The sequence below is a fragment of the Garra rufa genome, chromosome 23, assembly GCF_049309525.1.
Source record: "Garra rufa chromosome 23, GarRuf1.0, whole genome shotgun sequence".
NCBI lineage: Eukaryota > Metazoa > Chordata > Actinopteri > Cypriniformes > Cyprinidae > Garra > Garra rufa.
Window position 1 is genome coordinate 11,746,358 of NC_133383.1, and position 72,089 is coordinate 11,818,446.

The 72,089-nt window shown below is 37.0% G+C and overlaps 2 protein-coding genes across 2 annotated transcripts in view; one reads left to right on the forward strand and one right to left on the reverse strand.

The window, feature by feature from the left end:
- Positions 1-6,423: 6,423 nt before the first annotated feature.
- On the reverse strand, positions 6,424-48,977 carry myo18aa (myosin XVIIIAa). Its single transcript, XM_073829004.1, has 45 exons — positions 48,953-48,977; positions 46,781-47,698; positions 46,213-46,290; positions 45,982-46,014; positions 45,761-45,826; positions 45,132-45,219; positions 44,676-44,782; positions 44,410-44,586; positions 43,750-43,960; positions 42,136-42,278; positions 41,951-42,051; positions 41,558-41,621; positions 41,328-41,472; positions 39,512-39,676; positions 39,334-39,424; positions 39,070-39,262; positions 38,093-38,179; positions 37,615-37,756; positions 37,371-37,530; positions 36,597-36,783; positions 36,281-36,476; positions 36,082-36,191; positions 31,451-31,516; positions 30,183-30,311; positions 26,536-26,679; positions 26,036-26,125; positions 25,723-25,842; positions 23,117-23,234; positions 22,681-22,808; positions 22,381-22,535; positions 19,838-19,961; positions 19,505-19,705; positions 19,179-19,289; positions 18,936-19,040; positions 18,699-18,845; positions 18,500-18,613; positions 15,388-15,504; positions 14,954-15,037; positions 14,587-14,724; positions 12,650-12,835; positions 12,310-12,449; positions 12,065-12,109; positions 9,481-9,603; positions 7,300-8,753; positions 6,424-6,560 (listed from the first exon to the last, which is right to left on the reverse strand). Exons 2-44 carry the CDS (start codon positions 47,678-47,680, stop codon positions 7,313-7,315), a joined length of 7,470 nt encoding a protein of 2,489 aa, XP_073685105.1. The 5' UTR covers positions 47,681-47,698; positions 48,953-48,977; the 3' UTR covers positions 6,424-6,560; positions 7,300-7,312.
- Positions 48,978-70,970: 21,993 nt separating this feature from the next.
- The window catches only part of vezf1a (vascular endothelial zinc finger 1a), a 27,186-nt gene continuing 26,067 nt past the window's right edge, over positions 70,971-72,089 (forward strand). The window contains exon 1 of the mRNA XM_073829216.1: positions 70,971-71,006. Coding sequence (XP_073685317.1) covers positions 70,971-71,006 — 36 coding nt within the window. The remainder of the gene's footprint in view (positions 71,007-72,089) is intronic.

Genomic DNA, 72,089 nt, shown 5'->3' on the forward strand with positions numbered 1-72,089 from the left:
CTGCAACAGATTTGAGCATTAATGTTTTTATTTAGGCATTTATTTGACATCTAATCATCTTTTTAACCAACACTGTGATCTTATGTATCAATGAAAGCAAGAAAATCTCATAGCCAGTGAGAAATTTGCATATTTGATAAGTGGTATCTTAAATATTTCTTATTTATTTGATATCATTACAGTAATGTTAAGAAATGATTTATTAATAAAATGAATCAGATTAATTTGAGTAATTTGTCAACTAGTCTGCTGATTTGTTTAGAGATTTTATTTCAAAAGCAATTTCTCTTCCATCCAAATCAATCCCATGGAAGCTAGAAAGATAAGGATGAGAATCTGTTCTCACATTCACTAACACAGGGAGCAGGTAACAGAGCTCCAAATAAAACACAATGCTAAGACTGCATAAACCCTGGCTCACATCACAACTCTTGAGTGTGTGAAAACGAGTTTCTCAGCATCTTCTGTGACACTTGTGTGGAAGGTGTTGAAGTGTTGCTGCACAACAAAACAATCTGCAAATATCACAACGGTAACAAAGAATCCCAGAGCTCTGATTGTATCTCTGTCTGCGGTTTGAAGCAGCATTATTCATTTTCTGTTGTCATCCTGGTTGTACAGAGACTGATGCAGAAACGTGCAGAGCGCTCGGATATCTGATCAACCCCAAACACAACATGATAAACCTTTTTTAATCAGTCACTACCCTAAACTCTCCAGAGTGGAATAGTGGAGTTTGGAATTTAAAATTACATTAATTTTCTCATTGACTTTTAGCGATGCAACTTTTACTGTTCAAAATACAATATGTGACCCTGGACCACAAAACCAGTCATAACCACCATTTCTTTCAAATTAAAAGCTGAAAAAATAAGCTTCCCATTGATGTATGGTATATATAGAACAATATTTAGCAGAGATACAACTATTTGAAAATCTAGAATGTGAGGGTGCAAAAAAATCAAAATACTGAGGTAAATCACCTTTAAACTTGTTCAAATTAAGTTCTTAGCAATGCATATTGCTAATCAGAAATTAAGTTTTGATACAGTAGGAAATTTACAAAATATCTTCATGGAACATGATCTTTAATTAATATCCTAATAATTTTTGGCATAAATGAAAAATTGATCATTTTGACATATACAATGTATTTTTGGCTATTGCTACAAATATACCCGTGCTACTTACGACTGGTTTTGTGGGCCTGGGTCACATATAATTGATTCAATTCCAATTCAGTCAAATTATAATATAATAATGTTAAGATTAAATATTTTGCAATCAATTTCATACAAATGTATTTCATACATAAGGCTAATGATTAATAGTCAACAGTTACATAATACTTAGTCTCGCGTAGCCAGACCTTCAGACTGACGGCTGAAGGTCTGGAATTCATGGCAGCTTTAATTGGCCAAGGCCCGCCCATAAGGCCGTTTGACCGACATGTCAAACAACCAATCACAGTTCGTTTCGTTCAGCGTCACGTTTCGGGGTGTAGAAATGCCCCCACAACAACAGACTGGCATGCAACAAGTCAGTCATTGAAATAACCAGCATTGAAAGTTAACGAAGAAGAGGGAGAACAAGCAGTAAGTCAGTAATTTGTTCACGAACGTCGCAAATGTGTATAACAACAACGGCATCTGCATAAGCACCTTTTAGCAAAACGCGAGTAAATCAGTCTGCGCTTTGTTTCCCGGCGGACCGAAAATAAACGCGACACTTGCGTGTTCCGGATATCCGATCAAATTCAACTAATCAGATGACGACTTCGACATTCCTGAAGTGTTTCCAGTTAAGTGTACCATATGCATCAGACGTTTAGCCAACGTTCCGTGGGCGTGACGTCTGAGGCTGAGACTACATAATACTGATTCAAATGCTTAATTTTTTAATTCTTATGGAGACAAATGAATGTTGAAAATTTAATTTAAGACCACTTCAAAAAAATTTCATGAGTGCTATATTACCAACAACCTAGGAGGTCTATAAAAACTGAAGCCAGAAATCTAATGGCATTCGCTCAACTGCCAAATGACCGAAAGTAGAATATCTGACCTTCCCTCAAACAAGTACCAGGCCTTATAAAGGTCAGAGGTCATTCTGACTGTTTGACATGCATTAGTAAAATGAGTCCTTGGGGTCCCTGACTTATTTATTCCAGTGATTTATGACACAGTACTGATAATTCACTTACCAATTGAGAATGATGCTCTATTAAACTGCCACTGACCTTCACACCATCAGAAATCTCACACCCACTCTATTGCACTGCAGGATGGCTTGGCTGGAGGAAATTCTGTTGAAAGGTGGCTATGAAATGTTAAATTTAGGCTCTGAGAAACCTCAGGTTTTATTATTTAAGAATATGCCTGTTGGAACCATCTTAACAGCTTTTTCATTAGCTGATTTTTATGGGAAACTGTTGGCAGCAGGGCTGGACTGGATCTGGCTGAAGCATTTCGTCAGCAGTTTGAATAGGTTGCAGAGAGTCAAGGTTTATTGTCTCTGTGTTCTGCACAGTAGAGCTACAATAACACTGCGACAAATGCAAAGACCGCTTCAGTGTTTTTCAGTTCCTGTCAGATCTGGAGCTGTGGCATATTGTTGTTTACACAGGTTTAGTTAGTGAACATATATTTGGATTTAACATCAAATTGCCAAAGAGCAACAATCTTAAGGGCTCTGTTCCAACACATTGTGTGAAGCTGCTGTTTACTGAAACTGAAAGGCAACCTGATAATGGACCTTTTGAAATAAATAAATGAACAAATACCTCGCTGTATGAACACAATAATAAACGATTTCAAAAACTGGGTACAATGAGGTCACATTATTCTACTCACTCTTTAACCATGAATAACCCCAGAAGATTGACTATTTCCATGCACAGTAGTATTACAGACGTGTGAAATATCACTGTTGTAATATACAATGGAGATCAAAATTAGAGAACAACCTACAATTTCCTAAATTTCACGGCCATTGCTTGGTCCTATTTGAAGATATCCTAACAAGAGAAGAAGGGTGGTTATTAAGCATATTTCATAAATTATATCCTGAAGCACAGTACAAAAAAACTTAAATGAGATATGTGACCCTGGACCACATAACCAGTCGTAAGTAGCAAGGGTATATTTGTAGCAATAACCAACAATACATTGTATGAGTCAATCTATTTTTCTTTTATGCCAAAAATCATTAGGATATTAAGTAAAGATCACGTTCCATAAAGATATTTTGTAAACTTCCTACTGTAAATATATCAAAACTTAATTTTTGATTGTAATATGCATTGCTAAGAACTTTATTTTGACAACTTTAAAAGTGATTTTCTCAATATGTGGATTTTTTTGCACCCTCAGGTTCCATATTTTCAAATAGTTGTACCTCTGCCAAATATTGTCCTGTCCTAACAAACCATACATCAATGTAAAGCTTATTTGTTCCAAAAAAAAAAAAAAAGACCCTTATAAATGGTTTTGCGGTCCATGATCACATATTTGAAAAAGAACTCTAATCAAAATTAGAGAAGACTTACTGATACCTTATTATTAGTGTTATTCTGCATCATGTGCAGAATTTCTATAGACTGCTGTTGAAACAGCCTGGTAATCTATGGACGGATCATTTGTCTATATATACCCTACAGAATTTATTCCATCTGTCCTGCTAATGAACTTTGGAATTAAATGGCTAATTAATTTGTGCTTTTAAGCAGTTTGAAGTTCTGAAACGTATGTCTTTGGGGAGGATCTCTATAATGATCTCAACACTGTAGAGACCATTAAAGCATGAATGCTAAAAAATGCAGTATTTTTTAGTTAAGAATAATTCTTTCACATATTGCAAATCGTTTATGTCCCCCAACCCTGCAGTTATAAACAAAGCAAGCTGTTAAAATCCGATTAGCCGCTTTGTACCAAGATTCCTGATGTTCCCGCATCCCTCTCAACGGGAACATCAGTCTGCAGGCGACACACATTCCCCACACTTCAATAGGGCTCCAAACGGGAACAGCACAGTGAGAGGATCAGTGCGTATTTATTAGGGGAATAATAAAGAAAATTTATATTGACTTTGTCTGACAATGGGCACATTAAAAGGCCATTAGCTAAAGCAGAAGAAATCCATCCTCAACCCAGAGTGGGCTATGTTAATTAGCTTTGAGGTTGTCGCGATCAGCGGAAAGCAAAAGACAGGTGTTAAATCACAGGATTCTAGTATAGGTTTAAACTTTTTGAGACTTGGGAATTTTATATGTGATATTAAAAGATCTAGAAACAACCCATCATCTGTCAGAACAACACAATACACAACTTTATCATATCTATCCTTTAATCTGATGGGCCAACAAGCATTCCATTAGTCTATTTAGTAGATCTTTGATTTGATTCGCTTGCCAAATTAAGGAAACAAAGGTTCGACTATCATTCGTTACATTACGATTTAAAGGGTTAGTTCGCCCAAAAATAGAAATTCTTTACTCACTAATTACTCATTAATTACTCACTCTTATGTCGTTCCAAACCCGTAAGACCTTCGTTAATCTTCAGAACACAAATTAAGATATTTTTCAAGAAATCCGAGCGCTTTTTAACCCTGCATAGACAGGTTCAGAAAGCTCTTGGATTTCATCAAATATATCTTAATTTGTGTTCTGAAGATGACCGAAGGTCTTACAGATTTTGAACATCATGAAGGTGAGTAATTAATAACAGAATTTTCATATTTGAGTGAACTAACCCTTTAAAACATTCATTGCTTTAAAATTGCAGAAACATATTGGAAGAATATCAGAACCAACAAAACCAAACTGTCGACCAAGATTGCACTTGAATCCATTAACTTCATGTAACCTTACACTGAAAGCAGCACACTTCTAAAACAGTACACATCCAGCACTTCCTCTGACAGATGAAATCAAAGCACCATAAGCCTCTCTGCCAGCTAGAAACTCACAGGACAATGCAATGGAGGGTTTAAACCACAGTGTCCTGCTGGTTTAACTTTTACACTGAAGAGCAAATGATATCAGAGAACATGGTTCAGAACAGAGCAGACAGATACTAGGGATGAGCCCAAACACAAAGCAGTGGGAAATCCCAGCATGCCTCTCCTGTGTGTTCCCACAACGCTGTTTATCTAAGGGCCCCCTGGAGATTCCAGGGATTAAATGCTATTCTTGTGTTTGCACACTGCATTCCTTCTAGTCTACTAGGACAGATGTTCTTTTAAACCTTAAAAAATAAGACACATTTCTCAACACCAAATAGTAACCTAATACATTTGCACTGTTGTTATTAGGGTAACTGAGGATAATATAGTATATACAAAGCAAACTTGATAATATAATATAATATAGCATGTAAACCTTTATCTCAGGATCAGATGGCACACACCAAAAAAAAAAAAAAAAAAAATTACCCATTGTGCGTTTAGTAGCGGTTTGTTGCATATGACAAAAATATAAGAGCTGGCTCAGTCGCCTGGCTATATGCAAATTCAGGTAATAAGGACTGAAACTATCTTACTGGCACTCTTTAGTCATATCTGTCAGAAATCAAGATCACAGCCATAAAAATGGATCAACATTTTTTATTTACAATAAAACAAATGCAAAACTCTTTCTTATATATATATTGCTTTTATATATCATTTTGCTTTTACTGCATAAGCCACTGAACACAAACAGTCTCTTGTTTGCATGTATTTTCATAATAAAAGTCTTATTTAATGCATAGAAAAACAGGGGAGGACACACACACTACACATGCACACACCACACTTACCCACAGACACATCAGAAATTATTAGACTCCCATCAATAATTAAATTTGGCAGAGTTCAATTATATAGTACTAAATTATTATCTTAAATTAAGAGTTATAAATGTAATTTAAGGCCCAAACATGAAGCACCCCCAAGAAAATCTAAAAATAAAAAATAAACTAAATCATATAGAGGTTTAGAATTAAAATGCTGCCATTCAGTAAACCAGTGCTAAATTAACTTCCTCTGGTTAACAATAGTTCACCAGCTCACAAAGAAACAAAGAGAGAAAGATAAATATCTTATTTCATTAACTGCAAACTACAGTAGAGCTGTGCAACACAGTTCACACCAGAAAATCCAAGGCAATGAAGCAGATACTCTAACCAAACAAAATAAACATACATTAGATAATATATTACTTCATTTTCTTGGAGAGGTTGTTGATGGAGACACGTGAGATCTAAATAAATACATGTGCCACGCAGCTGCAAAAAAAATTCTCTAAAACACATTGTATATGTAGACCAGCGGTGATAAACTTTAGTCCCATTGTCGGCTATGAAGAAACCAAAGTGAATCAGTACTAGGGTAGATGAGAGGTAAACAGAGGCACATTTCAGTGCACGTGAGCAGTATATCAGATCTATGCGGCGCTTTCCGAAGAATGGCCATCACCATTACTGTCTTTCAGGATAGTACTTTCAGTTTGTGTAGTGTCTTTCTGAGGTCCAGTATTGTCTTCATCATGTGGCACTGAGTGTGGTCTGTAGACAGCGGGGCTGGAAGGAAAAAAAACAAAAGATTTTTTTAGAACCAAGAAGAGAAGATTATAGCCACACATTCAGACCTGTCCCTTGCGAGAGGTCAGACGGGTACAATGGCATGCAGAGATCGATAGCAGGGCAAAAGTCATGGGTGAATGTTCCTGACTGGTCAAAAATGCACATCCACTCTGCAATAAGGCCTTGCTGAATTATCAGTTTTAACTCCTCCAGTACCTCTAAAGTTTTTTGTACATTAATTGTGGCTTACTGCGTTTCCTAGAACATCTTTTGTTGGTCCTGGAACAAAAATCCTGCTTTAAGCCTTCCTTATTATCCCTTATCTTTTCCTGTTAAGTATCCAACATACTCCTAACCATTACCCATAAAATTAAATGGTTGAAAATGATTTTGGCTTTTATATCTCCAAAATCTAAGTCTAACCTACCACAAAAGATCTGATTGATAGTATATTGTTCTAGAACCAACAAGGAACATGTCCTACTTGACAAACTCAAAATAAGTATTTGTATTAGTACAGTACTCTATGTGGCCACGCTTTGAATCTCTATGTCCAAACCCAAACCCATGTTCGGACAACAGTGTGATGGCATGCTATTCAATCCAGTGATACAAAGAAGGTCATTAATGTTTTCGCACTCTTTAGAGTTTAACACACACACAGCAGAACACATCATGCGTTTAGAGAGAAGCTTCTTGAAAACATCAATCCTCAGTCTGGCCCATCCAGGGTCACCTGTTAATGATCCTTAATCGCTGTCAGGCTTGTAGAGATACTTCATGACCAGACTGTCCACCTTCTTCTTCTGTTTCTTTACTTCTTTTTTGCTGGGGGGTCGTTCTTCATCAGGACTTTCCAGACCCGCATCTGAGGTTTTCTGTGCTGGGGTTCTCTTCACGCTGTTTGAGCTGCGATATGAAACTGTTGATGCAGAGCTTGAAGATGATGATTCAGAGTCAGATTCTGACTTGGACGATTCAGAGTCTTTCTTTCTTGAGCTTCTAGATCCTCTCTTTTCTTTCTGCCTGGAATGGCGCCGAGAACGACCCTCATCTGAGCTGTCAGACTCAGAGCGCCTGCTCCTCTTCTTGTTCTTTTTCTTGCTGCTCTTGGAGCTGAAGGAACTCAGCGAGCTTCTGGAACGTCCAGAATCTACAGCAGAACCTGAAGCTGAGCGTCTTAGACTGGATCCGCTGAGGCCTAGATTTTCATCGCCCTTGTCTTCCAACAAACCTTTGATGCTCTTCCTGTCTTCTTCCTCTCCTGCACTGCCACCTCCCTCCTCTTCTTCATCTGAGTCTTCTAAGCTGCGGCGTTTGAATTTAATTGGCTTGAAGCTGAGGACTTCATTGATGGCTTTTTCTAGGTCGGGGTCTAGGTAGTTGCGGTGGCTCACAGGTTTAACGTCAGAGGCATCCAGTGGGTTCTCAGAGGAGCGTAGCTGGGCAGGAGTGGACAGACTACGGCCCACCGAGCGTGGACTGTATGCGGCCACGCTCACAGAGTCAACATCATCATCGTCATCAACATCATCATTATTCAAACGAACACCAAACTCACTAAGTCGCGTACTGCGGGCTAGAGAGATTCGTGAGCCGACGCTGGTGCTTCCAGGACTGCGGCTTCTAGATCGTTGGCTTGTGGTACTTGTTGGCCCGTAATCACTACGGCTGTCATCCATCCAAGAAGTACTACGACGCAAGCTGAAGCTGCTCACACCAGAAAGAGCGTCATCATCTTGGTCAATCCCGCGGCGTGTGGAAGCTCGGCTCGGGGCCACTGAGGACACCATGGACTCCTTGTCAAATTCTGGACTGCTTTTGGTCCAGCGCCGGTCTAGGCCTTTCCTGGCCCTACTGGCAGCCTCAGAGTAAGCCTGAGAGATTACTGAACCCCGGTCATCCAGGTCATCACCAGTCTGAGGCCTGTCTGCGGATTTGCTTTTAGCTTTGCGCAACGACACTCGGTCAGGCATGTCCGGCTGCTCCCGAAGGGTGCTGAAGAGAGAACTGTCATCCCCTGCACCTCCGTTCCAGTCCTTCTGATTGGAGCGTTTCCTGTAGCTGAGCGAGCTCATCACAGACAACGGACGGCTCTCGTCTGAATCCTTTTTTACTTCCTCCTTCCCCTCTTTTCCCTCTTTCCCTTCTTTTATATCTTTCACATCTGCATTAGCAGCATTGGTGTGTCTGAGACGGACAGAAAACACATTAAAAGCGGCAGAATTGCAGATGTCAGTGAATGAAACAGGATGATACCCGTGACAGAGATAAACATGAATTCAAAGAACGGAAGATTTGAGAGGTAATTTAGGAGCATATTTTACACCAACCCCAGGAATAAACTTAAAAGGATTAAACTCCTAATGGCAGTTATGTAACTGCACCGTTCTAATACTACTGAGGAACACAACAGTAACAGCAGCTCCGGTGAGACAGTCATGAATTCAACGCCATCAAATGCTGAGCTTGAGCTTGTTAGCAGATGGAGAAGACATATGTATGTCTTGGCTGGTACTCTGGTAAACCACATCAGTAGCGCCCCCAATGTTCTTATTCTGTAAATTTAGCTACTAATTGCCTTTGAACGATTGTTCAATCAGCTCTCCACAGAAACTTATGGAGAGGGTTCACTAGCCTAAAGATTAAAAAAATATATTTTTTTATCTTTAAAGCTTTTTCTGGGGAAAATGTGACCCTGGACCACAAAAAGTATATTTGTAGCAATAGCCAACAATACATTGTATGAAATAGTTTTATGCTATCCTAACAAACAATACATCAATGGAAAGCTTATTTATTCAATATAAAATTCCAAAAAATGGCCCTTATGACTAGTTTTGTGGTCTAGGTTCACAAATTATCTCAGTCCTTGAAATGAAAGTCTAGTATGCAACAAAAGGAGTTCCATACTGACCTGGTGGTCTTCTGGGTGCCCTCATCAGAGAGTGTCTTGACTGATCCTTTGCTCTTGTAGAGCAATGACTTCACCCCATCCACGCGGTCCTCCACCTCAGAGTCCATATCTGATTCATCTCCACTGCCAATAAGAGAAGCTCAATCAAATACAGCAGCTGACATAAAGGTCATTTTGGCTGGTCAAGGCAGGAGGGCTATGATACGTCAGTTAGTTGTTAGTACCACAACAAAAAGCGGTTTTAATAAAAGAAATAAGGGAAAGGAGGATTTCAGTCCATTCCACAACAACTGTCAGATCTTTTACTGCATTCTCTCTGTGGAGATCTGCAAACGCAGTGGTACATCATATCATTCCCATGAGCCTTTACAGTTACTATTATAGTTTATATCAGGTTTTGATTTTAGGAATATACACAAAAGCTTATACAAGCATAAATCTTTCTACTAAAATTGCACAAACACAAATCAGCGACACCATGAGTACACTGGATTGAGGCTACCCAATGTTTCTGGAGAATTTCAACTTACTGTCACACAATTTAAAGCTTAAGCACACACACAGCTCACATTCAAACACTAATCGACTGTGACAATCTGCTTCTATTAGTTGCATATCGCAGTTCCACCCAATTACAGCAAATCAACCGAATGCAATTGATTCCTCCCTACCCAAATCCAAGCAGTTACACTTGCACAACAACACACATGCACACATCACAACTTGCTGAGTAGTTAAGTAGCAAGATGCACTAGGAATTCACTGAACTTTATGCGGAAATGCAAAATTCGCTCTGGAAGTGAAAACTTAAAGCGTTAGTTCACCCAAAAATGAAAATCAGCCCATGATTTACTCACCCTCAAGGCATCCTAGGGGTATATGACTTTCTTCTTTCAGACGGATGCAATCAGAGTTATAATAAACATTGTTCTGGCTCTTCCAAGCTTTATAATGGCAATGGGAGGGTTTTTTTTTTTTCAACAGTTCAAAAAAAGTCAGATAAAGTGCATCCATCTAGAGCTGTGCAATTAATCGAAATGAACAGTTTCTATTTTGATTTCTGCTTCAAACGATCATGAAAATACAGTAATAGAGATGAAATGATGATTGCGCCCCATTCCGCCCCTAGTGGTGCGCTTTCGCTCCTCCATAAAAGCCAAATTTCACATGCAAATCAGCAAAATCATATAACGGGACTTTAATAAAATGGGACGTGCTTTATTTATAAATGTTTTTTTGATGTGTTTTTAAAAGCGAGAAAAAGAACTTGCGCTGATCTGTGTATGCGCTCAGAGAAGTTATCTTTTAACTCAATGTGCGCGCCTAAACAGTCAAATACACGCAAAAATATTTAAAATTGAGGCACTTGGTGATTATTCATGTAAACCCTTGTCAGTTATGTCTTATATGATCATAAACAGTTGAGAATACGTGTGTAACAGTATATTGGATCTGTGTGGCTCTTGAAGCAGCAACAAATAATATTCCTTCTGCCATCTCTGTGCTTAATATTAATAAAACCTAAAAATACAAAGAGAAAAATCATTTACTGGTCTTGAATGAAGGACTTTTGTAGTTTTAATAAGAAACAAATCATGTTTAATTATTACAGCGAAGACGGTGTTTTATTTTACATTCAAATGATTACATTCAGTTTCTGTAGTATTGTTAGATTTTAGACTTGAATAAAAGTATTCAGTATATTTCTTTTTCCAAAAAAAGCACAGTTTTTTTTTCATTTGTATCTTTTTTTTCAGTTTTATTGCTATCTTTAAATTATTCACTAATATAAAGTTTTGGACCCAGCCATAATCGTGTTAAATAACGTCATTATGTTTTTTGTCAAAATCGAGCAGCCCTACATCCATCCATAACAAAAAGGTTCCAGTGAGTGAATAAAGGCCTTCTGTAGCGAAACGATGCGTTTTTGTACAAAAAAAATCCGTATTTAAAAATAACTTTTCAACATGCATATTTCTCGTACAAAATCGCATCGATTCCCTACAGCCTTTATTTACCCCCAGAGCCATGTGAGGCCCTTTTTATTATGGATGGATGCACTTTATTGGACTTATTTTAGACTGTTGAAGAGAAACATTCACCCATTGCCATTATAAAGCTTGGAGGAGTCAGAACAATTTTTAATATACCTCCTAATATACACATAGGATGCCTTGAGGGTGAGTAAATAATTTTTATTTAGTTATTTTTCATTTTTTTGGTGAACTTACCCTTTGATACATTAATTTGCATTTTCAAACAAACCGAATGAAAACGGATCTAGAGTGGGATTAATTTAACAGTGGTTTCTCTGTTTTTCAGTTTTTAAGTGTGATATTTTCATATTTTCTTGGGTGTATAAATGGCTCTAATGAAAAGATGGCTGGTGTAATGGGTAAAAACAGATGGGCAACACATAATTGTTAAACATGTACAGCACATGCTCATGAGGACAGGAAAATGCTGCTGTATTAAATTAGTTGTTTGACTGCAGATTAATACAACAGCATCACATGTTCTTACAATGAATAGCATTACAAACTCAAACCAACAAACAGAAACAAACACCATTTAGTATCCTCACGTTTTGTTCTTTCTTTTCTGATACTTTGTCACCATGTCTTGTAAACTGGCAAAAATAAAATAGATGAAAATAAAGAGGAAAATAAGTAAGTAGATCATATAAAAAAAAGAAAGGAAGAAGAAGAAAAGCGAAAGAACTTAAAATAGGTCTATGTAAACGATGTAACATGCAGTGGTCATCCTGATCAACTTCAGAGAATTGTTGCCATGGGAACAGTGGCACTGACAGGAGGCTAATCCTCATACCTGTTGATGAGGTCATCATCATCATCCGTCTCTATTTCATCTTCCATAGCAGCCTGCAGGTCCCCAATCCGCTTAAAGGCCAACTTCAAATCTGCTTGCAAGCTCTGATTGGCTGCTTCCAGACTTTCAATATCCATTTCCTGTTAAAGTCCAACCAAAGTTAAAAAAATTACCAGGGTTTTACCACAGTAACCATCTATGGTTTTACCAGTACTATGGATACTATACAAGAACTATGCCACTTTTCATAAAAGATTCTTTGCTGCAGTTCCTCTTTATCGTAGTTGCTATAGTGATGGCAAGAGAATCTCCATCCAGCAGGGGGCGCTCTAGAACTCACCAGCTCGTGTTTTTTGCGACTGGCTTCTGCCTCTTTCTTAGACAGTTCAGTCATCTCCTCCTTTATGTCCCGGATCTGCCGTTGCATGCGCTTGTTCTGATCCTTCTCCCGGTTTTCGCTGCCAATTCGCTGGTCTCGCTCCTCAGTCATCTTCTCCAGGTTTTCCTTAAGCCGTGTTACAAGAGACTGGAGGACGAACATGGACAGATGGAAAAGCCAAAGATTTAGAGCTCATAAAAAAGATAGACAGAAACACACTGAAACAATTCGCAGTTAATGAATAGTAGTTGTTTATCTGCTAGTGCAATCTGCAATCTTTGTGCTCTGTTATTGGTTGAAAACTAAAACTATACTGAAATGAAATAAAAACTACTTATATAACATTAAAGGAATAGTTCACCCAAAATTCTGTCATTAATTGCTCACCCTCATGTTGTTCCAAACCCTGAAAACCTTTGTTCATCTTCGGGACACAAATGAAGATATTTTTGATGAAATCCGAGAGATTTATGACTCTCCATAGACAGCAATGCAACTGAAATGTTCCCAGGCCCAAAAACATGTCTATGTGACATCAGTGATGGATCAGAAAACTCTTGAATTTCATCAAAAATATCTTATTTGTGTTCCGAAGATGAACGAAGATCTTTTGGAACAACTTGTGTCACGAATCAGGGCTGCGGTGTTTTCCCTTCCCCACCAGAGGTCACTGTCTCCCTTCCTCCCGCACCCCACTCCTCTATATTGATCACACCTGTCTTGTTGCACACACCTGTCACACACTTTACACCCACAGCTGTTCCCCATTACCACAGACTATATAGTCTCCCCTCTCCCTAGACTCTGTCTGGTTGGATTAATTCAGTTCTGTCTTGCTTTCGTGTGCTGTCTTGTTGTGCCATGTTGACTTTTTGTTCTTGTCATTAAAATTACACCTTACCTGCATTTGGACCCTGACCTCATCTCTTGTGACAACTTGAGGATGAGTAATTAATGGCAGATTTTTTTTTCCAGAACAAAGACTTACAGTTAATTTATTCACCCCCTTGTCATCCAAAATGTTCATGTCTTTCTTTCTTCAGTCGTAAAGATGAATGTTATGTTTTTTGAGGAAAACATTTCAGGATTTCTCTCCATATAGTGGACTTCTATGGTGCCCGCGAGTTTGAACTTCCAAGATGTAGTTTAAATGCAGCTTTGAAGGGCTCTAAATGATCCCAGCTGAGGAAAAAGGGTCTTATCTAGCAAAACGATCAGTTATTATAAAAAAAATTGACAATTTATATACTTTTTTAACCTTAAAAGCTTGTCTTGTCTAGCTCTGCATGTACTCTGTGTATTCTGGTTCATGACAGTTAGGGTAGGTCGAAAAACTCCCATCTCATTTTCTTCTCCAAATTCAAAATTGTCCTACATCGCTGCAGAAGTACCTACCCAGTGTTTACAAAATGAACGTGCAAAGAAAATCAACAACAATTTTGAATTTGAAAGAGAAAATTCGAGTTTTTCAGCATACCCTAACTGCCATGAACAGGAATACACAGAGTACACGCAGAGCTAGACAAGACGAGCATTTGAGGTTAAAAAGTATAACAATTTTTTTTTTTTTTAAGAAAATACCCCATCGTTTCGCTAGATAAGACCCTTCTTCCTCGGCTGGGATCATTTAAAGCTCTTTGAAGCTGCATTTAAACTGCATTTTGGAAGTTCAAACTTGCGGGCACCATAGAAGTCCACTATATGGAGAGAAATCTGTCCACTATATAGAGAGAAATTGTATTCCTCAATAAAACATAATTTCTTTACGACTGAAGACAAAAAGACATGAACATCTTGGATGACAAGGGGGTGAGTAAATTATCTGTTAATTATTGTTCTAGAAGTGAATTTCTCCTTTAATTCATTTGTCATGCAGTGTGAGCTGTCACATGACTCACCTCCAGACGTTTAGTCTGGGTCCTCTCATATTCTAGTTTAGTCTCCAGTTCACGGATCTTGGCTTCCTGACGGCTGACCAGTGATTTCTCCACCATAGACTGTTCCTGAAATTCAAGCTGTGACTGCAGGGAGTGAAGCTGCCAAAAAAATAAAAACACAGGTCATGTTTAAGATTGACTCATGTTTCAGTCCACATTCGACCAGCCCTCTGCACCTCTCTCCCTGCATGGGCCTTAACCATCTACAAATGCACCATATACTGTAGAAAATAATGATTGAGGGGATAGGAGGCGATTTTAGGCTCCTGCAAAGAATGAAAAGAGCATCTGCCTTTTTAGTGTATTTATTAGGAGATTTATTTGGTACCTTGTCTTGGATCTCTTGTTTTTCCTTCATGGCCTCCTCCACCTGGGCCTGCAGGTCACTGATCTGCACCAGATCTCTTGTAGACTAAACACACACACATATGATATGGGTATATTTGTAGCAATAGCCAAAACACATTTTATGGGTCAAAATGATCGGTTTTTTTTTCTTATGCAAGTACATATTCATGTTCCATGAAGATATTTTGTAAATTTCCTACTGTAAATCTATCAGAACTTAATTTTTGATTAGTAATATGCATTGCTAACAACTTTAAAGGTGATTTTCTCAGTATTTAGATTTTTTTTGCACCCTCAGATTCCAGATTTTTAAATAGTTGTATCTTGACCAAATATTGTCCTATCCTAACAAACCATACATCAATGGAAAGCTTATAAATGGACCCTTATGTCCAGGGTCACATATGAGGTCACCTGAGCCACTGCAGCCTTGTGTTTCTTCATGAGTTCGTTCATGTCCTCCTGGTCCTCTTCAAAGCGAGACTGCAGGTCGTTCTTCTCTCTTTGCAGACGACTTATCTGCTCCTCCAACTGAGGGAGACAGAACAGACAGTGTTGGATGAGTACCTTGAATAGTTTTATTCACTTTTATTCATTTTCGAGGATGAGGAAATGTCACATAGCCTGTCTTTATCATCTGTTTGATTTGGCAGGTTTTACCATGTGAATACCACACCAAAATACTGCAGTTTGATTGGATGCACAGAGTTTGACATCGACAACAAAATATGTTTTCTCCTTTCTTTTTCTCTTTTTTTTTTTTGAAAACTACCAAACTCATTTATTACACATATTTATACACATACAGTATATAGCTATATCTAACAGTTGCATTTTATTCTGTGTTGTTTTTCTTTGCTCTCCATGACCCTTTCAGAACTAAACTGTCTAGAAAACCAAAAAACATAACTTTTAATAACAGAACATGTCCCATAATACAGCCACAGCAGCACTGCATAGTTCTAACAACTATGTTTCTGGCATTTTGGAGTATGAATTTAGAGTAACATTTCAGAGTGGGACTAAAACACTGTCATTACATACAGTAATTGCATATTTCTGGTTGAGGCTGTGACGAGGAGATTATACCCTTAAACTCTTCTATTTGACATTGTCTCCTCTTCTTCATAAATAATAAATCAAATGCACACCCCAATTGAACCATTTAAATCTGATTACCATATTTTTGGAGTCCTGAAAGAGCCTGTAGTGTGAATGGGGGAGGAATCAGAAAAGAGTAGCTGCACTGATTTTCATTTTATCTCCATCCTTTTTTCCTGTTGTCAGCGAGGTAAAATGTGAAGTGACAAATTCAGAATATATTTAAGACATAAAATTCTGTGTGGATCAGGATTTGTGTCAATGGGATTTCACTGTGGGTGGAGCCAGACAGCATGACGCTGCAGGAATAAAACCAAGCAACTGTCAAAATGTCTTGTCGGCTGTCACAGTCATAGTCAGTTAGGACAAAAACTCAGATAAACATGGAAGAGACAGGATTTAACGTTTTATCGCGCCATGCTTGGTTAAGACACCATGATTCAGGGTTTCTGTATCTGACTCTGGAGGTTTAAATTCTGTCTCTCTGGAATATTTATTCTAAATGGTTTTTCCATCAGCCTGAGCAAAAAATGATTGAACTGTAAGCACTTTATTTCTCTTTACCCAACGGTTTAAGTGAATCTTGACACATTTACTGCTCTATTTAACTAAAATAATGAATTTTGCGCTAAACTAACATATTTCACCCCAACAGCTCTGATGAATCTGGTGAACAAATTGAAATTTTCTAAAGTAGGAAAACACATTTTGAATGGCACAGTCTATCCTGTGTAAATTTCTAAAAAAGATGTTGATGACTGTCATTCTGTTGTCCGAATTGATTAGCCAATCAATTTCACACAGTGTACTGCTCATTAACTGTGAAACTTGTGAAACATGTAAAAATGTGGGGTTTTTTTCTCTTTAGAGTTGTAAAGGTCATAAATGTTGTATAAGAAGCCCTTGTCTTGTTTACAAGCAACAAACTGCAATAAACAAAATTAACAAAAAAAACTTAAGACGATAATCAGACAGTAATCAGACTGTAAATAAACATTTTAAACAACTAAAGGACAAACAATAAAGTAAACCTACACTAAAGTAAACAATCAAATGGTAAACAAACACCCCAAACAATCAGAAAGTAAACAAACACTTTAAACAACAGCAAACAAAAGATGATAATCAGACAGTAATCAGACCGCAAACGAACATCTTAAACAACTAAACGGCAAACAAAAGACGATAATCAGACAGTAATCAGACCGTAAACAAACGTCTTAAACAACTAAACAGCAAAATAAAAACGATAATCAGACATTAATCAGACTGTAAACGAACATCTCAAACAACTAAACAGCAAACTAAAGATAATAATCAGACAGTAATCATAAACAAACATCTTAAACTAAAACTAAACAACAAACAAAAGACGATAATTAAACGGTAAACAAACATCTTAAACAACTAAACAGCGAACTAAAGACAATAGACAGTAAACAAACATCTTTAACAACTAAACAGCAAACAAAAGACTATAATCAGACAGTAAACGAACATCTTAAACAGCTAAACAGCAAACAAAAGACTATAATCAGACAGTAAACGAACATCTTAACTAAACAGCAAACTAAAGGCAATAATCAGAAAGTAAACGAACATCTTAACTAAACCGCAAACAAAAAATGATAATCAGACAGTAAACAAACATCTTAAACAACTAAACAACAAACAAAAGATGATAATTAGACAGTAATCAGACCGTAAACAAACATCCTAAACAACTAAATGGCAAACAAAAGATGATAATTAGACACTAATCAGGCCGTAAGCGAACATCTTGAACAACCAAACAACAAACAAAAGACGATAATGAAACAGTAATCAGACTGTAAACAAACATCTTAAACAACTAAATGGCAACCAAAAGACGATAATCAGAAACTAATCAGAATGTAAACGAACATCTTGAATAACTAATCAGCAAACAAAAGACAATAATCAGACAGTAATCAGACCACAAACAAAAGTCTTAAACAACTAAACAGCAGACAAAAGACAATAATCAGACAGTAATCAGACCGTAAACGAACATCTTAAACAACTAAATAGCAAACAAAAGACGATAATCAGAAACTAATTAGAACGTAAACGAACATCTTAATCAACTAAACAACAGACAAAAGATGATAATTAGACAGGAATCAGATCGTAAACAAACATCTTAATCAACAGCAAACAAAATATGATAATCAGACAGTAAATTAACATCTTAAACAACTAAACGGCAAACAAAAGACGATAATCAGACCGTAAATAAACATTTTAAACAACTAAAGGACAAACAATAAAGTAAACGAGCACAAACAATCTTATATAAATAAACACTATATGTTTGAACAAACATGTGAATAAATCATTAAAACTGGTCCTGTTTAGGACCACTGAACTGTTTCCAAATAAAACTAAATAGAATTCAACTCACAGCCATCTTGGCTTTGGTGATGTCGTCCATCTGGATATGAAGGTCTTCAATTTCCAGCTCCATAGACTTGCGTGCTTTAACTGCGGATGCGCAGGCAAACTCTGACTCCTCCAACTAAACCAAATACAACATACATTTGATTTATCGATCCAGTGAGGGACATTAATTCTAATTTCTACAGTTCTGATTTTAATTCTACCTTATTTTTGAGTGCGGTGATCTCTCTTTTGCTGGGCACATTACCCTTTAGGTGATCCAGCATCATCTGCGCATCAGCCAGAAGAACTTTTGTGCGCTTCAGATCCTTCCTGAGACGTTTCTCTGTCTCTACATCCTTCTGACCAACCTGTTATATGGTGTAATAAAGTGTTTGTTTTTTTTGTCGAGTGTGGTATTGTATGCTATCTGCAATTATTGTGTTCTGTTGTGTTAGTACCTGTTCCTGTGCCATCATCAGTTTGGACTCCAAGTCTCTCTTTTCTTTTAGAACTCTCTGTTTATCATCATATTCCTCCTCTAACTGTACTTCCATCTGCTTCAGCTACGCACACACGCACACACACACACACACACACACACACACACACATTTCAAAAGAGCCATTAGAAAACATGGAGGTCTTAAATTGTTTTAAATAGATTTAAACCCAAGAGAAGGGGTTCATATTCTGTATGTTTACCTTCTTACTGCAAGACAGTCTGATGTCCTCCACTTCCTCATCTTTACTCTCCAGCTCTTTAGAGTGCGTTTGTCTCAATCTCTCCATCTCCATTTCCAAACGCAGTTTAGCCTGAATAACACACACTCTTACTTTTAGTTTTCAGTTTCTGCTTCTTTTTAGCAAGATAGTCATATAATTTTACTTTATTTGAGCTTCCATGTTTCCATGAATGAAAATTATTTTTAAGTGTATTAGTTTTAGTTAAGAATAACAATGGCACTAAACAGAACACAACATAATTCAGAGTTGCTATCCATCTTTGATTCAGCTGTTTTAGCTTGTACCTGTTCCAACATCTGAATGGTTCCAGCCTGTTCATCAAGCTCCTCCTCTTGATCTTTGACCTTTGCTTCAAGGTCACGCAGTTGCTTCTTAACCTTTGCGAGCGAAGCCTCGTCTTTCGACTCCTGAGAGGATAGATCCTGGAGCTCGGATTCTAGCTGCTCTATTTTCAGATTGACCGTACACAGCTCTGTGTCCTTCTCCTGTTTGTTAAATTTGAATGAATTTGCCATTAGCTAATGGTTTTATCTAAAGCAGTTTACCATTGACTTATTACAGAAGCAGTGTCCTGCTTAGGGATGCAAGAGAGAGCAACACACACTATTTAGTCTCACCTGTAGCTGTTGTTTGATTGTAAACACCTCGCCAGTTAGGATATCTCTCTCCCGGCCCAGTTTCTCCCGCTGGTTTCTCTCCTTCTGTAGTTCCTCGTGAAACTGGTTCTTCTCCACATCAAACCTGACAGAAATGTCAGAAGATAGACAGGTTTTGAGACATGTAATTTCAACCACAGTATGACAGGAGCAACATGATAATCTGCCCATATCTACATTGGGCATAAGCTATCAGACTATGGAAGCCTGTTTAAAAAAATAAAAAAAGATCATTCTGACTTTTTATCTCACAATTCTGACATTATTTCTCAGAATTGTGTGATATTAGCTTACAATTGCGAGAAATAAAGACAGAATTGCGAGACAAATATTTTTTTTCTCACAAATGCAAGTTTGTATTTCAGAATTCTGACTTCTTTCTCACAAATGCAGATTTGTATCTAACAATTTTGACCTTTTTCTCAGAATTGTGAGATTTAAACATAATATTTATAAAGTTATAAAGTCTAATTTTGTGGAGAAAAAAAAGACTTCTCAGAATTTATGAATTTATAGTTTATATTTCACAATTAGGACCTAATACCTTGCAATATTACAAAATTCAAATGAAAAAAGTTAGAATTGTGATTTTATATCTCGTAATTCTAACTTTTTTCTTGCAAATATGACTTTTTTCTTGGAATTCTGTTTTTTCTCGCCATTCTGACTTTTTACTCAGAATTGCGTGATATAAACTTGCAATTCTAACTTCTTTCTCACAAATGCGAGTTTGTATCTCACAATTCTTAAAATAAAAAAATAAAAACTCACAATTGCAAGTTATAAAGTTAAATTTTGAGGGGAAAAAATATGTAATTTATGGAGTTTATATCTCACAATTCTGACTTAATAACTCGCAATTTTGAGTTTACACTCTTAAAAGTAAAGGTTCTATGAAGAACCTTGAACATCCATGGAACCTTCAAATGAACAAACCACTGAAAAGGTTTTTTATAGTAGAAAAAGTTTTTTTTTTTTAGATTTTTAAAGTGTTCTTTAAAACGGTTCTTTTAGGAACTCTTCACTGAAGGTTTTTCCGGTTTTTGGAACCTTTATTTTTAGGAGTGTTTTTCACAGAATTCTGAGAAAAAAAGTCCGAATTGCGAGTTTATATCTTACAATTATGATTTTATTTCTCAGAATTGCAAATTTTATTTCTTAAAATTGAAAAAAAAAAGAGTTTATATCTTGCAATTCTGACTTCAAACTCACATTGCAAGTTATAAAGTTAAATTTTGAAGGGAAAATATAGAAAAAGACTGATATATTCTCAGAATTTATAAATGTATAAAGTTTATAATATACATTTCTGAGAAAAAAACTTTATATCCCACAATTCTGACTTTATTTCTCAGAATTTTGACTTTATGCCTCGCAATTCTGACTATATAAGTTTATATCATGTAATTCAGAAAAAAAAAAATCTAAATTGTTTATTTTTTATTTAGTGGCAGAAATGGCCTTCTATATCAAACACAAACAGTCGGTAGGCATTCAAGCAGACACTTCCACATCTGCTTCTGATTTTGTAGATTTTCAGATCACAAAATGTTAATCTGCATTGTTAGTAGAAAACCGTTGGATTTGTAAGAGTTTTGAGTAAGCCTCTTTTTCCTTTTTCAACTCTCCAGATGCTGGAAATTCTGTGAGCAAAATGAAGCCTATGCACTGAGCTGAGGTTACTCATGAATTGTCAAGCATGTTGAGATTTAGTTCCAGCTGTGATCAGCTTTTTTCGTTTTTTAGCTATGAGCAACATCAGCCAAATACTAAACAAAAACACACATACAAAAATAAAAACAGTCCAGCAATAAACCCCAAGCTTAAACAATCAGACAGTAAACAAAAAACAAAACACTCAAACAGTAAACAAACAGCCTAAACAATCAGCGTAAACAACAAACAGTAAACAACCAAACAGTAAACAAGCAGTTCAAATAGAGATGTAATCATACAATAACCAACACACTGAGATGTCTAGGAATAAACAATCAGTAAACGAACAGCCCAACTAACCAGAAAGTAAACAAACTGCTAAAACAACTAAACGGCAAACCAAAGACTGTAAACGAACAGCTTAAACAGCTAAATGATAAACACAAGACAGCAGTCATACAGTAACTGAGCAGCCTAACTGAACGACACACAAACAACAGTAAACAAACTACTTAAACAAACAGTAAAACAATCAAAGAGTGAAGAAACAACATAAATTGTTTACTATACTGTGTGACTGAACAAACTGTATGATTAAACAATGAGTAAACAAACAGCCAAAACAATAAAGTAAACAAACCACTGAAACAATCAAACCATAAATATATGGCCCAAACAACCACAGAGTAAACAATAATCAGAAAACTCTATCATCAGACCCCAGCAGGTGACCTGGCAGGAGCCTGAAGACAGAGTGAAATATGTGTGTGTGTGTGTGTGTGTGTGTGTGTGTGTGTGTGTGTGTGTGTGTGTGTGTGTGTGTGTGTGTGCGTATGATTGGCTCTTACTTCCTCTGCTTTCTCTCCAGCTCATGGTTGCGTCCCTCTTGATTTTCTAGGTGCAGTTTGGTGTCTTGCAGTTCAGCTGCCAACCGCTGGCATTTCTTCTTCAGCTGCTGGACTGATCGCTGAGACTCCTCTTGGTCAGCCTGCAAGTCCGCTAACTAACACAGAGAAAGAGACAGGAAGGTGAAGTTTTTAAAATTCTAAAGATGCTGAAGTGTTGCTGGTCAACGTCAGAGCTTATTGTAGCAGTTTCAATTCACATTCACATTGTGTGTGAGTGTGTATTTACTGTGCAGTACTAACTTTTCTGTCTAAGTGTCTTTTGTTCTGTTGTTCTGTCTCCAGCTTGTCATCCATCTCCTGCTGGAGTTTTTTCTTTGTGAATTCTGTGTCTCTGATGGCACGTTCATATTTCAGCCTCCATTCACCTCCTGACATGCACCAACACACAAAAACAGACAGATTCTTCCTGAGTTGTTGCGTTGCTGCTAGAGCGTGTGTGTGTACAGTATATGTGTGTGTGTGTGTGTGTGTGTGTGTGTGTGTGTGTGTGTGTGTGTGTGTGTGTGTGTGTGTGTGTGTGTGTGTGTGTGTGTGTGAGTGCAGTTTTTGACCAAACTGGCTCAGCGGCCAGAAAAAACATTTTCACCTAAAAAAATGCTATGTTCTTTTCAAAATGAAGTATTTCCATAATGAGCTCAAAGTGCTGTCTGATTGTGTGCTGTTGCTGTTGTTGTACCAGAATCATCGCCATCATTGTCCATCTCGCCGTTGAGTTCTGATGCTTGGAGTAGTCTGGCCTCCATGATCTCCATCTCCATGGACTCCATCTGTTTCTTCACAGCGTCAAACTTCACCTGAGTTTCAGAAAAAAGCAAAGAGAGGTGTGTTCTACAGCAGCCTACTCACAAAATACACTCCTAGCACAACTTTGACAGATTATAAAAGAAACTTTATAAACTGTAAAAATCGCTCCAACACAACTTTCAGTCAATGACATTAGCTACTCTATAATTTAAAGTAGGTAAATTATGTAACAGTAAATCTACACTTATGAAAAAGTTAGCTTCACTAAAAGATACTAAAATGAAAATGCCATATTGTTACCATATTAAAAACATAGTAAACTTTTAGTAGACAGCAACATTTTACTAAATAATGTACAAAAAGCATCCATTTTTGAATCTTTTTCTGTAAAATTTAAATATTTACAATTTCTATGACTTAAATCCAAATTCATATTAGTCTGAACAAACTGGTTTACTAATATGAATCAGACTTCCCAACTCTACATGTTAGACACATTTTAGATGAACGTTTTTGATTATTAAACTGCACATGCAATATAATGTGACAAAATATAGGGATGTAAATTATAGAGAACAAATTTCCTGATAATTTACTCTCCCCCATTTCATCCAAGATGTTCTCAAAGAAATTTATTTTTTGGAGGAAAACATTCCAGGATTTTTCTCCATATAGTGGACTTCAATGGAAGCCAACGGGTTAAAGGTCCAAATTGCAGTTTCAGTGCAGCTTCAAAGGGCTCTACACGATCCCAGCCGAGGAATAAGGGTCGTATCTAGCGAAACATAGTCACTTTGGAAAAGTCACGGCTGATGTAGGCAGAAGTACCGACCCAGTGTTTACAAAGCGAATTTGCAAAGAAAGTAAAATGTTATTTACAAAAATGGCAAAACAATGATGTTGGGTGATTTTGAAGTTGGAGGGAGAACATTTTTCGCCCTATCCTACCTTTTTGAATTGGAGTACACAGACGAAGAACTAACAGTGCATGACCTTTCCAATGTGATTACATAATGTTTGAAGTCAGGGATGCGCATCTCAGAGCTAGTGCAAGATGAGCATTTGTGGTTATTAAGTATAAACAGTTGTAATCAAAATTATTCAACCCCCCAGAGACCGCAGTACTTTACAAATACAAGCTTTTCTGAAGATCCAGGACTTTATAAAAATTGCATCTACAACAGTATACTGACATATTAAAAGTGATGGTGTCAATATAATAATATAATGTTTTTAAGTTACAGGATTTTTTAATAATACAGCTGTGTCATAATTATTCAATCCCTATTCAACATTGCCGTTTTGAGTCACTTATTTTTATGGTAGGGAACAAAGTCGTCTTAAAACACAAGCTATTAGAAACTCTATTAAAAAACAGAATTAGTTTGAGTTGTTATACATACATGCCTATGTTGAAGTTGAGTAGCAAATATTGTAGTCAACAGAGCTCTCACAAAAGCTATGGAGAAGAAATAGTTTTATTATATTAGAAAGTCTAAGGCTACATGAAGATTTCTAAGATATTAAATGTTCCTAGAGACACAGCTGGCAGTCTTATTCCCTATTTTAAAGTGTGTTGTACTAGAACATTTTTGAGGGTGTTGAACAAAAAAAGTACAATATCATAAAATGTTTGATCAGGGCAACTGAGAAAAACCTGCAATGTAGAGCCAAAGACTTGCAAGATGACCCGACGAAAGGTAGAAAAACATTGCAAAGTATAAGATGAACACAAGACAAGCATGGCTTTCATGTTGGGACATCTTGCCAAATACCACTCTTGACCAAGAAGAACAAAAAGGCTGACTTGAACATGCTAAAATTAATTTGGATAGACCTGTGGAGTTTTGGAAGAATGTTTTATGGAGTGATGTGACCAAACTGGAACTTTTTGGACCTATGGATCAGCAGATTGTCTGGTGCAAGATTGCAGTAGAGAGGTGACAGAAGCTTCTAAGTACTTCCAAGCAGCGCTTATTGGTGGTTTAAAAGAATAAAAGATTTTGCACCAAATTTGACCTTTGGGGGTTGAATAATTTTAAACATGAACGTTTAGAGCCAATTAGATTTTTTTTTCATTATTCATTCATTTTTGTTCTCAGAATAACTCAAAAGTGTACCAATAAACTTCTCCAATAGTGTACTGATGTTTTTGCTGAATTGTTTTCACAAAATTTTGTTCTCTGCAGCAAAATGTCTTGCAGGTCAAGGTGGTTGAATAATTTCGATTGCAACTGTACATTTTACTTTTTTAGAAAATGACTGATTGTTCTGTAGCTGTATTGAATCTGCAATTTGGACCTTCAACCCTTTGGCTTTCACTGAAGTCCACTATATGGAGAAAAATTCGGGATTGTTTTTCTTTAAAAACCTTAATTTCTTTTTGATTTAAGAAAGACATGAACACATTGGATGACATGGGGTGAGCAAAGTATCAGGAATTTTTTATTTTGGAAGTGAACTAATACTTTAAAAAGTTAACCTAGCGTCTATCTTTTATTTAGTTACTCCCCATCTCTGTTTAATAAAGACATGTACCTGCATGTCTTTCATGTCCTTCTCCAAACGCAATCTCTCGCTTGTTTCCGTCTCCAGCATCTGGGACGTTGACTCCGCAGAATTTCTCTCATCTGAAAGCTCTGCCGTCATCTCCGTGATCTATGTAAACACACATATGCGTTTGTTTTTAAAATTCAGATTTTATCGGTATGAATAAACTTCAATTTATTTGCAGAAACCTTTCTGCATTTTTACATTTCCATTAAGACATCACTTCTCAGGAATATTGTCTATCCTTATGGAGTTTTCTCAATATGAGTGGTAAAATAAGGCCCTGCTTTGCATTTCTTACTCGACTCTCCAGACGATCCGAGGTCAGACGTAGCTCATTTCTTTCCTTCTCCACCTTCTCCAGCTTCAACTTCAGATGCATGATCTCCTCCTACAAGCCAAATCAACAATTTAATCTCCAGGAAAAGACAATACTGAATATTTCGATAAGAACAAGATGATCTTTGGCCTGAGGCTTGTTGAGCTAATATTATATGATCTGATGTTCGTTTGATCAGGCGAGATCTTTCTGCCTTCAGGTGAGTTCAAGGAGGGGTTAGACGGCAATGTTGCATTTCTAAAGCAAATGCTTTGAGCCCGAATTGAGATGTGATGCCAACAGGAATCAAAGAGAAGTCCCAGCTCTAACGCTGATGCAACAAAAGCCCTCAGATCGTGCATCTTGAAGGCAATCGCGTCCACACACAAAGATAAACCTTCGAGCTCTACTGTAAACTGACAGGAGCTTTGCACAGAGAGCAAACAAGGGCATGGAATAAAGAGCAAGATGGAAAAACTCACGTCTTTTCCTCGAATCTGTTCTTCAGTGAGCTGAACCTCTACTAGAGGTCGTACGTTGGTGAAGAGCTTCCACCAGGGCCAGTCCTTCACACCACGATTCTTCTTAATGTTCTTTTGGACGCAACGGATGGCCAAATCCTGGATCTGAGAGACAGATTTGTTTTAAATGATTTAAAAGGAAAGTTCACCTGAAAATCTAAATTCTGTCATCATTTACTCAACCTCAGATTATTATGTAGCACATAAGTTGTCATAATTCAAAACCTTTACCAGCCCTAGTCTTCCTTCATAATAAATTATATTATATTAAATAGAGCGGCCCATATATTCATCTCTCTGGAATGACACGAGAATGATAGAATATTTGTTTTGACTAAACTATTCCTTTAATTTTTGCATTATGTGGGTTCAGAACAGGCTGATGATACAGATCTCCATCTGTGAATGACATGACAGTTGCATTAACCACGCGGCATGAATGATTAATGTTCCTTTGCAAACACAAACATAAAAGCCACAGTATGACTTTGATATGACATTTTTGAAAAAGTACAGAAAGATTTGCAAACCAAAAACTGTAAATCCGATTGGAATTAATTAAATGCACATTATGAAGAATTGAGAGGATTTTATTCAGAGGCCCGACTGCATGCCGTGATCTGAAAGTGTTCAGAGGAGCCTTTATTAATTAGACATCTTCTAATGACTAAAAATTCCAGGGAGACTAAACGGGAGAGCACTTAAGAGAAGTGGGTTTTTTTTTTCAGTAGTAAAATACTCCTACAATTTAAAATACAGAGACAAGGACATAAATTGTCGGTTAATTCCCTCAAGAAGTGTGAAAACTTATTCTGTGGTGCTTTCAAAACAGTCTTCGGTTTGTTTGAGCTGCACAACAACGGCAGCAGTGGCTCAACCAATGGGCAGAACAATTTGTTTGGCTGACCAAGGAGAAATAGGGGAGTTTTTTTGTGTGCAATTCTGCTTGGTGAACCCCTGGTATTAAGACTTGTATGGCTTAATATAACATAAATGATGTCTCTTTTACTGACTTAAAAAAAACACATGGTTTTATACATATTTTGGATTATAGGGGCGCCATTATTTTGATGACATGAAATGGTTGCACTTTGTGAGCTACTAGCGCTACTTGTTGCTACTTTTACAGCAACACAACTCAGAATACACAACTCAGAAAAAAAAAACACTGATACGATGATCATAGCTACTGAAAGAGCGTACAAGTGGCTTAAACCAAATGCCGTACCAGATCCATTTTTCCCCACAAGGAGTCTAAACGCCCTACCCTGGAAATCCAGAGGTCTCGCGAGAGCACAATTTGAATTGTCTCTGCAAGACACTCTGGCATCGAGCAATGATCCACATTACTGCATTACGTAAGCAGTTCTGGGAACCAATCAAATCGGTGTATCTGATGTAGGCGGGCCAGAGGCGAGCTAAGCTGATGACAACAGCGCTCCGACGTCCGGAATCATTAGTAAACAGATGAACACCAGTTGTTTGAAACGGCTTTGGCCGCTACAATGAACGAGTTAGACTTGGCTTTTCATATAAAAGAGGAACAGAAAACCGCGCTCGAATCGTTCCTTTGTAAGAAGGACTTTTTTGCTGTTTTGCCGACTGGATACGGCAAGAGTTTAATCCATCAGGTAGCTCCGCTGGTAGCTAAGCGTATGGGGCTTAGTGAAAACTTAGTGATTGGTCGTGGCGTTATCCAATTGCGTGCATTGAGAGTTTCAAATGCATGCTTGGTGCCGCCCCTCCAGTTAGACACTTTTCATTGCTCGATGCCAGACCCTTAATCTTAATAGATTAGGGTCTGGATTTTTCCAGGCTATAAACGCCCTGGATATCGAGTAAAATCCACACTGAGAAACTCCTTTAGTGGCTGCAGCGTCATGACCATTGTCGGCATGTTTACATCTAGCATTTCTCGTCTCTGCCATTTGTAAGCTCTTTCAGTAGCTGTAGTTTACTAAAAGCCTTAAAGGCATCAGGGCTAAAGTGGAAAGAACAAAGACGCAGGTTTTCTCTTCAAATATTTCTTCTCTTCTTATTTATAGGTAAGCAGTAAAGGCTTACATTGCTTCTCTAGTTGCCCTCCGACTGAAAATGACAACCAAAACCTGCACAATGTGTCATTGTATCATTTTTTTTTAATTTCTGAGTTGTGTCGTGGTAAAAATAGCAACAGGTAGCACCAGTAGCTCACCGAGTGCAACCATTTCATGTCGTCGAAATAATGGTGCAGCCAAAATACGTACAAAACTATGTAGTTTTTTAAAGGGGTCCTATTATGCTCTTTTACAAAGTCTTTATTTTGTTTTGGGGTGCACTAGAACATGCTCTCATGCTTGGTGGTTTGAAAACGCATTATTTTTCACATAATATACATTATTACAATAGCTTTTCCCCAGGCTGGTACAAATGGCTCGATTAGTTCTGGGTTTGATGAAGGTCCGCCTTCCCAAAAACGAAATGTGTTGTGATTGGTTAGCAGCTATTTTATTTGAATGAAATTCTAATGGACCGCGTTGTGACATCAAAGCATCCGAAAAACAAACGCTGTAGTCCAAAGGAGCTTGAAAAGGGATTTTTAAATATTTAAACTAAATATCTCTCTTTGGAGTGGACTTTGAGATATTTTTTAATGCCCAAACATACACACCACACACTGACTAAAATTCTAAAAGTGAAAAAGCATAATAGAACCCCTTTAAATAATGTAAATCTTTCATGGGTTTTCTACTACGTATTTCAGTAAGAGATATAATTTATATTAAGCCATACAGCATGGCTTACATGGCTTACATTATTTGTTTGAAGAAAATTAAAACTTTCATTCAGCAAGGGTGTGTTAGGTTGACAATAAAGATGCAGTTTTTTTTAACTTTCTATTCATGAAAGCATCTTGACAAAAATTGTATCACAGTTTCTAAAAAATACTAAGCAAAACAAGCATTTTCAATATTGATAATAATAAAAAAAATGTTTGTAGAGCACCAAATCAGCATAGATTGACTTTTGAAGGATCAGGTGACACTAAAGACTTGAGTACACTGTAAAAAGTTTTCTCCAGTTTCAATTAAAACACTTAAGTTTAGCAGCTGCCTTACATTTTAAAGTTAAATCAACTAAAGTAATTTCAACTCACAAGTTAAATAAACTCATTTTATTGTAATAATTTAAAATGACTTGTAGTTTTAAGCTGATTTAACTTAAAATTTTAAGGCAGCTGCTGAACTTAGGTTTTTTAAGTTGACTCTGGTGAAATCTTTTTACAGTGTAATGGCTGCTGAACAGCTTTGCAGGAAATTTACAGGAATAAATTACAGCTTTGCAAAACCACAGGAATACATTACATTTTAAAATATTTGTAAAAAAAATATATATTGATATTGATATTGATAAATAGTTAGAATATTTCACAATATTACTGTTTTTAATGTATTTTTTATCAAATAAATGCAGCCTTGGTGAGCATAAGAAACTTCTTTCAAAAACGAAAAAACATACCGACCCCAAAGGTTTGAACGGTAGTGTAAGAGAAATAAATGTTGAGATTCTGATTGAATGACACTGCACTTTCAGCTTAAGACCGAAGCAAAATTGAAAATTGACTTTACCTTCCTCTTTTTGAAGGCCTGTCGAGACAAAAAGCCCCTGCAGGTGGCCTGAAACAGCGTGATGTTCTGTCTGGTGTGTTCATCCCTCTGTCCCTCTAGTTTAGCCACTGTTCCAGCCCTGAAGAACACCTAAAAGACACACACACACACACACATGCATAATTGTGACAACAGCAAAGAGAGCATGTTAAAAGTGCATATTATGACCATCTGAAAACATCAGAGTAGAATCAGACTTTAACTTTTATCTGTAATATAAGGTTCATAAGCACATGGATGTTTTTAATAATTACTTGTGTTACTAAATGTTGCAGTATCAAATGCAAACTGAAAAAGAGGCGGCTTTTCTTTACAGTACAGTATCAGTTTGCTTCTATTTATTATTCATCAAAAAATAAAGATTTAATGATCAGAATGTTTTTATTATATTTATTTTTATTATACATACTATTTTTAATATATTTTGTATAATATTTGAAATGTATTAAGAGGTATTAAATTTAATATAATCATGCATTTGAGAAACAGCTGGTGTAAACCCCAATCAGTCTCAACTGAGATAGATGTTAAACTAAATATAAACAACCTGAAGGTTTGAAGAAAGCAAGAATAAAGAAAAATCTGAAATCGCTCAATGTTATTACACTCATGCAATAATTTTATCTGCCCTCATATTCAAAAATAGAACATCTGACCGTAACAATCTGAGCGTAACCGTAACAGCGCAAGATCAGCAGAACTGACAGGAGATGTTGGTGGAGTTGTAAACCAGTATGTTTTGTTGCTTGAATCAATCGTTGAGGGCCCCTGACATTGTAATCCATTTCTGAGCGGAGTTCAGCCTTCACGAACCTTGACGCCAATTGCAGCTGCCACAAAATAATTACTAACTATTCCAACTTGTAATACGGTCCAATAAATCTCCATTCTTCTGGGAACAAGCCAGGCGGAGCTTGTTTACACACGCCACCGTTTTTTTTTTGGCTCGCCGTGCTTTTCCAGCTGATGGGATTAAACTGTTGAGCGCCAGCGTCTGTTCACACTGATTAGGACGGCATGAAGAACCAGGAAAGACAAACAAACAAAGCAGCTCACGCCGAGATGAGAGTTTCTTGCGTCCAGTCGATGGACCACGCAGTAGTGATCAGAAAAACACTAAGATGAAATGACATCCGCTGCATACAAGTCAAAATTTGACTCACCTGCATCCTTTGATGGATCTAAAGGGATAAAACGAATAGTAAGTTGTGTGTGCGTGTGTTACTCACCCTGCTCAGGCCCATGTGATAGCTGCTCTTCTCCAGTTCCAGAGACTCCAAAAGCTCCTCTACTGCCTGCAATGACAAACACACTGTCATGTCTAGTTCACACAGTGTACATTACAAAAACACTGCTGACCCCTGCGCAGGCCTACTGGACACACACACACTGGTTATTCTCTGCTGTACAGTCTCAAACTGTCCAGGCGACCATCAGCCCTCACCGTGACACTGACACTGTCTTTCTCATGCGGAAAGGTCTTGAGAACCCGATCTATCTGAAAGGGCCCATCTAGATTACAGCACTAAAGGGGGTGCTGGCCCCTGACAACTAAAGGGCCATTGTTTGAACCGCTTCACAAAAACTTCTCCTCTGAGACACTGTTCTACCTCCCCCTGTCTTTTTCTTTCTCTCTGCGTCTGTAGATTTCCAATTTTGCATCATTTCAACTACCTCTGGGTCTCGAAACGCGACTGACCTTCTCTGCTGTGATGCAAAAAGAGGACGGTCATCTTTCTGTTTTCTTTTGACTCTGAAAGCTGGTCAGAGTCTAAAATTTTTGCTACACTTGTCAATTTAACAGCAATTACTATTTCAAACTGGCCATGAGGCTTTATTTTGCATTATTTATTAAAATGTTTGGGTTAGCCACAATGTGATTATTTAGCTGTTTATTATTTACAGCACAGGGTTGTCCAAGTCAAGAATTTTTAAAATTGTGATTTTATATCTCACTATTGTGACTACAGTTTATCAATATATGACTGTTTCTCACTATATGACTAATTATTACACGGCTCTTTGGAATGCTTGATTCTGATTGGTCAGTTGAGACATTTGCAGGTTCGTTCTTTTCAAATAATCACCGCTCCAAAGTAATAACGCATAGCCGGTACTACTTGTATGTTTAAAATCCCTCCGTGCCAACAAAGATTACCGTTTGGCGCCATCTTGTGACAAACACTGGACAACCACAATTAACAATGGAAAATTTCGACATTAATCTATTTAAATTGTCTTTCTAACGTACATTTGAATGTTAGTCACGTGGTACTATATCGTTTCGCGGAAGGATAAAAATGTTAATTTAAAACAAATATGCCAATAAAAGATTTCAAATTCATATTCATGTCCAGTTTTCTTCCTTATGTGGCAAGTAGCCGTGTAATAAGCGGGATAATGTACAGGCAGCCTGTAGTTATCGCGAAATAAGCCCCTTCAGTGTGATACAAGACCCTCCGCTTCGCGTCGGGTCCTGATCACACTATGTTTCCATCCAAAAATGCGAATTTAACTTATGCGCACAACTGGAACATCGCATAAAACATTTGCGCATAAGGCACCGTTTCCATCCAACAAGACAAAGAGAACAAAATCGTCACTTCCTGATAAACTTGCAGTAGAGGAAAAAAAAAACTAGGAGAAGTCATGAAAATAATAATAATAATTCTCTCGTTTCCACGCTTTTATTCGCTTTTAAAAGCTTGTAAATGTCCGTAAGCATTTTACTTTCACTTTCGATTTAGCGGCAGTTCGGCGTCAATTGATTGAATGGACAACAACAAAACAGTACGACAAACTCACTTAGTCTATTTTAAACATAGAATTATTAATTTATTAACAAAAACAAATAAACAACTGTTAAATAACTTCCACAAAGTTTAATTATGAATAATAGACCTACTGAAAATTGGCAAACACGGTGGAAAAAAATAAATAAGAAACGAATGTTCTTCCAATGAGCTTCCAAAATCACCTTAGATAAACGAAAACAGTCAACAGGCCTTTTTAAAATCCAAAATACTTTTAAAACTAAATCTTTCGGCAACGTCTTGCCTTTCTCACCTTACTCCTAATGTGATAAATGAAATCGGACTCATGCCGCGGATGTGACTGTTGTTAGACACACTGCATTGAGCAGCCGCGTTTAGTTTTTAATTGTACTGTTTGTTCTCTAACTGAACTAAATGATTTTTATTTCTATAAAATAATCAAAACGACCGCAGGGCCGGTGCCGTGGTGGGCAAGTGACGAAACCGCTGAAGGAAACATTTCAGAATGACCAAAACAACATTTCTGATGCTGTGCAACAAAATGGGTCCGCTGGTTAGTCAAGTTATCCCGTTCCAGCATGCAAAGTCACATGACTTTTTTAATGCGCATGGAGGAATTTATTCGGTAAGGTGTTTCCATCGTAGTTTATGCGCATTTTTTCTTATCGGATAAAAAATTTATCCTACTCAGTTGTGCGCATAAGTTTTTTATGCGCATTTTCAGAATTTATGCGCATTTTCGCGTTTCCATTCAGAGATTTTTGTGCGCATATTCCAAAATGCGCATAAAAATAGGTGGATGGAAACACACTGTCGGGGCTTATTTCTGCGATAACTACCGGCTGCCTGTACATTATCCCTTACATGTCACAATTGTGACAAAGGTTTATTAAAATATGACACTAAATGACTTTATATCTCACAATTGTGACTTGATTTCTCAAAATTTTATATCTCACAATTGTCACTACAGTTTTCACTAAACGACTTTGTCTCACAATTGTAAATAATTTCTCATAAATGTGATTTTATATCTCACAATTGTGACTACAGTTTATCAAAATGACTTTTTTACCAAGTAACTTTATATCTCAAAATTGTGACTTAATTTTTCATAATTGTTATTTTATGTCACACAATTGTGACTTAATTTCTCATAATTGTGATTTTATATCTTACAATTGTGACTACACTTTATCAAAATATGACTTTTTGTTGTTCACTAAGTGATTATATCTCGCAATTGTGACTACAGTTTATCAAAATTACTTTTTGTTTTTTTACTTAGTGACTTTATATCTCACAATTGGTGACTACAGTTTATCAAAATATGACTTTGTTTTTCACTGAATGACTTTTATATCTCACAACTGTGACTTAATTTCTCATAATTGTGATTTTATATCAATTGTGATTAGTTTATCAAAATATGACTATTTTTCACTAAATGACTATATCTCATAACTGTGACTTAATTTCTCACAATTGTGACTAGTTTATCAAAATATGACTTTATATTTTACAATTGTGACTTAATTTCTCATAATTGTTATTTTATATCTCACAATTGTGATTGAAATTCTCATAATTGTAATTTTATATCTCACAATTATGACTTTCAGTTTATCAAAATATGACTTTGTTTTTTACTAAGTGACTTTAAACTATTTTTACAATTGCAACTACAGTTTATCAAAATATGACTGTTTTTCACTAAATTATATCTTACAATTATGATATAACTTCTCTAAATTGTGATTTTATATCTCACAATTGCAACTTCTTTTTTTCAAAATATGACTTTATTTTTCACTAAATGTCTTTATACCGCACAATTGTGACTTAATTTCTCATAATTGTGATTTTATATCACAATTGTGGGTACAATTTATCAAAATATGACTGTTTTTTACTAAATTACTTTATATTTCACAATTGTGACTTATTTTCTCATAATTGTGATTTTATATCTCACAATTGTGACTAGTTTATCAAATTATGACTAATTTTCACTAAATGATTTCATATCCTAATTTCGATTTTGTATCTCACAATTGTAGCTAGTTGATCAAACTATGACTTTGTTTTTCACTAACTTTATATCTTACAATTGTGGCTTAATTTCTCATAATTGTAATTTTATATCTCACAATTATGACTACAGTTTATTAAAATATGACTTTTTGTTTTTTTACTAAGTGACTTTAAACACAATTTTCACAATTGCGACTACAGTTTATGACTTCATGTTTCACTAAATGACTTTATATCTCACAACTGTGACCACAGTTTATCAAAATATGACTTTGTTTTTCACTAAATGACTTTACATTTCGCAAACATGGCTTAATATCTCACAATTGTGATTTTATCTCACAATTGCAACTATATCTCACAATTGTGACTTAATTTCTCATCATTCTAATTTTAAATTTCTCAACTGTATCTCACAATTTGATGTTATATATCCAAATATTTTTTGTATATTCACAATATGACTCTGTATATCATAATATGACTATTGTGGCTTCATTTCTCACATTTACAATTTGATGTTATATCCCCAATATGTATTATGCTGCATTTCCTACTGAAGCTTCAATTCAACTCATGAATAACTCAATTTTATTTACTTGGCAAAGCCCATTTGTACTAGCATTTGGCACTTGGCGAGTGTTAATTCTGGACCCTGTCTGCCGTGTTCATGCCCAGGGCCACAGTGCAAAGGTTTTGTATAAAACTCTCCTTTCCCCTCGGCTAATCACAGGCCCAAAACGAGATTAGGAGACCCCTGGACGGAGACATTTTTCTGGCTGATAATTACAGTACATTTGGGCATTTAGTAAGCACTAAAGCCCAGAGCAATTACTACATTTTTCCTGTCTGCTCTGCGTATTGATTCAAGTCAGAGACCCAGCTGGGGTTTCTTGATTAAGCCATCACAATAACCCTGATTACCCAGAGTTCATTCTGTCTTGGACTCACAGCACCCAAGAGCAAGAGGAGCCCAAAACTTCATTTCGGTCATTTCTAAAGCTTTTGTTCGATTATTTTCATGCTCATTATTCTCTTAAATAGCTACTCACTCGTTTCTCATCCTTCACAATATAGTTTCGGCCCAGTTTCTTGGTCAGGTGAGGGGCCAAAACGTCAAAGCGTCTTCTGAACTCAGAGAACACCATGTGGTCAGGGTAACCTGCACAAAACATGTGGATATTCAGCAGGAAATAATGGAAAGGACTTGATTTTATCTATTTGATTGGATCTTTCAATCTCTCTTCTCACCTTGTCTGTAAATCCTCAAGCTGTCCAGCAGTTTGAAGCCACGGATCTGGGCCCTGAGCAAAGCCACATCCATCTGCATGAGTCCAGGATCACAGCTCTCCTCTGGGGACCCTGCGGCCCTCAGAACCTCCGCTCGAGGTAACAGACAGTGGACAAAGTGGACCCTGGATCTGCGGACGGTGTCCAACAATGCATCCTAATCAAAAGTGAAATACATAATGTATATTTTTAGACACTTCTTGGGACTAATAAGGGAATTTGAACAATTCCATGAGAGAAAGATGGTTTTCTGTGGAGGACCCTCTTGAAAACCCACCACTTGGAGTTTAATCTGAAGACAGAGAGACTTCTTTTTGACAGCTGCCATGCCTGTGGTAAAGGTCTTCCTCATGCTGGTGGCCCGACGCATAGCAAGCTGAGAGACGCCCTCCAGTCCGGCGATGGAGCCGGTCAGAACCGCAGCACTACTAGAGCGGCCCACAAACATCCCGCTGATGCTCTTCCTGAAGGAACATACATTGAATACTTGTTTCTGATGTGTGCAATAATGTCATATCAATTAAAAAAAACATTTTAAGTTACATTTTTAGACATTTTATTTAGTTTGCTTTATTTTGTCAAAAAAAAAATTCTGAGCAATATAATGATTTATTACTGAATAAATCGCATTTTGAACAAATCGGTTTAATGAATGATTCAGTCACTCAATGAATCAGGCGTCTGAAAGAATCGTATGAATGACTCAATTGCTCAACTCACTAAAGGGTTAGTTCACCCAAAAATGAAAATTCTGTCATTAATTACTCACCCTCATGTCGTTCCAAACCTGAAATTAAATTACGGGTTAAACCACTTATGTCACATGGACTATTTTAATTGTGTCCTTACTACCTTTTAGGGCCTTGAACATGTCAGTTGCGTTGCTGTCTATGCAGGGTCAGAAACCTCTCGGATTTCATCAAAAATATCTTAATTTGTGTTCCAACGATGAATGAAGGTCTTACGGGTTTGGAACAACATGAGTAATTACTGACAGAATTTTCATTTTTGGCTGAAGTGACAAGTGCAAAGCTCTGTGGGTAGGTCTTACTTTTGGGAGTTCAGCAGCAGATTGGCTGCGTTCTGGGGGGTGGGATTTAGCCTGGATAGGTTCAGCCATCCATGTGTGTCATATTCCACCCAATCTGTACCGTGACTGTGGCCGAGCAGGAAATGATGTGCGGTTTCACTTTTAAGCACCACTGTGTGACCTGCAGAAAAACAATGCATGAATAGGTCAAAGCCAGAATGTAAGTGTGTGAGTTTGTGCATCTGTGCATGTATGTGTGTGTAACCTGTGCTCTCTCCCTCTGCAGGGCCGTAGTAACTGAAGAGTCGCTGCAGGAGTGTTTCCTCAGACCCTCCTGGCTGCAAAACCTCCTCCTCCATCAACCAGAACAAACCTCTGGCCTCATCTGTCCGGGACAATGTACGTACCTGAAATATAGACATAAATATCCACAGTCAGCTTCTTTTCTACACACACTTTTCCTTAAGATCTCTCTCTCTCTTCTTAAACACTGTTTAGAAAGACTGCGGTATATGTAACCATGACTGGCCAACTAATTATCTTTAATATAGGATTAAATATTGACAGTCTGTCATTTCCAGTTTCCAGTCTTTAAAGTTAAATCTTTAATGTAAACACAAATGCAGAGATGGGAATAAAATTAAGTAATTATCCACAGAGCTCTTATTAAAATAATCACAAAGACACACAAACTTTAAACATCAGCAGTTTTGGCTCAGACTTGTTTAGAAAGTGCATCTTACCAGGGTCTGACTGGAAGATTGATCGACCACAGCTACTGAGCGAGAAGGGCTGGGCTCCAGGTCATCCAGTGTGATTTCAATGTTTTCCTGTGGAAACACAGAGACAGTTTTTAAAAAAAATGTAATATTTTAAAAGAAAATAATTTTAGCAAAAATGCAAAACAGATGTGAAAGTAGAAAGGATTTATAATATTTCCATTTCAAATAAATGCTTTTCTTTTGAACTTTCTATTCATCAAAAAATCTGAAAAAAAGTTTTTTTTAAATTGATAATAATAATAAATCTTGAACAGCAAATCAGCATATTAGAATGATTTCTGAAGGATCATGTGACACTGAAGGCTGGAATAAAGATGCTGAAATTTCAGCTTTGATCACAGAAATAAATTACATTTAAAAAATATATTCAACTAGAAAACAGGTAATTCAAATAGTAAAAATATTTTAAAATGTTACTGTATTTTTAATTAATTTTTGGACAGTAAGATTTTAATTTAAGGGAATTAATACTTTTATTTTGATCAAAAGTGACGATAAAGACATTTATAATGTTACAAAGGATTTCTATTTAAGATAAATGCTGTTCTGCTGAACTTTCTATTCGTCAAAGAAACCTGAAAAAATTCAACATAATAATAAATGTTTTTGAGCAGCAAATAAGAATATTAGAATGATTTCTGAAGGGTTATGTGACTGAAGTAATGATGCTAAAAATTCAGCTTTGAAATCACAGGAATAAATTACATTTTAAATATATATCAAATAGAAAATGGTTATTTTAAATAGTAAAAATAATTTTAAAATTGTACTGTTTTTGATGTAGTTTGGATCAAATAAATGAAGGCTTGGTGAGCAGAAGAGACTTCATTAAAAAACATAGTGTGAGTAGTGGTAATTTAACAGCCATTTAATTTAGTGTTTTAATAAGAATCGTGAGGAAAAAATTGTAGACTTTTGGGTGTTCGGTTTTTGCGCACCTCTTTGTAACGCTCTAGTTCCCGTACGAATGTTCGCTCCTGGAACAGCGTTTGCAGGCGTTCCTGAGCATAATTATGGCAGAGCTCCTCAAAAGTGGCCCCACGCTGGTTCTTCACCTGACGAGGGTTCTGGAACCCCGGTGTGTCCAGAATCAGCAGAGAACAGAGCGAATGCTGACTTGACTTCAGTGCTCTGAAAGTAGAAAAAGACTTCTGAATGCATCTCTTATTCAATAAATCTGTAGGTAATCAGTTACCAGTTACCTGTTAATGAGAGAGATAATGAGTGTAAAAAGCTCAGAGTATAAACCAGACGCCATGAACTCCAAACACTCAGCTGCTGTTGCTTTAGACACTGAAATGCATATAAAAATACATGTTAAAATATAAAATATAAAAGTTTTTATCACATATTTAAGAATGTTAACAAAAAAAGCAATACCTGAGCTATCCGTATCATCTGTACTCTGCCGGACACTTGAGGAGCGAGGAAGAGTGCCCTTGCCCTGTGTTTTAAAGATGGCGGATGACAGCTCTTCCAGCGTGCAGCCCAGAAGATACGCTGCTTTTTGCGCCCACTCGTGCCTGGCAAACTGCTTTCGGCCAGCTGAGGGTTCAGAAAGTCACATTCACGAAAGAAAAGCAGTGTTACCACAAAACATCTGTCACATTATGGTGAACTACAATAGGCAGTCAAGTGTCCAGAGAACAAGGAGAAACTTTCATCTCCTGGATTGATGATCAAAGAGAACAAACATTTTCATTCTGGCGTTCGACATCAGAGAGTTGAAACAAGCACAAAGGCAGATGAAAGATGAACACACAGTTCTGTTAAGATCCTGAATAAAATACAAATAAAACAGAAAGAGAGCGAGAGACCTGCATTTACCTGCATCTGTTTCTGTGTTATGATGGGGGCAGCATGCAACATCAATATGCAATAAAACACATGTTTACAATGGTTAGAACACAGACAACAACTGTTACACACACAGAAATGTGATTAAAGGGATTAGTCGCCCAACAAATTAAATTCTGTCATCATTTACTTCCACTCATGACTTTCTTTCTTTGGTTGAACTTAAAAGATTAGTCCACTTCGGGAATAAACATTTCCTGTTCATTTACTCACCCCCATGTCATCCAAAATGTTCATGTCTTTCTGTCTTCAGTCGCAAAGAAAAACACATTTCAGGATTTTTCTTCATATAGTGGACTTCAATGGAAGACAGTGGGGACAATGGGTCTAAACTGCAGTTTCTACAATCTCCGCCAAAGAATAAGGGCCTTATCTATCAAAACAATCGGTCATGTTCTAAAAAAATAAAAATGTATAAACTTTTTAACCACAAATGCTTGTCTTGCACTAGCTCGACTTCACAAATTATGTAGCCTACCCTACCTTTTTGAAGTACACAAATGAAGAACTAACCATGCATGACCTTTCCAACATGATTATGTGTGAAGTCGTGGGCGTGCATCGCAGAGCTAGTGCAGGATGAGCATTAGTGGTTAAAAAGTATAAAAATGTATATATTTTTTTAGAAAATAATTCGTTTCACTAGATAAGACCCTTATTCCTCGACTGGGATCATGTAGAGCCCTTTGAAGCTGTATTGAAACTGCAATTTGGACCTTCAACCCATTGGCTCCCGTTGAAATCCACTATATATTGAGAAAAATATTGGAATGTTTTCTTCAAAAACGTTTCTTTTCGACTGAGGAAAGAAAGACATGAACATCTTGGATGGGGGTGAGTAAATTAGCCCGTAATTTTTATACTGGAAGTGAACTAATCCGTTAAAAAAATATATATATATATTTTGAAGAATTCTGGTAACTAAACTGGTTTGGTTTCCATTGACTTCCATTGTATGGACAAAAAATACAATGGAATCAATGGGAACCGAAACTGTTTGAGTATCAACATTCTTTAAAATGTTGGTTTTCACTGAAAAAAGAAATGCATACAGGGAATGACATGAGGGTGAGTAAATGATGACTGTGTTTTAATTTTGGTGTGGATGATCTCTTAACTACTGAAGATAATTGACAAACGCCTTTAGACATTAAACACACACACACACTAAAGTCTAAAACATTGAAACATTTTCTTAGTTACATGACTGGAAAGACTCTACTGACTCTTAGTGGACAGATTTTAAAATACACTCTGTGCAGTCTGACATGCTTTATTTTACTGTCACACATTCAGATGTTAGTGTTGGTTTAGACACTGGAGGAGTTGGTAGCTTTACCTTTGGTGGCCCCAGCGGCCCCAAGGTGGTATATGGCCCCTAAGATCAGCCACACGGTTTTCTGTTCTTCAACAGAGATGCCCAGGACTTTCATGGCAGCCTGTAGCTTAGTGAACTGCTGAACGGATTTCTGCTTGTCCTCGGGCTACAGAGCATTTGATATGGTACAGTGTATACAGATAAAATAGATAAAGTGTGTGTCTTATGATGACACATGTGGCTTTTCTTACCTTTGAATGAGGGAGGAGCCCAAACGCACTATTCTCAGCAAAGTGATTAAAATGAAGTTCAGTCCTGAAAGGCATAATATTGCATTAGCTGATCAACTTTGTACTTTTTCTGCTATGATCACAATTTGCATGTTATATTTGCTATTTAGCATGCCAGAATATTACAAAATGGCATGCCAGAGGTGGCTAGATAGATTTATGGAAGATAAATACATTAAGTATGCATGCTTTTTATGTGAATACACTGTAAAAAAAAATTATATGATCAGTAAGTCAAGTCAACAATGACACAAGATTTAAGTTAAAGTAATTTGTACAGCCACTTTGATTATACTTTTAAAAAAAACTTGAGGCAGCAACTGAACTGCAGTTTTTAAATTGAAGTAGATTTACTTTAAAGCTGCATCTGCTCCAGCCATCAGATAGTAAAACACATTGAAGCTCGATTCTGCTTCTGGTCGTCTGGTCACTCTGAACTTCTCCAGCAACATTGTCTGTATGCAAGACATAGGGCAAATCAGAGATAGATCCCCCAATGTCTTTAGAAATTATGAGTCGTTGCCCTTGTTGTACCCTACCTGAACAGAGGCAGAGGCCACCTGTCCTGCTTGGTCGAAGTCAAGAGAGACTATGTGTGAGAAGCGGCTGGCATTTCCATTCATTGCTGTACTGCAGTTGCCGAAAGCCTCAAGAACCGTGTAGACTGCCTGCCATTTCTCAGCTGTGGGGAGAAGACAGTTCATATAAAAATATTACGGTTCATAATATAAAAATCGTAGAATTGATTTGAAATAAAAAAAAAATATATAAAAAATTATAAAAACTTAAATTAAATTAAAACTATAATAAAATAAAACTTAAAACTCATTTAAAAAACTGTTTTCAGTAATTAATCTAAAATAAAATAAAATAATAACTTCAAAACCTTGACAACTGAAATTAGTTTAAGTACTAAAATTATTAAAACTTAAATAAAAAAATAAAATAAAAAAAAAAAACAGTAAAATGCCAAAAGCACAAAATGACAAAATTTCTTTAACATTAAAATTACAGCTGAAATTTATCAAAATAAAGGCTAATTAAAAATTCATAAATAGTGTGTTTGTATTTAAATAATACTAAAACAACACTGAACAACCTGAGTTCTGTGTCATATAATATAAATTTTAAATTTAATATAATATACACTCCTGTTCAAAAGTTTGGGATCAGTTTTTAATGTTTTTTTTAAGTTTCTTATGCTCATCAAGGCTGCATTTATTTGATCAAAAATACAGAAAAACAGTAATATTGTGAAATATTATTTATGTATAATAACTGTAAAAAGAAAAAATAACTTTTTTCTGTGTGAATATATTTTAAAATGTAATTCATTCCTGTGATGCAAAGCAAAATTTTCAGCATCATTACTCCAGTCTTCAGTGTCACATGGTCCTTCAGAAATCATTCTAATATGCTGATTTATTATCAGTGCTGAAAACAGTTGTGCTGCTTAATATTTTGTTGGAACCTGTAATACTTTCTTCAGGATTCTTTAATAAATAAAAAGTTAAACAGAACAGCATTTATTTATAATAGAAATCTTTTGTAACAATATAAACTACCATTTTAAAGTTTGTGGTCAGTAAATGTTTATTCTTTTTTTTTTAAAGAATGTAATATTTTATTCAACAAGGCTGTGTAAAATTGATGAAAAGTTATTGCAAAGGCTTAAATTGTTAGAAAAGATTTTAAATAAATGCTGTTCTTTTTATTCATCAAAGAATCATAAAAAAAGAATCACAGGTTCCAAAAAAAATATTGAGCACCACAACAATGATTTTGGAAGAATCTTGTGACACTGAATAATGGAGTAATGGCTGATGAAAATTCAGCTTTGTATCACAGGAAGTGTAATATTATTTCACAATATTACTGTTTTTTCTCTATTTTGATCAAGTAAATGCAATCTTAAGAGAGAATTCTTTAAAAAACTGTTTGAATGACAGTGTATAACAACTGAATGTAATATATAAGTATTTGTAATTAATAATTAAAGAACCGGCTTAAAGGTTCAAGAAACACAAACATTTCAAATAGAAAAAAACTGACTTACAGCCTTACTGCATAGTAACTTTTTGTTTAATCAAAGTGAAACCTCTGGAAAAGCTGAAAAGGAGAGTTCTATATTGGGTCATTCTCATCTTGCTCACCTGAGTACACCTTTCCACTGCCGGCTGCGATGGTGACCAAGTACTGCAGCAGGTGCTGGCAGTTAGTGGTTTTTCCACTGCCACTCTTGCCCAGCAGTACGATGGTCTGATCCTGACGTGTGGTCAGCAGCTGATGATACGCTGATTGAGCAACAGCAAAAATGTGAGGGGCTGTTTCCTCTCTCCGGCAGCCCTTAAACATCTGCATCACCTGATATAAACAGACCATGTCACTCCATCTCTCTCAGCCATGACTCTGAGGTAACTTAAAGTGATAATTCACTCAAAAGAAAATTCTGTTATTAATTATTTACCCTTATGTTGTTCGAAACCCATAAGACTTCGTTCATCTTTAGAACACAAATTAAGATATTTTTTATCAAATCTGAGAGCTTTCTGACTTCATAAAATTACTGTTGAACCACTGATGTCACATAGACTATTTTAATAATGTACTTACTACCTTTCTGGCCCTTGAACTTGGTAATTACACTGCTGTCTATGCAAGGTCAGAAAGCTCTTGAGTTTCATCAAAAATATCTTGTGTTCTGAAGATGAATGGAGGTCTTACTGCTTTGGAATGACATGAGGGTGAGTAATTGACAGAATTTTCATTTTTGGGTGAACTATCCCTTTAAAGAGTTTTTGTGAAGTTTGTACCTTCTCTGAATACAAGGCGGGGGTGCTGATAGGATTGATAACCAGCAGGTTTTGCCCAGCGTAGGTGTGAATGAGGTTTCCACCATAGCGCTGACGAAGGGTGTGAAGGATGCTGGACTCGTTGAGGTACAGAAGAGAGGAGAGATCCTCCACTCGATCGTATGATAGAGGATTTGCCTGACAGACAGATAGATGAGAATAATTAAACAGATTTCTTGGCTTTTGTATGAGTAATGTCACATGTTTGTGACAATGACTCCGCCCACCTTCTCCACATCATCCTCGTCCACTTCCAGTACTGTCCCATCATGCTCCAGTCTGACCTTTACTTTCCCCTCTGGGAGAGAACCCATCTCCGTCTTGAGCTGTGTTGCTACACAAACAAAATGAACATTTGTTTACTTAAAGGCATACTTCACCCAAAAATGTAGATTCTGTCATTAATTACTCACCCTCATGTTGTTCCAAAACATAAATATTTTTGATGAAATTCGAGATCTTTCTGACCCTTTCTGCAAATGTTATGTGCCCAAAAAATATTTACTACCTTGGAAAGCTCTTGGATTTCATCAAAAATCTTAATTTGTGTTCTGAAGATGAACAAATGTCTTGGAACGACATGAGGGTGAGTCGTTTATAACAGAATTTTCATTTTTGGCTGAACTATCCCTTTAAACTGGACATGAGCATTCGAATCATAATAGGAGTAATGCTTTACTAACCCAAAGAGAAGCCATCTTTATGGATAAGCCAGACTTTCTCAGTGTTGTACCAGGCCTTCTCCGCAGCAAGCTGCTCCTCTGTCTTCACCTGCAACAGGAAGTGAGAAAGACTGTCATACACATGCCATACACAAGGCTAAACACCATAGGTTTCCACTCCATGGACTGAAAGGGATTTTATTTCAGATTCTCAGTCTGTTTGAGACTAACTGTGACAGATAGGTGTGACTTCAGAAGTGGATGCTGCAAACAAAGATCTGAGATATAAATTACACATACAATACGAAGCATTTATACACAAAACAGTCACATACACTACAAACTGACAAACACATTCAACATAAAAATAAATAGCAAAGCAATGCACATCAGGTTGAAGTCTATAAACTAGCTATGGAAAACTAATCAATATTCTCTTCACACAACACAAAGAAAACTATAACGCACAGAAAACTGCAAATAAACTCAACTGTCAAACATGCACACGTACACCAGTAGAATTTGAATGGGAAATGTGCTTTGGTTCAAACACAAGGACTGAGGTAATAGGAGTCTTGCAATGGCATAATGACACTCTACAAAGCGTTAGACATAAGCAGAATTAAACACAGGCAATGCAGTAGCCAGACCTTAGACAGACTGGCAGCTTCATGTGCTGCCTGCAGGATAGCCACAGGATCTTCAGCTGCCTTGGCCTGCAAAAGGCCAGGAGAAGCAAGAGAGCAGAAGTCAGAAATACACAAATCTTCACGAGACTTAACAGAAATCAGAAGGAGAATAAAAAGAGCTTTGTATATGAACTGTGAAAGAAAGAAAAGAAAGAAAGAGGTAAAGGGAGGCATTTCTGCACCTGATTCCCTTGGGTAGGCATCACTGGAGATCCCTACAGATGGAATCAAAAAGCATAAATGAAGAGTCCATGTGGCCCTGACCAGGATCAGCAGTGTGATTATTATCAAACCACCTGATGCTAACATTGAAACCAATGCAAGAACAAGCCTGACACAATAGTATAAGCACTAACAACTCCAGCGGAACACCATTGTCTAACACAAACATCTTTGGCAGTTGCAGGACACACCTGTTGGTTGGCGATAGTGGAAATCTGGGGTGGAAGTTTTCCAACAGGAGCCGCAGAAGGTTTTGACACCCCGTTCACCTTCACAGACACAGCACTTGTCAGTACGATGCAGTATGCGAGCAGACGGACTACAATCATGTCAAAAACTAGCGAGATCAGAGCCATCACATTACAACTCTACAAGAAGTCTACAACTGACGTGGTCAGTTAGTCTAATATGAGTTCACGGCTGCAGCCAACAATCATTTTTACCTCAAGTTGGTGCTCATTTGAGTTTGGGGTTGAGAGAGATGGTGTGCTTTAGAAAATGATCTCAAGAATCAAAAAAGTCACTTCCAGTATTAGTTGACATGCTGAATACTTGCACACGTCAGCTGGTTTCAGAGTTACTGCTTCAATCCACTTCAGAGGGTTAAAGTAACACAGCAGTCAAAGCCTTTACGCAAGGGTGAGAGAAATCATTTGACATGAGATACAGCGAAATATTAGTTCTGCAGGGAGCCTTGCAGAGTTTCATGGTGAGCAAACATGCATTACTAAAACATTCAGAAACACATGCAGCATGTACCTCTGGCTTTCGCACAGCGGTGGTTCGTGGTACAGGAATAAAGCCTGCAGGAGGTGCTAATGGATCAACTTTGGGCTTGGGGATAAATCCTGCCACCGGGGCAAAAGGGTCTCGCTTTGGAGCAGGAACAAATCCCACTGGTGGTGCCAGAGGATCAGGTTTGGGCATAAGTTGAGTGGAAGGGTTCGGTTTAGGAGCCGGTATGAATCCCGTGGGTGGTGCCAGGGGATCGGCCTTGGGTGTAGGTTGAGTAGAAGTGTTTGGTTTGGGAGCTGGTATGAATCCTGGCGGTGGTGCCAGAGGATCAGGTTTAGGTGTAGGTTGAGCAGAAGGATTTGGTTTAGGAGCCGGAATGAAACCAGCAGGTGGAGCCAATGGATTAGGCTTGGCGACTGGAATGAATCCAGTGGGAGGTATAAGAGGATTCGGCTTAGAAGGTAAAAAGCCAACTGGAGGGGCCAGAGGGTCAGGTCTAGGAGGTGGACAGATTGGTTGGGGTCCTTCTGAGGGCATCTCACTTTCACCAATGCTTTCCTCTTGGGCTTCTCTGCGTTCGGCAGCTCTCGAGCGAGAGCGATGCTCTTTAGTCCTTGCACGGCCCATTAAACTGGTCAACCCAACAGAGAGGGCATCTCCATCCACAGAGCTGCCAGCTTGCTGGGGACGACTTGTTTTGGGAACTGAAGTGGCTGTTGAAGGCTTTTCCTCTGACCCCGCTTTGGGCGCCAGGTTCAGTCCTCTCCTTGCAAATGTGTCAGACTCAACGTTGCCATGTCGTCCATTCATGGAGTCGCAGCTTCTCTGGTCTACAGTCAGTGGCCGCTCTGGATTCACCAATGTTGTTGGTTCACCTCGGCGCTGCTCGGTTGAGCCACTTAATGCTGTTTGAGACTGACTCATACTGTTCTCACTGTCTGACTGTTCACACAACCCAGAACACACGAAAAGAAAAAAAACCTATGAAATTACACTCTAGCAGCAAGACCCTTGTAACTCACAATAGCACTATCTCAAGGTTCAGGATGTAATTCCACAAGCAACAACCTTTCAGAGTTTCCTGAACTTCCTAAACGATGACAGATGGGTGCCGTTCTGAATATCAGAGGGTCTCCACACTCTCCAGCCCAGCAGCAAGTACTGAAAGTTCATATGAATTGCTTTCTTCCACATGGCCAGGAATGTGCAGTTCTTTTCTCAGCACAGTCAGGCAGGTTAACAGACAAACCCAGTAATTAAGGTCACTGCAGTGCAACACTGGCTCACAGCCCTGAAACACAACTCTGCAGGATCAACCGCACAGCTTTTGTAGGGTCTCTCTCTCACACTATACACAATTCAGAACCTGGAGTATTGTAGAGACCTCACAATCACCTCACACTATAAAATAACAGATTCAAGTGCACAATTAGTGATAAGATACTAGGAATTAGCTTTTATGTGGAGACAGACCTTCATGTCTATCCTGAAGGTGATGACGCTGGTGCTCTTCCAGCTGTGCACGGCATTCTGTGGGACATTGAATGTGACAGCAGCACTTTGAGAGCGCTGGACAGGCCTCCAGCCCGGTGCCTCCATGATGACTTGCAAACCTCTCACACATTTGCTTCAGGCACACATAGTCTTAGCTCAGCATCCTTCTCATGCTCCTTCCCTCTCTTTCTTCCCCCAGCTGCCCCTCCCACCACAGTAGTGATTGGAGGACAAAAAGGGCAGGGCGTGATGTCAACAGGCCCCACCCACTAGAGTACAGCAGCAGTACAGTTCTAAACAAACATCCATTTACAATCAATTTCACCTTCTGCAAAAATGATCTTCTAATATTTACATTCGAGCATTTAGAACCCACCCTGTGCGCATTCAAATTCTATTCTACTGAATTTCATCTGGATGAAGAGAAGAAACAGATTTTCAAACGGTAATTACAGACAAAGTGCGAGGTTGGAAGCAAACATCTGTCCTAAAAGAAAAAGACCAACATTTTCTGAACAAACCCCATCTTTAGCACCTTCTGATGATATATGTGAAGTAAACAAACAGGATGTCTTTTAGAGAGAACCACAGCCACAATAACAAATGCAGAGTGCTGGGAGGTATAATCTCCTCTGATCTCAGAACAGACACCCATCTGAAATCTGAGTCATCCAGCAATGACGACGCTGCTCAAACACTTACATTCGAGCTTTTTGCACCCAGGACATTTTCATCTTTCACCTAAAGGGAGGCAGATAGAGACAGGAAAGTTAAACCAGAGAGCAGACCCTCTAACCTGAGACATTGTGCTGAATGTGATCTGACCCTGCTCTCTCTCTGTTCTTTTGATGCATTAGACAGTTTATAACCCTCTGTCAGACTAAAGATTAACCTCTGTCTTTCTCAGTTGCTAGCAGAGCTAAACTCTCATTTACATGCACCTAACACTAATTAGAAAGCTACTAAATGTAGACAAGGGAGTAAAGCAATACTAAGAGAACACAATTCTGAGAGCATGCAAAAGATTTGCATGCAGATGCAAAGCTACCAGGTGGAATCCAAAAATTTTGAAAGAGAACACACATTTGTCGAGCAAACAGAAAAACAATAAAATAGAGTTTAAGTCAAAAGTTTACATACACCTTGCAAAATTGTAAATTTTCTACCAAAATATGAGGGAAAATGCTGTTATTTTTTATTTAGTACTGACCTGAATATGGTATTTCACATAAAGGACGTTTACATAAAACTGTTGTTACCTGAATGATTCACAGCTGTTTTTTTATTATTATTTTTTTTTTTCTTTTTTTTTTTGTGATAGTTGTTCATGAGTCCCTTGTTTGCCCTGAAAAGTTAAACTGCCTGCTGTTCTTCAGAAAAGTCCTTCAGGTCCCACAGATTCATTTTTTTTTTCTGCATTTTGTGTATTTGAACCCTTTCCAGCAATGACTGTATGATTTTGAGATCCATCTTTTCACACTGAGGACAACTGAGGGACTCATACGCAACTATTAAAGAAGGTTCAAATGCTCACTGATGCTTCAAAAGGAAAAACAATACATTAAGAGCTTGCATATGACAATACTTGCCCCTCAGTTGTCCTCAGTGTAAAAAGATGGATCTCAAAATCATACAGTCATTGTTGGAAAGGGTTCAAATACACAAAAACACTGAAAAAGCAAAGAATTTCTGGGACTTGCGGGCATTTTAACTGATGAGGACAGCCTAGGAACTCATGAGCAAAAAAAAAACAAAAACAGCTGTGGATCATTCAGGTAACAACACAATATTGAGAATCAAGTGTATGTAAACTTTTGAAAAGGGTCATTTTTATAAATTCAACTATTTTTTCTCTTGTGAACTATATGTAAACATCTTTAATGTGAAATATGTCTTATTCAGGTCAGTACTAAATAAAAAATAACATGCATTTTGTCTGATTCCTCTTATTTTGGTAAAATGATTTACATTTGTTGTAACATACACGGTGTATGGAAACTTTTGTCTTCAACTGTATATTTTTTCCCTCCCATGCTATAGTTTTTCCTTTACAATGTCCTCTTAAGGGTTCTGTAAGATACTGACCAAATCAATCTTTTATCTTAATATGGAGAAATATCGGTTCTATTTTACCTGTCCTGAACAGATATAAATTCATGATGAATAAACAGCAGAAAATAGTACTTCCCTTTTTCTCCCAAAATGAGAAACGAGAAGAGAAGGCCATGATGAAACAGACAGTTCAGGAGAGAAGAGGGAAGGAAAGGGGAGGAGAGGAAGGCTGGTTTGTGGAGAGACAGAGAATACAGGATCGGTGAAATACAGGCAGTCTTTTGGGTTGAGGTTTTGGGGGTACAAGGACCTTGTGGTGAACGGGCAGAATGAAAATCTACAAGAAAATAAATAAGGATTAACATGTAATCTGTTAAATGGCGTAAACGTAAAGCGGAAGCATCATTTAGGCTTTCAGAATAACACTCAATTAAAACATAAGGCAAGAGATCAATGACTCAGCACTCTTTCAGAAAGTACACCTAAAAACAAAAATTCTGTCATTGTGTATTCATTCTCATGATGTTCAAAACTTGTTTTGGTCACTTCTCAATATCAATATAATAAATGTCATATGGTTCATATGACTCATGTGTTATATTCCAAGTCTTCTAAAGACTGAAAATGAAGTTGTTATTTGGAACAACATGAGGGTGAGTAAATGATAACAGACGAGAGAGCAGGAACACAAACTTTACTGTGGTATAAAGATAAAATATAGTAAATCAAGTTTCACATGAACTAAAAACCAATGCTGAAAGAGATTTGTGATGCAAAAACAACCGGTCTGTAAAGTGAAAGTGCAGTTTAAGGTAGCAGGACTGAGCTTTCATGACACACCAGAACATTCACTATAAATAGAGCACATGTGAAGAGGCCACATTGTGAAGTAACCAGCGCACACACACAAAAACCGCTGTCTGGCAGGCTTTAAACAATGAGTCTTGTACCTTGTAAACATAAAGTAGACACATCTGATTCCCTCTGTTATGTTAAGCAGGTGGTCAGGTAGAAATCCATGGGCAGACGTCTTGAGCGGAGCTCAACGTGGGGCAGGACGTTACGACAGAAACGTCAAGTAAGAGTTAGGGTTCGGGAGGGGGAATAACAGCTGCTTGAGGACACTGAGGATATAAATAACCATGCAGACCCCAGTACCCCCTGACCACACACACACACACACACACACACACACACACAGACAAACAAACTGGATTACAACAGCTTAACTGTTCTTTCAGAAAATCCAGCCAAACTCACTTCACAAACTTCGCCAACAGAGACAACGTGTTCAAATCCCACCACAAGGGGGCAACAACGTGTGAATAAACCAAATGCTACTGTTTCTCACAGATCCACCAGAGGGTGATGTTGTGCACATGTCCTCATGAGTTCATTTCTGTTGGCCTGACTTAATTAGCGTAAGTTTTTTAACAAACCTCAACCCTAAGTGGTACAAGCTTTGTTGTGTACCTCATCCCACGCTGTCCCATCAAATATAGAAACCAGAATATCATCATTGAGCTCTTTTAACTTGCATGAGTACGCAATGCACCCTAGCAACTAGACAACAACATGCTTAAAATACACAAAACACTTTAGTAAACGCCCACAACATCATAGCTTGGTGATATGTGCGAATATATTTTCATTAGCAAGTTTCAGTGTTTACTTCAGCTTAGAAGTAAACAATTAAAGCTGGTGAAATTTAGCTGAATAATATAGGGCTACAATGAGCCTCTGTGATTGGTCAGAGTTGGTAACAGGGTGATTGCTGATTGGCTGCAACTGAGGCAAAGTACATACAAATGAAGACTTATTATGTTTTATATTCTGAGAAAATGTGTAGCTGTATCACCCAGCCCTGCTCATAACACACAATATTTATAATTAATTACCTCATACAAACACACCATAAGGCCTTATATTCTAGTGGGGTTGTATGCCAGTCCAGGCCTGTCATATCATATCATATCATATCATATCAGTGCTACCAAGCAGGACACAGACAGGCTAGCATTGTCTATGGAGGACGTGGTGGGCTCCTTAATCTGATTAGCTCCCCATGCAGATGGATCCCTTGTCTCTGTGTGGTCTTTCTAAGAAATCCCGAAGGATCAGTCATTTTTCTCAGTTTATCGGCTGTTTTCACTGAAAGCAATTCTTCTGCATTTAGCGCACAGTATTCATGCAATAAAATTGACATAATAAAAGGCTGATGTGAACCTTATCAAACTTTCTTTCATTTCTTAACTATAACAACTGATTAGAGGAGATATAAACAGAAGGCCGGACTAAATCACACACATGCGCTAACACATACACATATTAAAACTTACATTACTAGTATGATGAAGTGTGGAGTTTAGGTGGATCTTCAAGTACAAGTGTCACATGGTAGGAGGTCTAAAGACTTTGTAAGCCCCACCTAGCCTACACGTTGCTAGGGTAATGAAATGTGGCACCTCCTTCGTTCAAAGCCTGATTATTCTTAGCTGTCTTAGCTTCTTGCTAATCCAATGTTTGCTAATACCAAGTGCTAACAGAGCAGAAAACTGTCCATTTCATCTGCTTTTAAATACATATGTGCTGTTTAGTCATGTAAAATATAGACTATACATGAAGGATTACCCTGCTGAAAAAACCAGCATATGCTGGTTTTTTCAGCAGGGTAGATCAAATCTAGGATAAAAGCATCTAGCTATCATAGAGAAGATTAGCATAGCATGATCTCTGAGGAGAATCCCGAGTATAAGATAAGTATATGACATTTTTACAATATGTTGTATAATTAAGTTCATTAAGTTTAATAAAGGGACTAAAGGGACCCTGGCCTAATATAACGTAAATGATCTCTCTTCATCTTTTACTGAAATATGTAGTTGAAAACCAATGAAAGATTTTCTTTATTTTAAAAAATCCACCTCGTTTTTTATATATATATTTTGGACTATGGGCGGCATCATTATTTTGATTATGTGAAATGGTTGCACTCGGTGATCTACTGCTACCTATTGCTGTTTCTACCACAACACAACTCGGAATACACAATTTAGAAAATGAAATACTGCTGTGAAAAGTCATGTGGAAGCACTCATAGGAATCTGTTGTATTATTGCAGCGCGTCATCACGTGCGATATTCATTTCATGTTTTTAACGCTCAGTGTGGAAAGGCCTTTATTCCAATTCCGTGCCGGCTGAGCTACCGAGCAAGCTTGTTACATCCGGAAAGCGTAACTGTATATGGAATCGATTACAAGTGCTCGCTGTTTTACCGCCTCTAGTGTTGGAAACTGCTGTGATATGTACTTATTGATACATATTTCGCATTTTGCGAAAAAGTTTCCACAGGTACGTATTCATCATGAGATCAGGTAGGAATGTAAACATGCCGACACTTGTCATGACGCTGCAGCCACTGAAGGAGTTTCTCAGAGCGAATTTCACTCATTTTATGGGGTGTTTAGACTCCTTTTGGGCGGAAATCGATGGTACGGCATTTGGTTTAAACCTATACTTCTATATACCACCACCTTTAGGCTCTTTTAGTAGCTGTGATCATCGTACCAGTATTTTATTTCCCTGTCCAAGTTGTGTGGCGATAAAAACAACAACAGTGCAACTATTTCACATCATTGAAAAAAATGGCACATTCCATAGTCCAAAATATGTATAAAACAATGTTGATTTTTTAAATGACATAAATCTTTAATGGGTTTTCTACCACATATGTGACCCTGGACCACAAAACCAGTCTTAAGTCGCTGGGGTATATTTGTAGCAATAGCCAAAAATACATTGCATGGGTCAAAATTTTTGATTTTTCTTTTATGCCAAAAATCATTAGGAAATTAAGTAAAGATCATGTTCCATGATGATTTTTTGTAAAATTCCTACTGTAAATATATCAAAATGTAATTTTTGATTTGTAAAATGCATTGTTAAGAACCTAATTTGGACAACTTTAAAGGTGATTTTCTCAGTATTTTGATTTTTTGCACCCTCAGATTCCTGATTTTCAAATAGATGTATCTCGGTCAAATATTGTTCTATCCTAACAAACTATGCATCAATAGAAAGCTTATTTATTTAGCTTTCATATGATGTATAAATCTCAGTTTTGTAAAATTTTACCTTATGACTGGTTTTGTGGTCCAGGGTCACATATTTCAGTAAGAGCCATCATTTACGTTATATTAAGCCATACAGGCTTTAATACCCAGGGTTCCCTTTAAAAATAATGTCTTTTAACAAATTTCTAGTGTACAAAAGATATTGAAAACACAAGACGAGGTGGGCACATTCTTCTACAGGCCAAACTACAGCTTGATTTAAACACCTGCTCCACAAACTCATGAAGTATTGCACAAAGATGTAAAAAAACAGATGTTTTTCTCATTCAGAAACATCCTGAGGGCAGAAACCCTGCGGACAGATACAGTAACAGCAGCATGTCTGGTCTTGCTGCTACTCCCTACATTGTGATTTACATAACATTTACGTTATGAAAAGAGTGCCCATATGATGTAAGAATAGAAGTCTCACGCTAAACGTAGGCATCAAAATCTTAAAGGTGCCATAGAATGCATTGAGAGAATATTTAATATTCTCTGATATCTACATAGAAGGTATATGGCATAGGAAAGGTCAAAAAATCTCCAGAAATGGTTTTACAGGTCCATTTACAACCCTAGGATGTGCCCCTAGAAAAAAAGGCTCTGTTTTTGCCTTATTTGGAAGCTTCATGAATATTAATGAGCTCTGCTCTGATTGGCTGTTTCACAGAGCTCAATAGCTCGCACATGGATAAAAATATATTTAATTAGGAGCTCTAGCCACTTTTAATATGCGGTTTGTTGAATCTGCCGTTTTGAATCGCGGACAGTTTAGTGTGATTACTGTGATCGTATGTGCTCTGTGTAAAGTTACAATGCAGAGGGAGTGCTTCTTACCACACAAGTTGAGCAGCTCGTCAGTGATACTCCAGATCTGTAAATCATTCGCCGTCATCAGGCAGTTATTTCTCCATCATTCACCATCATCAGCGCAGGCATCTCTCTGTTTATGTGGTAAGTGAAATCCTATGTATTGCAATGTAACAGGCTAGCGCTAGCATTAAGCTAACCGTGTCCCTTCTGTGGCTTGCCTTGTTTAAACGATGTGCTGACGTTACTGATGATTGGGCGATGCAAATGTTGGAGGCGTAACTATTAACGATCTCGGCTGTAACACTGACTGTTTCGTAACAGTCGGCGTTATGTTGGAATTGACCTATTTTTCGGTGGTCTTTTGCAAATATTAGATTTATATAAGAAGGAGGAAACAATGGTGTTTGAGACTCATGGTATGTCATGTCCATGTACTGAACTGTTATTATTTAACTATGCCAAGGTAAATTCAGTTTTCCATTCTATGGCACCTTTAAGTAAATGATACAAGAAATCCTTAATAGCTTGGTAGGTTTGGTTTGGTTAAAACAAACTCTGATCCTCTGAACTGCTGTTAGCGCAGTTCACTTAAACAAGTGTGAACGCTGCAATTCGAACCTTCTAGTGCACCAAACACTTCCAAACTGGTGTGATTCGACTGAAATAGGAACACAACAAGGACCAAAGACATCTGAACGAACACAAACTCATTACAGTTTGGTACAGGTGCCAGAACCTGTTAAATTTGAAAGAAATCAGTCTTTACCAAATTGCAGATGCTATGACAACATCATATGGCATTCATAATGCATTAAGAAAGTAAATAATGCATTATGTCATATTCTGAGGGTGTGAATGGCCAGCGGGTACAGTAAGTGACTAACCAACTGCTTCTGTTAACCAAGTCACATTTAACAGACTGGTAAACAGTCAGAGCTGGAATCATCCTCATGCCAACATGCTCACAGTCAGAGCTCGAATACTGGACAGCTTCACACAGTCCCACTGCCAAATACCAGTGAAAATCAGCCCAAAAACCGCAGCTGGTCATCACAATGACCCGGCGATCCAAACCAGGATAATTATCAGCCTTACTAAAGCCACTTCCTGGACCCCTGTGTCCCCTGACCAGCGTCAATATTTAGGCCCTCTCGATCTCACGATAGCACTGGGGCGACACTGACAGCTCAAGAAAGACTTCTGGGTCATCGGCCAGGAAACAAATGTGGAGACATAAAGAGAGATCTGACAGAGTGGACAGAGGGACAGCAGACACTGATGACAGACGAAAGACACTTCCTGTATTCAGTGCCTGATGTGCAGCCAAGTTAATCCATTACATAATCTAATCTGATACTAGTTAATGAAGCCATTCACGGACAGATTGTTTCAGAGCAGTCAGAGGACATTCATAGTCCACAGGCTGTTGAACCCTCATAGGGCGGACGAAAAAAAGAGCCATTTAGCCCAAAGGAAATAATACAGGATAGTGTTCACAAAACGTAGAGGGGGTTATTTTGAATGGCATTGCAAATATTGACTAACGTAGACAAGCAGAGACTGTTGGTTTGTTCTTAAAGTACAATTTTAAATAAAATATTTACATTGCTACAAAGGTTTGGGGTCTGGAAGATATTTTGTTTTTACAAGAAGTCTCTTATTCTTGCCAAGTCTGCATTTATTTGATGAAAAAACAGTAATACTGTGAAATATTATTACAATTCAAAATAACTGTTTTCGACTATATTTTAACATTTAATTAGTTCCTGTGATGGCGAAGCTGAATTTTCAGCATCATTACGCCAGTTTTCAGTGTCACATAATCTTTCAGAAGTCATTCTAATATGCCGATTTGCTACTCAAGAAACATTTATTTCTTGTTATTATTAATTGTGCTGCTTTATATTTTTGTGGAAACTGTTGATAAACTACCAGTCAAAAGTTTTTGAACAGCAAGAGTCTCTTCTGCTCACCAAGCTTTGCATTTATTGGATCCAAAATACAGCAAAAGCAATAATATTTTGAAATATTTTTACTTTTTAAAATAACTGCTTTCTATTTAAATATATTTTAAAATATAATTTATTCCTGTGATCAAAGCTAAATTTTCAGCATCATTACCCCAGTCTTCAGTGTAACATGATCCTTCAGAAATTACTTTAATATGCTTATTTGCTGTTCAAGAAACATTTATTATTATTATTAATATTTAAAAAAGTTTATTGCATTTTTTCAGGATTATTTTATGAATAGAAAGATCCTTAGATGAGAATTTATCTGAAATAAAAAGCTTATGTAACATTATACACTTTACCATTCAAAAGCTTAGCGTCAGTATATTTTTTTCCCTTTTTTTGAAAAGAAATTACGGAAATTAATACTTTTAGTTAGCAAGGATGCTTTAACTTGTTTTAGATAAATGCTGTTCTTCTGAACTTTCTATTCAAAGAAACCTGAAAAAATTCTATGCAGCTATTTTCGATATAATAATAATACATTTTTTGAGCATTAGAATGAGTGACTGGGGTAATGATGCAAAAAATTTGGCTTTGAAATCATATATTTAAATAAATAATAGAATAAATAGAAAACAGTTATTTGTACAGAGCAGATGAGACTTCTTTGAAAAACATTAAAAATCTCACTGTTCAAAAACTTTTGACTGGTAGTGTAAAAGTTCAAGAGAAAAGCATTTTAAATATATATATATATATATATATATATATATATATATATATATTTTTTTTTTTTTTTTTTTTTGGTAACTTATAAATGTCTTTACTGTCACTTTAGATCAATTTATTGTGTTTTTGCTAAATAAAAGCATGAATTTCCCTCTTTAAAACAAAACACTTCTGAGCACTGAATAAATTAATCACAGCTTACTGCTAATAGTGCATTTCTGTAACCTAAATATTAACCAGCATAATATAAACCAAATTAATTTTAATACTACATGTACTGTACGTGTCAATCATCTCGGTTATGGCTGGTTGACCTTTGCGTATCGTCATTGTTCACATTGTCGTTTATCAGGACAGGCCAAGTTGCTGAATACTGAATAGGTGATGAAAGCGTGGGTGGTTTTAGGTGAGCAAGCATTGCACTGTAAACACTAAAGAATGTCTACATTGTACACTGAGCACTTGTTTTTCAAAAGAGCAAAGAAAATCTTTTTGTAAACATGCTCATGCAGTCAGAAAAGCCCTAAATACATTTGTGTGTTCACATTTCCCAACAGATTCAACAGTCACACACAAAAGCCTGAATAAAGCATGTTGATTCATTCATTCATAGGCCAATCCTTCAGCTAAGAAGACTAGGGAGGGTGTGAGGAGATTGTGTGTGTTTGAGTGTAGTTCTTCTCACTACGGTAATGCAGCTGAAACCTGTCTGTCTGGTAACTATCAATGCAAACAATCAAACCTGTCAAACAAAATCACAAGCGTTTCCTGTCACATTCACAGACACACCATGATTGAACAAATACCTGACATTCTTTTGGAATAGAGCCACACATGCTGCATGACATAAGAGTATCTGCCTTCCATTTCGGTTTTGGAGATACAGCACTATTTTAGCATCGAAATTCAAAGGTATCAGGTGACGGTGTGAACAGGAACAAAGGTTTTGCTGTATTTTCCCTTTTCAGAAAGGTCAAGCTAGTTTCACCAAGCAAAAAAAGTCTTTGTGAATAAATAATCTATACTCATCCCAATTTGCATAGAAAGGCGTGTTTGAGAATGACAATGACCGCAGCACTATTACGACGCATTTAGCCTTTGGTTAAACTTAATTGCAAGTGTTTAGAAGCAGGTGGAGAAGCATTTTGCACTGAACCACAAACAAAAGTGTGCAACTGTCAAGTTTACTATATTTTTCATCAAGCAATTTCACGCTGCAGCTCTCCACAGTGGCATAGTCTAGATTTCTAGTTCACAGTCTTTATATAGAGTAGCCGCTTCTAGGCCAATCCCAAATGCGTCATGTCTTTTTCTGTACTTGGTTTAAAGTGGGCCAGTATAAACCCCGGTGGGACTCCTGCCCCCTGCAGGCTGGGTGAGACTGGCCACTTTATCACAAAGGGTGCAATTTATTACAGCGGCTTATTTCACATTTCCTATCCCGATAACATCATCATTTGGAACAGACGGTGTGAGGATGAGCGTTTTGTGTCATAATCGTAAAATTGAATATTGTGGTATTTGGTAACAGGAACTGGGAGAAAACCTGGTCAACATAATTTGAACGTCCTAGATTCTCAGCATCTCTTCTGATTGATGTGCTCCGGTTTTTCAGCATTAATGGGGCAAATTTGCCCAGAGGCATCTAGACTATAAGGTCGTTTATATAAATATAAAAGCCCACCAACTAATAGCATAGTGCTTTTGAAAAACCGGAAGAGGACGTTTGCAGATTTTGCAGCAGATATAGATAGTATTTATATATTTCAGAACACTTTTTTAGTCGGGAGTCCAGTGCTGACAAATGACTCCCTCCACTCCATCTGTCCTTCTACAAGGCACGAAAATAAAAGTAATTAATTGAACTCATTGCATTTTATAGACTGATGTAGCCTGTGATCCACAACTACTGTCTTAATGAATGTGTTAATCACATTATGTTAGGCAGGACATGCCTTAAATACCTCAAAATTAGAGTTTTGCAGTTTGTCGTCCATGTTTTTTACTTTTGGTGCCAGCTATATGCTAATGTACCTAAACTTTAATAGATTTTACTTTTAGTATATTTAAAATGTAGTCTCTCTTTGGGAAGATGGACCAACAATATTGTTGAGATATTTTTGACCAATAAAAGCGCTGGAATGAGATTGTCCCGCCTCCAGAACCACCCGTAACCGAAGTGAATTTCCCTCGCCTCTTTCACATATGTTAGCCAATCAGAAAAATTAAAGGTGGCTCTCGGGCAGACTCGACCAATGACGTGAGTTTGGGGGTGGGATTAGCTGGAAGATCGGGTGTGTTTGAGAAACCTGTTTGGAAACAACAGTCAAGCAAACCAAGCAAAAAAAAAAAATTGCGACTTTTAATCTCACAATTTTCCCCACAATTCTGAGAAAAAAGTCAGGATTTTGAGATAAAAACTCAATCAAAAAGTTGGAAGATATAAACTTTTATAAACTCGCAATTCAGTTTTTTTTCTCTGAATTTTGAGTTTGCATCTCACAATTCATTCTTTTTTATTCCACCACAGAATAAAATTTGCATTTTTCTTGTAACTGCAAGTTTATATCACTTAATTCTAAGATTATATCAGAACTGCAAGAACAAAAATCTGAATTATGATATATACACTACCAGTCAAAAGTTTTTGAACAGCTCACCAAGCCTGCATTTATTTGATCCAAACACAAAAAGCAACGATGCTTAAAATTGATCAAAAGTGATGATAAAGGCATTTATAATGTTACAAAAGAATTCTATTTAAGATAAATGCTGTTCTTCTAAACTTTCTATTCATCAAAGAAAGCTGACAAAATTATAATAATAATAATAAATGTTTTTTTGCACAGCAAAATAGAATATTAGATTGATTTCTGAAGGATCATGTGACTGGAGTAATGATGCTAAAAATTCAGCATTGAAATCACAGGAATAAATTACATTTTAAAGTATATTCAAATAGAAAACCGTTATTTTAAATAGTAAAAATATTTCAAAATGTTACTGTGTTTGCTGTACTTCGGATCAAATAAATGCAGGCTTGGTGAGCAGAAGAGACTTATTTAAAAAAACATTAAAAATCTTACTGTTCAAAAACTTTTGACTGGTAGTGTGAAAAGTCATTATCACCTTTTGAATTTTTTTTCCCTGCTGGAAACAAGGTTACATAGACGTAGGCCCACAGTTATCAACTAGGGATTTATAAATGGGATCCATGGAGAAATGTAACATTAATTATGTAGAATAAATATATATACATAATGCAGTCATTTTAATGTTTCTAATGAAAGTTTTCACAAGAGATATTGCTTTTTTTACTGGATTGGCAATAAAACATTTCTAGTGGTCTGACATACTTTAATACTGATGGTGTTTTAAAATGACACTCAGACTTTGACACTGAGATTTCACTGGTTATCCATTAGCAGAAGGCATGTAAAACGCCAAGCTCTCTCCACACACTCCTATTCAAACACAAGCAAACCAACACGCCAACAGGTTCAGTCGGACCAATTGCTGACTCGTGAGATCCACACCACCTCATTTGATTAGCTTGACCAAAACATTCCCTTCAAACACCTGTTTCTTCCTATTTTCACTTCATTAGATGAAATGCTGTTTGTGTGAAGAGCTGCTCTGGCAGATCAAGCCAGATGCTCTCAGCTGCACTAGGATAAACCTCTTACGGTTCAAAAAGACCAAATATTACAGTACAGAAACACAGTATTCTAGAATTTGACCTCCCCCATGTTATTCTACACATCACAAATAAATCACTCAATGCATTTTAATCTCTTCTGAGCTCTGGTTTCGTACTGAGCCAGATCAAATTAACATATCAGAGTTTGGACATCAGCCTAAACTGAGCATTATTTTTTCTAAATTTGTTAAAATTGCTTGCAACTTATATTACATTTAAAGGTTGAACAAAAATGGACATATATACATATTGTTTTTTAAGACAGCTGAACTGAACATTTGTACTGTTTATGCATCTATTAATAATAGGGAAATGTGACCACTGTGACTTCCTACGTGACTTTGAGCTTGTGACATTTTTTTGTCTGAAGCAAGGACAAGGACAACTGACGTTTTGAAATATCTGACGAATCACGATGACAGACGATTGCAGAAACAAACACAGCTGACATCACATCTGCTTTCACCCAGAGCACCTGACCTTCAGACTGACTACAAAACTCACAGAAATGTTCGCTTTCAGTGTTTTCCTCTCTGTTGTCAAAAGACCCCATCGATGCTTTACAACACAAGACTAAAATATACTATAAGCGCTGTCAGGCCAACAGACTCACCCACATTCTGAAACGGGGCCGTTCGCTCAGCTGTACCAGGAATCAGAGATGAAAATGTGTCAGAGAGCAACTGGGGAATACAGCAAAGCCAAGAGAGCAGACAAGTAAAAATCTCTAATTCTGCTGCAAACATTGAAACAAAGATCTCAGAAGATATGATTAGACCGTCAGGAATAATTTCTACATCCAAATTCTATATGTGACCCTGAACCACAAAACCAGTTTAAATGTAGCTCGGGTATGTTTGTAGCAATAGCCAACAATAAATACATTGTATGGGTCAAAATTATATATTTTTCTTTTATGGCAAAAATCATTAGGATAATAAATAAAGATCATGTTCCATGAAGATATTTTGTACATTTCCTAACATAAATATATAAAAACTTTTTTGATTAGTGATATGCATTGCTAAGAACTTCATTTTGACAACTTTAAAGGTGTTTTTCTCAATATTTAGATTTTTTGCACCCTTAGATTCCAGATTTTCAAATAGTTGTATCTCAGCCAAATACTGTCCTAACAAACTATACATCAATGGAAAGCTCGTGATGATGTATAAATCTCAATTTCAAAAATATTTACCATTATTGTGGTCCAGGGTCACATTTATGCAATTCACAGATGCTTTTATCCAAAGTATACACTTTCAGTTCATACATTCCCTAGGAATCCAACCCATGCCATTGGTGTTGCTAGTGCCATGCTCTATTGTTGGAGCTAAAGAAACTATTTCTAAAGTTATGTATTGTACATATCACAAAACATTAAATAAACAAATAAAAGACTCGTTTTGACTCAGAACTTTTCCATTTAAAGCGACAATTCACCCAAAAATGAAAATTACCCCATGATTTACTCACCCTCAAGCCATTTTAGGTGTATATGACTTTCTTCTGTCAGACAAATTCGATCAGAATTATATTAAAAAAATGTCTTGGCTTATCCAAGATTTATAATGGCAGTAATTGGGCGGTGAGATTTTAAAGCCCAAAAAACTGCGTCCATACATCATAAAAAGTACTCCACATGGCTCCAGGAGGTTAATAAAGACCTTCTAGTGAATTGAAGTGAATTGATGCATTTGTGTAAGAAAAATATCCATATTTAATACTTTATAAACTATAAGCTCTCTTTTAAGGCATAGTGTGAGCTCTGGTGAAAATATTCTAGTCTTGCAAGAACCAAGTTTTGCTTACAGCATTGAAAACAAAGTTACTCTTGGCTTATATCACATTTTTTCGGCTTATATAATTTTCTTTAAAAATCCTTGTTTTGTACTTCTAATTCGTAACTGGTGTTTTGTTTTACTCTCTCCTCTGCGCTTCTGTGTTCGTCACCACATTCGCTTATGTCCTGCGTCATTCCCTGGAACGCCACTCTCTCATGAACGCACGTATGTAGAGATTACGCTTTATAAAGTTTTAAATATGTATATTTTTCTTACACAAACACATCGATTTACTTCAGAAGACCTTTATTAACCCCCCAGAGCCGTGTGGAGCACTTTTTATGATGGATGGATGCACTTTATTTTGCTTCGAAATCTCAACACCCATTCACTGCCATTATAAAGCTTGGAAGAGCCAGGACATTATTTAATATAACTCTGATTGCATTCGTCTGAAAGAGGAAAGTCATATACACCTAGAATGGCTTGAGAGTGAGTAAACCATGGGGTAATTTTCATTTTGAGGTGAACTATCCCTTTAACAGTGTATTAGATAACAATATGGACCTTTTCTGCTTTTTTGCCATTTGTTCCACTCAATTGGGACTCTACACAAATACAGATGCATTATGGGAGAGTGACAAAAACGAATCAGGCAGGTTATTAACCTCCCTGAGCTGTCTTACTGAAACTGTTGAGATCATCAACATCTCTCTGCACAACGTTCTTTTCAGATGTCAACAGAAACACTCATATTGCTCTCAGTTCACAGAATACCTCAAGGCTGTAACTGATCTTCCTTCGGAAAAGTTGCTGAAACATACAGTATGTACCCTCAAACAGTATTGGCTTTCCTGAGAAATGTCAAAACGCCAAACATTTATGAAACACTACTTATCGGATTATACTGACACAATTTAATTGGGTTTTATTATGTTGCGGGGCCAACAGAACATTATGTGAAGAAGATGAGCTTGTTAACTCATGCCACCCACAATTGCTCTTTGGCTCAAGAGCAAGTCTTCACAACCATGACACATAAGCTTGCATATCTCACCTCATGAACATCGCGGTATGGGCCTCTGGTGTTCCTCAACCAGCATCGGCTCAGCTCGCTCAACTCCACGATGGGCTGCACCTTCAGACGTACCGTGTCTCCAGACTGCCTGATCATCTCTACGATCTCATCCCTGCTTTTATTTTCCACGTTCCTTCCATTGATCTCTACCAGACGGTCGCCTGGTACCAACCCCAGAGTCAGGTCTTTATTCCCAGTGCCGGGCTCGGCAAAATGGACCACCTTTCGGTAGGCCGACCCATCGGGCCACTGATCCACCATGGTGGTACGACGAAGGGAAAAGCCAAAATCGCCTGTATTACGTCTCTGAATTTCTAACTCTCTTGGTGCAGGAATCTGCGGAGGTGCGACAGCAGGCAAGCGCAGGTCTGCTGGGAACGTTCGGTCCACTATCTCTGGGACCTGGACGCTCTTTGCAGGGGTGGTGGGATGGTGAGGTGAATACAGAGGCGGGGGATTTAATACTTTGACCTCTACCTGAGGTGAGGGAATGGTGGAGTTCTGTCCTGATGGTGTTGTTGACCCTGAAGGGCTTCCCTCTCTGCTTTTCTGTGAGAAAGAAAACCGCTTTAAGATGTGTTCAACTTGAGAGTTCTGCTTTGTCATTATTGGCTGTTCTTTGATGGATGACCGGCGAACATCTTGGTCAAGCTTAATATCATCGCTGGAGCTCGTGGGTGTTATGGTACCCTGAGTATAGAGTTTCCTGAGGTCCGTCTCTGTCAGGCTGAGCTCTGTGTTTCGGACGACCTTGATGGGAATAGGGCTGGAAATCTCCAGTTTCCCTTTCGCCTCCCGTTTAGAGCTGCTTCGATGAAGATTAAAGAAACCTCTTCTCACACTCATTTCCTCTAGGCTCTTCAGCTCGGCTTGAGACATTCGCTCTTTTTTGTCTTTCTTCTCCTTCTTCTCCTTTTTTGTTCCATCCTTCTCCTTGTCTTTGTCTTTCTTGATCAAGTTGAACATTGTGGAAATCCACCAGATGTTGGTTACTTCACAGCATGTAGATCAAAGTTGGCATTCAGTCATGACCAGCACCAGTTCCACAGCACCAAGGGCACCTCAGTAGGTAAAGCCCATCTCTAAAACAACAGATTAACAGACAAAACACATTGTTTTTATATTTTCTCCTTTTTGCAATGACTGTACTAGACATGCAGTTGAAAATGCTAATTATCTTTAAATAAACTGAAATTATTCTTAGTAATAATAATACATTGTATATACACTACCAGTCAAAAAGTTTTGAACAGTAATATTTTTAATGTTTTTAAAGAAGTCATGCATTTATTTATAAAACCCACATCATTTATTAATCAAAAGAGTATTGAAAGAGCACACGTGACGGTAGACCCCTATGTGACGTCGCACACTCTCATTGGCTGTTCTTACCTTTCCTGACAGGTACAAAAAATCGGTAAGATATCCGTACACCTTTTATCATCGACAACAATTATAAACTGCATAAATCAATGACATACAGTAAACATTACATAAAACACAGCGACATGAATCAGTGATTATGTTAAAACGATCAATCTTCACGATTATCCAAACAAAACGAGTAGAATGAATTACTTCCTGAAACTCTTCATCTCATCGCCCCCTGAACGCTTCCTCTTCGAATAAAATTAAACTCAAAATTAAAATCTCAAATCTACAATATTACTGTTATATGACCTCACCTGCAGAATCATGTCTGTCATGTAAAGTTCAGTTCTAAAGAGAAACTACCGGCAGAAACTCAAAGTAAATCTACGAGGCTTTTAAAAATGAAAGTGTGCTTTTAATATATTACTTATTAATGCAGCAGACCCTATACTCATATCCTGGATCTATATGCTGTAATTTATTTTAACATGGCTTAAAGGTGAATGTTTTGGTGCGCGTAATGCGCTTCTCTAAGCCTATTTATTTCGCATCAACGCAAGCAGACAGTCTGTTCACCTGTACAGTGAAGTAAATACAAATGCCACCAAAGATAAAAACAAACTTACCGTTGAAACAGTGCTGAAATACTCTGGCGATGCCCGGTGCGCACTGAACTGCAGCACCGGTTCTGTGGAAACGCGTCTAGAGCGTTTGACGGTCAGTGGGACGCGCGCACCAGCTGAGCGCGCTCCCTGATCACTGAGCCCTGCTGGATATGATCCCCTCAAGAAGAGTTGAACACATCAGTTCATCCCTTTTGCATGACTAAGAGACTTCGAAACCTAGAGAGTTTTAGATACTCTGACTAAGTTTACTCTGACTAAGTTCAAATGCGCAAGTATGGTGCTTAAAAACGCAACCAGTTAAACTAAAAAAAAAAAATAATAATATTAATAATAATAATAATAAAAAAATACGGGTTAAGATAATAACTTAATATTCAATCGTTTGTATAAGAATAATAGCTATAGATATTAATCAGTTAGAGTTATGGGAATAAATAAAAATAACAAATAGTACAAGAACAGACTAGTATGCACGCAGTTGACATTTAAAATGAAAAAGTAATACAAATATAACATATATTAAATAGAAATTATTGTCTTTTCAAATCAACCATGTCTTCGATTTTGCGTACAACAACATTGTCATGTAATTGCAATATTCCAGTGTTTTATTTATAGGGGTTCAAATAGTGGTTCGGTTTCATTTGCATGGGCATAGCGCCCTCCTCTGGACCAACACTGTGCCAACACTAATCCCTCTTTATGTATGTTTTTAGAATTCTCCAGTTACGCAATAATCTTCAAAAATCCCCATCTGTTGCACATTTGTGATGTATTTATCAACATTCGTATTAATACAACTTCTCTTGTTCTGGTCTTGGAACCTGTATGTGCACAAAGCTTTAGATGTTTAGAAGGTTTAGTGGCATAAATGGCATTAAAATAACAAAGCGGGTCCACTAACTAGCGCTAGTCAACCAAAAAAAAAAAAAAAATCAAATCCATATTAAATATTTAAAAATACGTTTAACCATTAATCAAACCAAAGCTTCTCAACGCAATATATAAAACATATGATCTGACTTGGCTGTGTTGTTTTGATAGAAAAGACACATAGAAGTGAAAAGTGTTTGTCACGTAATGTAAATCTTTGGTTACACTTTATTTTAAGGTGTCCTTGTTACAGTGTAATTATACATTTTAGTAGTGATTAATATTAATTAACTACATGTAGTTACTATATGGTTAGGGTTACTTGCATGTAATTATGCATAATTAATTGTTATTATAATAGTAAGTACATGTAACGTGTAACAAGGACACCTTAAAAAAGTGTTACCAAATCTATATGTCATGCATAAATCATCAGATATTATAGCCATACACATATATCACTCCACATCTGAACTCACTTTCTTTAACTAATCAAACATTATCTGTACTTCTATCTATGTTTAGGATTCTAGACAATTTTGTGCCAAACATAAACTATTTAAAGGGTGCTCCACAGGCTTATCATGGAAAAGGATCTTTAAACTGGCCACATTTCATATCACATTCGCCACAAGGACATACTGTACAAATCAGGTCCTGATGCAACCACAGTGTCATAGTTGGAAAAATTTAACCAACGCTTTCTGTGAAACAGCTCTGTGCACAGAACAGTTCTTCACTCCTTATGCTGTTGCATTTAATTTCTTGTTGCACTCAGAATATATATATATATATATATATATATATATATATATATATATATATCCATAGAAACCTACAACCTTCAACACAGACAATACTAGAAAAAAGAACTGTGTTAAAAGTAAAACATGTCATTAATATATACTACCAGTCAAAAGTTTTTGAACAGTAAGATTTGTAATGATTTTTAAAGAAGTCTGTTCTTATTTGATCCAAAGTACAGCAAAAACAGTACATTTTTGAGAAATAAAAACATTTTTTTTAAAATGTAATTTATTCCTGTGAATTTAAAGCTGAATTTTTAGCATCATTACTACAGTCACATGATCCGCCAGAAATCATTCTAATATTTTGATTTGCTGCTCAAAAAACATTTCTTATTATTATTATTGTGTTGAAAACAGCTGAGTAATTTTTTTTGTTTCTTTGATAGAAAGTTCAGAAGAACAGTATCTGAAATAGAAATATTTTATAAAAATATAAATGTCTTTATTATCATTGATTTTGATTGATTTAAAGCCTCCTTGCTAAATAAAAGAAAATATTAATTTCTTTAATTTTTTTTCCAAAAAAATATTACACTGACTCCAATCTTTTGAATGGTATAGTATATAATGTTACAAAAGCTTTTTATTTCAGATAAATGCTGATCTTTGGATCTTTCTATTCATCAAAGAATCCTGAAAAAAATGCACTCCACTTTTTAAAAAATGAATAATAATAATTATAATAAAAACTGTTTCTTGAACAGCAAATCAGCATATTAGAATGATTTCTGAAGGATCATGTGACACTGAAGACTGGAGCAATGATGCTGAAAATTTAGCTTTGATCACAGGAATAAATAAGATTTTAAAATACATTCAAATAGAAAACAGTTATTTTAAATAGGAAAAATATTTCAAAGTTTTACTGTTTTTGCTGCACTCAAAATCAAATAAATGTAGACTTGGTGAGCAAAAACTTTTGACTGGTAGTGAATTTAGTAAAATAATTTATAATTTATATTTTATATTATTTTATATTATTATATATTATTTAATTTACATTACAAATTGCAAGACTGAAATCTTAACTGAAGTCGTAATTAAAATGCTTTTAGCATTTAAAGGTTAATGTTTGGTAGCCACGCAAAAGCTATTATACTACTTCTGGAAAAAAAACATTCTTATAAAGCTTGACCTTTTAATCTCTGTGACCTATTAGAATGGAACCCCGCTGATAATAAATCGGGTTATTAAGGTAATTCAGTTCAGGACTCATTCTTTGTGTCGCTCTTAATTATAAAACGATCCTAAAATAGACTGGGCTGTCTCTGCGTCTTCAGCTAATCATTCTCATGTGTCTGCTGGGGGATTTATAGGAATAAATCAGGTTAAAAGGGGCACACAACTCTGTCCCATGTAGGTTTACTTCATCTGGTGTTTTGGTGAACGAATCTTTTAAGCGAACGAGTCATTTCTGTTCATGTCTCAGAGCATCTCATTTTAAACGAACCGAATGAACTAGGAAATCTCGTTCTTAAAGGAGAAGTTCACTTCCAGAATGAACATTTCCTGATAATTTACTCACCCCCATGTCATCCAAGATGTTCATGTCTTTCTTTCTTCAGTCGCAAAGAAATTAAGGTTTTTGAGGAAAACATTCCAGGATTTTTCACTTTAATGGTGGCCAACGAGTTGAAGGCCCAAATTGCAGTTTCAATGCAGCTTCAAAGGGCTCTACATGATCCCAGCCGAAGAATAAGGGTCTTATCTAGTGAACCGATTGATCATTTTCTTAAAAATATTAACATTTATACACTTTTTAACCACAAATGCTCAGCTAGCATTATGATGTTGGAAAGGTCACGTGTGAAGTAGGCGGAAGTACCGACCCAGTGTTTACAAAGTGAACGTGCAAAGAAAGTCAAAAGTCACGACTTTTTCAATGTGATTACGTAATAAGTGAACAAGCGCATGTACATTAATATAAAACATAAATAAACATAAGACACTTATTCCTTGGCTGGGGCCATGTAGAGCTATTTGAATCTGCAATTTGGACCTTCAAACCGCTGGCCACCATTAAACCACTATATGGAGAAAAATCCTGGAATGTTTTCCTCAAAAACCATAATTTCTTTGCGACTGAAGAAAGAAAGACATGAACATCTTGGGCAACACGGGAGTAAGTAAATTATCAGGAAATTTTTATTTTGAAAGTTAACTTCTCCTTTAAATATACTGAACAGAATGAACTGAGGATGCTTGACTACATCGATTCAGATGATTCAATGAATCATTCACTACTGGAGCATCCTGCAGAGAGGGACACTGAATGAACAAATCTTATTTTATTTTAGTATTTTAGATTAACCAAAGCCCCAACACTTATAAATAGATAAATTAGGCCTTAATATGCATACTGTTGTATTTAAATGTATAAAATAGACTTGTACGTGTACAGATACAGATCTAGGATGTTAATCGTGTAAATGCAGATAAATCCTGCAGTCAGTCTCGCGCAGTGAGTTATGACGAGTCTCGCGACAGTTCTATGCTATTCATCAACTTCACTCCTGTTTTTTGGAGCGTCCCGAGAGTCAGTCGAGATGGAGATGAAAAACAGGGGAGCTCTGACAAACACTAAAGTCAGTACTTCAATATATTTAACCCCGAGGCGTAGACAGAGTGTGTTCTACGACAAAGTTTATGTAAATATGCTTTTAAAGTACCACGCTGCAAAACCGAATAGTGTTTTATTCATGAACTCATTCAGACTGCTGTTGTACTCCCCCCTCCCGCGAGTGGTACGTTCCGCGGGGTGGCGGAAGTCTCGCTCTGCCATGTTGAGCGCTTTGTTTTTGTGAGTGAGACGCGATGATGGAGCAGAGCTGGAGCTCTTTCTTATTCCAGGTGAGAAACTCTCTCTCTTAAACACACACGCACATTTACACTCGCACGCCGTCCGCGCTCCGCTCACCCACGCTACCGGCCTGCCCACTTCAGTCTGCTTTCTGAACAGAGATATTTGAAAAGGCGCAGTTGGAGCAAAACAATAGTAGATGAGTCCCGGGCGCCCAGCTGCGCTCCCTCTCTAGATGTAGTAACACTCAATCTCTGTGTTTACCCCTCTATTTCTGTATATCTAACCCTGTATCCCTCTTTAGCTTTCTTATCTGACTCTATATATGCAGCCCTGTGTATATCAGTTTGTTACTCTCTTTTATTCTGTCCCCCTGTTTACTCCTCTGTGTGCACTCCATCTATCCCGCTATATTTCTCTGTTACCCTGTCACTCTTCATCTCTCTTCCATCTATCTTTTCCTCTATTCCCGTCTGTTCATTCATCTCTCTGTTAACTTCTTTATAGATATTTCAGTCTGTTTGCACCTCTGTCAGTCTCTCTGTTTGTTCTGTGTCCACCTATCTCTCCATTTTTCTCTTTCTCTAGATCAGATCATCTCTTCATCATCAATTCCTCTCTCTTTTTGTTTTTCTCCACCTCTGCCTCCATCTGTCTCTGTCTGTACCTCTAAGGTTCCCATAGTCATGAAAAATATATAAAAATTTTTTTAAATAAAATATTTACAGAAAACAAGTAAATACTTTCAAAAAACGTAAGTAATAAAAACCTCATATATTGTAAAATTATAACTTATTTATTACAGCAAAAGTCAAAGATAGTCCTTAGTCAAAAGGGGTGGGATCTATCTATCTATCAGCTTTGGAACAGCAAAAATCAGTGTAATAATAAGCTGCTGTAGTGACTCAGATCCTGAAAACTTGTTCACATTTAAACTCTCTTTATGAGGTGTTCAGTTGGATTGCATTTTGCTTTCTTAGTCACTTCTATCCTCCGGGCTTTCGTTTAACTTTCTGCTATTCATTATACCTTTCATTGGTTTGAATTGCACCTGGTTCCTCTGTATGATTTTCTGCTGCAGGATACATGTATATTAATATTTTTGAAGATCCTATTTATCATGCCTTGTGATC

Bases quoted from the DNA above. Each gene is read 5' to 3' on its own strand.
- myo18aa (XM_073829004.1), bottom strand. From the start codon at position 47,680: ATGAGTCAGTCTCAAACAGCATTAAGTGGCTCAACCGAGCAGCGCCGA. The intron at 39,263-39,333 runs GTAACTGGTAAC...TTCTACTTTCAG, and splicing joins ATTATCTCTCTCATTAACAG to AGCACTGAAGTCAAGTCAGC. The intron at 30,312-31,450 runs GTGAGTAACACA...TGTGTCTTTTAG, and splicing joins ATCACATGGGCCTGAGCAGG to GTGTTCTTCAGGGCTGGAAC.